Below are 60,948 nucleotides of genomic sequence, written 5' to 3'. Positions count from 1 at the left end.
CTTTCCAATAATAATAATAATTATAAGAATAATAACGGAATAACAGAATTACAATACCAATTACGTAAACTTCCCTTCCAATAAAGAAAACATAATTACCACGTCGGGATTCGAACCTGGGTCTCTGCCGTATGAGTTCTATACTTTATCACTCTATTACAAATTCCTCATACAAAGATAAGAAAATAAATTAGTAGTTACGGAAGATAAAAATAGAACTTTCTAATTCTACACGTGTTGATACAATTCAAAGAATGCGAAAATAATGTCTACCAGTTATTCTTCTTTGGAAATTACAAGTTAAGGTGAGCAAGAATACTAATGTAAATAGTGACCATCGTTAAAAACAATCAGGTAGACACAACTTGAACAACGTTTCGTGGTATTTTCCTCATTGACGATGTTCTATATAACTTGTTTTTGAGTTAAAGAAGGAAGTCTCGAGTTAGTCATTGTGACACTCACATAAGCAACGTCTCCTTACAGGATCATTAATATCTTGTGTGTAGTCTTACATGCAACGTTTTAACTAGCTAATAGTTTTGGTCGAAGGTGAAATGACGCAGTAGTTAAGTGGTTAGCGCATTGAACTTTTATTCAGCGAACCGGGTTCAAATCCCGGCCAGGTTCAAACTTTTTCAAATGTTTCAATATAAATTTCAATAAATACTCAGTGTGACAAGCAAGATTTTCTCTTCTCCAGATTGCCAATGGAGGCAAATCATTTTCAAATTTATTTCCAGCAGTTGTTCTAGATTTGATATTTTCAACTACTTTGAAACATTTTCTGATTCAAACGTGGTCAGTATTTTTATTTCTCGAAACGTACAGTATATAACGAGATAATATATTACATACACAATTATATTGAGAATAATATGTGGTGTTCACTGGACAAAACGATCCGAAGCATAGAGATTCATCTCAGAATGGAGAACTTCATCTATTCACAATTTTACTTGCATGAAGACCTGACTCCGTGCTACCAACTACTGTCGTGCTAAGGAAAGTTAAGTGTAAGTTGGGTTGCAACTGTCCAGGCGTTTTACAAACTGAAAATTATCTCGACCCCAAGTAATGGAATTAGAACACTCAGGAGAGAGATACTTTTGCTGGTGGCTGTACATCACTACTTTATTCTAATATTGGTCCATACGTAAATAGAAATCTCGTGTACTTATTCATAATTATGGAATTCTATAATTCACATTTCAGTGTTGATAATTAAACACAAATATTATCAAATCACAGTCACTAAGGATGTATCTGTACCAGAATCAAAATAGTAAGGTAATGAATTCTAGATATTTGTGGGAATTAATTGTGTAAACAGCAGCAAAGAACAATTCTAAATAAAATAAAATAACACAGACTTTCAATCGTTTGAACATTCCTTTTGTTCTCTTGATCTATTTCTTACTGACTAGGCCTACATAGACCTTCCAAAGCTGAAAGAACATCTGCACACGGAGCGATTTTCTTCAGATAATGACGTAACGGGAACTGAGATAAACTCCATCTTAAGTTTAGAAAGTGTCAAAATGAAAGTGAGAATTAAAAAAAAAAAATAGTTGTTATACTGTTAGAAATAATATGGTCCAAGAAAGGAATAAAACAGAAAAATAAATGGAACAAACAGTTGTGAATGACTCAACAATAAGAATAATTTCAATGCAATTGATTCGTTTTCAGCATTACATTACGTTATTTAAAAGATTACTTTTTCCTTCTTGCTGTCAATCAACAAAATCGCACCATAAAATTTAGTAATTTCTCAGAGGTCATAGGTCAATGAATAGCCCTTGTGATTCTGACGAACGATGTGGAAACAATTACTCTGCCAACTTTGCCAAACTTACGCTACCGAAAGATATATCAACCAAAAAGAACGAGCTTATCATTTTCTTACTATTATTCTACCAGCCATCATTACTTTCGTTGTTTATATCAGTGATGCCAGGTCAGAAAGTCAAAATATAGACCTCTGTGGATCTACAGTAAAATATCTTCAAACTTTTCGTACTTTTATTAAAATATCTGGATAAGTATACAAGTATGTAAGATTAAGCTATCTGGTAATCCTTCAATACAGTACGGCTATTTAATAAATAATGCCGAAATAAGGTAAGTGAAGTAGTTCCTTTCTGTGGCATTCAGGAGCATCAAAAACTCATTAACATACGCAAAAGAATCGAAGTTTTAATTTCTATAAGAGTTTGAGTTCATAAACTGTTCGTAATATACAATAATACACTAGAAAATAATAATATAAACTTTTTAAAAAAATCTGTACATATGCAGAAAAATTCGTAAATCTGGCAATGCTGGTTTACCTACTGAATAAACTACATTATTTAAATCTTTTGGATACACTATTGTTTGAGCACAGGCAAATCCGACAATCTAACTTGTGTCAAATTTTTCCGTTTTCTTGTTGGCTGCAATTACTTATATTGAATATACAGTATTGTATTACATAGACCATAAAACTATGTACATGGAGTACTTCTATAAATCACCATATAAAGTGACTTGTGCGATATATCTTCGGATACAGGCAACAGTATTACATTTAAAGAAATGCTGTATTATATGCAAATCCTTCACTGTGGTAAATAACCTTCCTAATAGGAAAGTGTATAATTTGCTACTGGATACACTGCTATGACGTATTTTATCTATTCCTGTTTTACAATCTTCTAAAACTGAAACAGAATTTAGTGAATCCTTCTCGCAGAAAGTGGCAGAAACAGTGGACATTACAAGAAGAAGAACATCAATCAACAAAATCGCTGAAAAATAATGTACCAAGCTTATTTTTTTTTTCTTTTGAAATTTTAACAGATCAGGGGTAAAGCATAAGGATCAATCCTTGTGTTATATGGCGTCAGACTTTAACAAAAATCCCACTAAAAATAAGAAAGTTGTTCACTGTTTTCACAAAGAACCCGAATATTCAATATCTGCTACACTTCCTCCAACAGTTGTGCGAATTTGTATTACATATCTTTCCGATAATGAACTATATTGAATGAGCTTTTTTCTTTCATTTTCTTTTATACACTCTTTTATGGTGAACTTCTCACAAACAAGCGAGAATCCCGTTGCATGTCCTCAATTTGTTGGCGTATTCTTTCTCTGATGTAGAAGATCATGCGAATAGATAGAACTATTCCACCAACCTGAAAAACACAAAACAAATACTTTAAAATATATTATTTCTTTTATTTTCAAGTAAATGGAGAAATGGAAAAGGGCTATAATCGTGAGTGACAAACTACTCCTTCGAGAGTGCTTATAGTGGTTTTAACCCTTTTAGGATTTTTGGTAATTTTTGTTACCATGGCGTAGTATCGTCTTTGACCACTTATTTAGGTTCTATAACAGGTATTTAAGCCGGCTTTTATTGGTCAAATCAAGGATGTACCAAAGAACACCCCAGATGCGTTTGTGAACCGGATGGTCAGCTTAGCGGCGCCAGGTGGGGGCGGAATGGCATGACTTTTTAAATTTTTCTTAAGGCAAATTTCAAAACTTTTCATACCTTTAGTTTTCAAGATATCAGATTGAAACTTTGCATACAGATTGTGTGCACCCTTAGATGGTTCTCAAATTTTTATGAGATCCCAAACTGAGGCCGGGCACGAGGGAGCGATTTTTCAGAAAAAATCCCGTTTTTTCCTCATTTTTTTTGCCGGTTCATGTGTATGAAACGGATATGTGAGTGGTAAAATTAGAAAGTGCTCGTTATACTGAAGAAAATGGCGTTTGAACCATGAATCTAGACCAAGTGTGTGTGTGTGTGTGTGTGTTGTATATATGCATATAGGGCCTAAACTCAACTTTCACATAGGACTTTCCACATTTTTTTCCGATCTTCGTTTTCAAGATACAAGATTGAAATTTTGCACACGTATTATGAACATAACAACGTATTTTTTCAATCTTTAGATCGCTATGTCAACCCATACCCGGACCAGAGAGAAAATGTGTTTTGGCGGGATTTTAAAAAATCCGGATTTTTCCGGTTCAAGTGTATGATGCGAACATCCGAGTGGTATCGTTGGAAAAGGCTTGTTATACTGAACAAAATGGCGTTTGAACCATGACTCTATGTCAAATAGTAATGACGCAATGGAGTAATTTGGATAAGGGCGTATCCTGTAAAATGAGATATACATATTTTCTGCAAGTTTGAGCACGTCCGCTTAGGTCTAGGTGGTGTTAAGGTAATATCTCTGCTCCGTAGTTAACGCCTGTCTCCAAAAATAGTGCGTGAATACGTTGGTTAGTTGGATAAGGGCGTTTGTTTTTCTGCTCTCTTGAAAAATTGAAGAGTTGCTAGTTACGCCCTTATCCAACTTTACCATTATATATATAGTGCAGTCAATAAAGTCGTTGACTGGTATTCTGAATATAGGCAACCAGTAGAACCCATGGTTGCTGTGCTCAATGTGAACGTCCACACACACACACATTGACACAGACAATTGCACAGATCTACATTGTTGAGAATAGTTCTGGTTCAAAATAGTTCAAGGATGATTTTCTCTTTTGACCTGTATTGTCTCGGATTTTAACATTTTGGAGGTAATGGTGATTGTCTTGTTAGTTGTGGATCGTAGAGGAGACGCCGTGTTTCATCCCCTGTTATTATCCGGTTCAGGAACGTTTCGTCAGCGTCAGCATTTCTGATCGTTGGTCTTGTGTCAGAATGCGTGAGACACGGTGCTGGGTGACACGCAACATGTTCAAGTTATCCGTTAGAATGTTGTGACACGTACCTTGGCTGATCCATACTGTTGATACGATATTATCTACCGACTGGGAACTGTTAGCGCGTATCACCATTGCAACCTCTTCGATCTTGCGTTCTGTTCGGACTGTTGTTGGTCAAAGTACTAGTTCATAATCCTCTAAACTCTTTCTTTCTTCCATTAACTGTTAGTGCCAGTGAAACACCGTACTGCGGCCAAGAACGTTGTCACTCTACACTTGCCTTATCACCTGCAACGTTTCTGCAGTGGATTTGCCTAGTTTTTGGCACAGCTTAATGTTTGCCCGTTGCTCAAACTGCGACATTCTCCAGGTCCGTCGCGGCGCAATCAACTTCTTTCACAACAGAAACAGTACGTCTGTTTACACTCTTTACGATTTCTTGCTGAGTCGAGAAATGAACTTCCACTGCTTACTCTACGATATCACATACCAGCTGTAGTAAACAACTAGCGCCACACTGCGTCCAGTCCACGAATTTATTGACTGTACTAGTATATGAAAGTCTGAAGGTGACCATATATATATATATGGTCACCTTCAGATTTTCATAAATTTTTTCGGACCTTAGTTTTCAGGATACAAGAGTGAAATTTTGCACACGTATTATGAACATAATGTATTTTTTGTTTTAAATTCAGATCCCTACATGAACCTAGACCCGGGGCAGAGGGACTCAAAAATCTCGAAAAAAAAAATTGTTTCGAAAAATCTCCCGTTTTTCCCGTTTCTGGTGTATAATACGGACAAGCGAGTGGTGCCGTTGGAAAGTATGCTCTATCTTAAAACAAACAAACAAACAAACAAACGAGATATGAACTATGATCCTACGATAAATAGTAAGGAAGCAGTAGCTGTTTGAGTGAACTAAAATTTACCTCCGAAAGTGGAAATTCTAAAAGAGTTAACTCTTTTAGCAGCAACAGGGAAATTTGGATTAGCAGTAGCGAGACAAATGAAATTATATCGGTGTTGGCAGGACATAAAATCATATGAAGCAAAATTTTATTCCATGTCGTTAACTCCTTTCGTTTCATTTTTAAATATATAATATATTACTATCTCTGAGCTGAATCAAAAGTTGAAATGAAATGAAACGAAAGTTGCTGTTAAATGTATCAAACCACGATTATACTCGGAAGCTAAGGGTGACTGCGGTAACGATAATGAAAGAATGATCGAAGTGTGAGGAAATGGCAGAATCCAGTGAAAAATAGGGATGGCCACAAAATTCCGGTTCCGACGGAACCGGTTCCGCGAGGAACCGATTCTGGGAGATCCGGTTTTCAGAACCGAAACCCGGTTCCAGAACCGGATCTTAGGGACTGGTTCTAGACCTGGATCCGAAAACCCGGTTCCAGAACCGGATCATAGGAACCGGTTCCAGATCTGGATCTGAAAACCCCCAAAGACCCGTAAAGGAGGCACAAAGTTCACCTTCAAAACACTGCAAAGAGGACCATGCACATGTGCCCTCCCCGCCCAGACCCGCTTGTACCCCCAAAAAAGAAATCTTGGTCCACCAGTGGGTGTTTAGCCAAATGAGTTTGCCTGTTTAGCCAATGAGTTTGGCAGTTACCCAGTTTATTAAGCAAATTAGGCAAGCGGCCGCCGCCTGGGCGCCTGCCTATCACTTCCACCATTTCATCTAGCACATTGTTGACAACCTGCCAGCAGCTCAGGTTTAGCTTAGGGATGGTCACAAAGTTTAGGTTCCAGCGGAACCGGTTCCGGGAGGAACCAGTTCTTGGAGATCCGGTTTCGGAACCGGTTTCAGACCTGGATCCGAAAACCCGGTTCCAGAACCGAATCTTTGGAACCGGTTCCAGACTTGGATCCGAAGAACCGGTTCCACACCTCTATCCGAAGAACCGGTTCAAGACCTGGATCCGAAAAACCAGTCCCAGACCTGGATCCGAAAACCGGTTCCGGAATAGGATCTTCTAGAACCGGATCCGTTCAGACCCGAAAAACGGTGATTGTCCACTACAAAGTCCACACCGCGCTAGCTAGGATCGAATCAGGGTTTCCACGCACCAATGGTAAGCACTCTAACACTGAGCTACCGCGGCTCTGAAGCATAAGTTCAAATCTTTAAGTTTTACGTCCCACGTTCTGCCGGTTAGACTAAAGGAAACGGTGATGATGAGCGATGAATGAAATAGTGGAATGAAGAAAGTGGGCGGAAACGGAAAACCCCGAGAAAACCCCCAGACATGGTGTTTGTCCACCACAAAATTTACTTGGCGTGACCTGGGATCAAACCAAGGACCATATGCACCAGAGGTGAACGCTTTACCACTGAGCCACCGTAGCCCCGGAAGAAGCATAAGTTGAGAAATAGATAGGTAACGCTAATAAAAACAGGTGGAACGAAAATCTTTATGAGCAAGGCTCATATAGTTCGAATATCACATTAAGCTGTAGGAACGAACGAACTTTTGTTTATGAGCGTACACTCAATGTTTTACTCTTTATATCTGGCATAATTAGTTTGAGTCATTGTCTGGATATTCCACCAGCATCAAAGCAGAGTAAAACCCTGATTATACGCGGAATTAGGTGGCAAGGACACCGTGGGTAGCAAAAATCGAATAACCTGAAAAAAGACTAAAAATCAGGCGCAAATATGAAAAGTAATTCAGCATAAAAAACTGTGTTTTATTGTACAACTTTTAAAATACCTTGTTTTATCCAAATTCTTAAAATAAAGAACAGTAAACCAAAGACAATACTGTACTGTAAACCTGTCAATAATTTTTTACCTTCGTACTGAAGGGCCTATTGTATTTGCCAGCTTGCTGACTTGGATTTTTTTAAAGGTTCGTAATTAACCCTTCAGAGGCCGCCAGCAGACTCTCACTCCACAGTGAACAATGAATGTAATTTGCTACTATGTAAATCACTCTTTCCAACTCCCTTTTCCATACCTTACAACAATCGCCTTCTGCTTTATCAGAGTAAAGTTGAGTTGATTTTGAGTTTAACGTCCCTTTCAGCAGCGAGACTATATGAGACGGGATCTACTGATTAACGTGGAATCCGAAACACATGAGTTCTTGCAGGGAATCGAACCCAGGTCTCCCACGCCTTATCAGAGTAGGGTTGCATTTCGAAACGTGCACTATTGTTGGAAATGTTGGTTTTTACAATGGAATTCATTTTTATGTTTTAGGACATACAGCACTTATTTGCAAGCGGAGAGTCAGTCCGCAGCAATTACTTACGAAAAATAATTGAACGTGGCTGCAGCGGAGTTAATTTATTTTCGCAACACTCGCGATAATCGAGGCTTTACTGTATACCGTATGAATCGAGAACGAATCATTGTTATTTCACCTTTCTACAGCTTCCAGATATTTATGAATCATTAAGCCACTTCACACATTTGTATCGATTTACGAATTATGAACTTAAGATGAGACAAAATTAAGCATGTTTTACGATTATAGTCGGGCTTCGACCGTGCAATACTGCTAAGAAATTTGTAAAGGTGCCTATGCTTGGCTCTCCATTAGCCCATTATTGAAGAGCTACACCTTGGGAGTAACTGTAGGTTTAATTAATTCAAAACTGAAACTACAGGGTTATCCTGAACGATTTATCAGGTTTTCAAAGCACTGTTTATTTACAAGTATACGACGTGCAAAGACGGGTGATGCATCAAAAGATAGATACGCTCACCAAGTTTAAAAAGCCCGCCTCGTGGCTTGCGTGCACGCCAGATCGCAGGCATGTGACGGCATTCTACAAGATGGCGGCAATGCAGGAGAATAGTGTTTGTGTGTTAGAATATGTGAAATGCTCGTCGGTTACGAGCGTTCAGCACGCATTCGTATACAATTACAGGAAAGCTGTACCTGGTCATCAGGGCATTTTCCGTTGGTTTCGCCAGTGTCGTAATACTGGTTGTCTGCGTGTAAAGGGAAAAGTACTGGAGGCCCGTGTATCTCGAAGGAAATCGTGTAGTTCGTGAGAGAGAACTCCACACGGACATGTGACAATTCAGTACCCCACAGTCTTACATTGTGACGAATCACCTTTCCAGACAAATAGTATGTCTCCTCGTCGCTTAATATCAATATCCCCGCAAAGTCATTATCTCCCTCCATAGTTTGTTGCGTTCGGGTACAAAACTCAAATCGGTGGGCATGATCATATGCAGTCAGGTGTTGTAACAGTTAAAAACGGTAGGGTTTGAAAGGAAAAAAAATTCCACACCGTTTTCTGCGCAATGCCCAGTTCATGGGTTGCACGAAGCGTATTTTCGAAATACACTGAAGTCTAGCCATAAGACATTGTGAACGGGGTTACGCTTGGTAACAATGTAGGAAAAATGAATGACGTGTATATCGCGATTCTGTTGGTGACATCACGAGTCATAACATACATACAGCACAAAGCAAACGCCAAATGATGTCGGTCCTCGTAGCCAAGTGACCTAGCGCAACATGGTAGTAAGGAAAATTGTTTTTGCGTGGGTTCAAACCCTGCCTAAGGAAAGTTTTTTAAAATTCTTAATAACACTTGTTTCGTTAAAATAATATTCAAAAAGTGATTTAACGATTATTTTTTAATATAATTTTCATTAAACTTCTTTCATTAAAATAAGTTTTCCCTTGTACTGTAGATCCATAGCAAAAGTAGTAATAGTAGTAGTAGTAGTAGTAGTAGTAGTAATAGTAGAAACGGGTTAGAATGAAATTCAGCATTCATTTTGTTTCCGTGCGATGTTGCCAAACGTAATGCCTCCTGGCTAGGGCTGAATGTATTTCGAAAATATGCTTGCACGAACAGTTGATACTTACTTGTGAGCTGCAAGCTGTCTCACTAAACGCCGAACACTTGTAACCTACGTACACTTCGCATTCTAACACAAGAACTATTATCCTGCATTGCCGCCATTTTGTAGAGTGCTGTCACACACCTGCCATCTAGCGCGAACGCAAGCCACGAGGCTGACTTTTAAAACTTGGTGAGTATATCTATCTTTCCATGTTATCACCCGTCTTTGCACGTCGTATACTTGTAAATAAACAGTGCTTTGAAAGCCCGATGAAACATTTAGGCTAATCTTGTATTCTGTAAGCTACGTCTTTTCGTTTTGTTTTCCTGTTTTGTAATACTCACAGCTACCAAAGAGAAAAGTACTGCAAAAGTTCCAAGAACAGATCCATTGACAGCAACAACATATTTGAGTTTCCTCAAACAGCCATCCTGGTAGTACTCTTTTAGTGCGAAAGAGTACAAGCAGTGGTCCCATTCATGAATGCAGCAGGTCATCGGCATCATTTTCTCGTTGCGGTCCTTCCAGTCCAAAGGACCGTTCACACCACAGCATTTTAGCTTTAGAAAAATAATTAATACATATTAAATCACAATTTTAATATGAATTTTGTCACTAGTAACAAATTATTTCTATAGCAATAGCTGCAACTATACTAGGAGTCCCCTGTAATTTCATTATTATCTTGCGATTAAGGAAAGCTGGCATCTGTTAGTTGGTGAGAACATGTGGTGCATTTGAGTTCCTGTTGCCAAAATTTCTGTAATAATGAAAACAGCAGCTTTGGTGACAAACTTAGAACGTTTAACAAGTCATAATTATATATTCGTACTAACAAGGTAGGATGTTTTCCAAATAATAATAATAATAATAATAATAATAATAATAATAATAATAATAATAATAATAATAATAATAATAATAATAATAATAATAATAATAATAATAAATTGTACTTGGAATATTTGACAGAATATTCAACATACAACTAACGGCAACAGTGGGGTCAATGATTTTTTTAAAAATTAGAAACACTATTATAAAAATAGTGCAATGATTTGTACACAACCCCCTCTTTTGTTTTGTTTTTAGTATCTGCTAGATGTTATATTTCGCACTATACTTTTATATCGATTGTTCAAAACATACTGCAAGTATTCTACAACTTCCGGCACTGTTAATAAGTTGTCCCTTATCAAACTTGGAGGGAAATCTTGTCTCTGATAAACCGTTTGGTGGAACCAATTTTAGCAGAATTTTTCGGACACGTTCTGTTTTTTCTTGTATATCACATTTCTATTAATTTGTATGTTATTTTCCTACATCTCATTCCTTTTAACTTGTACATTTCTTCTCTTATATCAAATTCATTTTAAAAAGGTATTTTCTTTTTCTATATCACATTCCTTTTAATTTGTATATTTCTTCTCTTACATCAAATTCATTTTAAAAGGTTTGTTCTTTTTCTATACCACATTCCTTTTAATTTATACATTCCTTCCCTTATATCAAATTCATTTTAAAAGGTATTTTCTTTTTCTATATCACATTCCTTTTAATTTGTATATTCCTTCCCTTATATCAAATTCATTTTAAAAGGCATGTTCTTTTTCTATATCACATTCTTTTTAATTTGTATATTTCTTCCCTTACATCAAATTCATTTTAAAAGGTATGTTCTTTTCCCATATCACATTCCTTTTAATTTGTATATTTCTTCTCTTATATCAAATTCATTTTAAAAGGTGTTTTCTTTTTGTATATCACATTCCTTTTAATTTATATATTCCTTCCCTTATATCAAATTCATTTTAAAAGGTATGTTCTTTTTCTATATCACATTCCTTTTAATTTGTATATTTCTTCTCTTATATAAAATTCACTTTAAAAGGTATGTTCTTTTTCTATATCACATTCCTTTTAATTTGTATATTTCTTCTCTTATATAAAATTCACTTTAAAAGGTATGTTCTTTTTCTATATCATATTCCTTTTAATTTGTATATTCCTTCCCTTATATCAAATTCATTTTGAAAGGTATGTTCTTTTCCCATATCACATTCCTTTTAATTTGTATATTTCTTCTCTTATATCAAATTCATTTTAAAGGGTGTTTTCTTTTTGTATATCACATTCCTTTTAATTTATATATTCCTTCCCTTATATCAAATTCATTTTAAAAGGTATGTTCTTTTTCTATATCACATTCCTTTTAATTTGTATATTTCTTCTCTTATATAAAATTCACTTTAAAATGTATGTTCTTTTTCTATATCACATTCCTTTTAATTTGTATAGTCCTTCCCTTATATCAAATTCATTTTAAAAGGCATGTTCTTTTTCTATATCACATTCTTTTTAATTTGTATATTTCTTCCCTTACATCAAATTCATTTTAAAAGGTATGTTCTTTTTCTATATCACATTCCTTTTAATTTGTATATTTCTTCTCTTATATAAAATTCACTTTAAAAGGTATGTTCTTTTTCTATATCATATTCCTTTTAATTTGTATATTCCTTCCCTTATATCAAATTCATTTTAAAAGGTATGTTCTTTTCCCATATCACATTCCTTTTAATTTGTATATTTCTTCTCTTATATCAAATTCATTTTAAAGGGTGTTTTCTTTTTGTATATCACATTCCTTTTAATTTATATATTCCTTCCCTTATATCAAATTCATTTTAAAAGGTATGTTCTTTTTCTATATCACATTCCTTTTAATTTGTATATTTCTTCTCTTATATAAAATTCACTTTAAAAGGTATGTTCTTTTTCTATATCACATTCCTTTTAATTTGTATATTCCTTCCCTTATATCAAATTCATTTTAAAAGGTATTTTCTTTTTCTATATCACATCCCTTTTAATTTGTATATTTTTCTTTTATGTCAAATTTCTTTTGATTTGTATCTTCCTTTTCCTATGTTGATTTTTTTAAAAAATTTGTTTGATTATATTACATCCTTTTAACCCCTACACATTCTTGAAACTGAGAGTTTATCGAAGAGTTCAATACTCACTTAAGTTATCCCCAGGGCCGGTTCTAGACATTTCTTAAGTGTAAGCAGACAATTTTTAGGCGTCCGCACTTACATCATAATAAAAGAGTAGAAAGTTGTAATGAGCAAAAATTCTTCACATAATTGTTAATTGCAAGTTTCTTCAATACCTGTAGTCTCCGTTTGAATGTTAACGAAATATGTCGAAATTATAATTGACTGTGGCTGAATACTGAACATAGTTCCAATTTTATTAATTAATAGCATTTCTTATTAAATAAGCACAAGACACAACAACTTATTTATATATATAAGATGTATCTTGAAAAGTACAATTTAAACATAAAAGTCGAAACAGAATAAAATTCATGAACTTCAAATCTAACATTAACACAGATTTGATTTTGACAAACAGGTATAGTCTCATAGTTCATTAAAAGTATATTTACCTAGGTACATAATGTTTACTAGTGATATGATTATGATAATAGCTTAACTTCTCGTTCTCTTCGTTACTGAAAAATCATGTTATAAAGACACTTTTCTGGATTTCGATTTAGCAAAATCTCTTATTAATGCATCCGTATCCATTTTTATTGAGTATGTCATTTTCAATGGTCGTCAAATCTAATACATTTAATCGTTCTTGACAAATAGTTGAGTTCAAAGAGTTCTTTATTAATTTTAGCTGAACTTGTTTAACACACAACAAATGACAAAAGTGTGTGCTTTAATCGATATTTAATTTGTCTTTGATCCAGTGGTGGAACTTTAAAATCAGGTTTCCAACAAAAATTCTTTTCAAACCCCTTAGGCCTATAAAACAATTCAATCCTTTCATGTCTCTTAACAACATACACGTTCAAAATCGGGCAATGAGTAACACAACGTAAACACAAGAAGTGGCACACCCAAGATTCAGGGGCGGATCCATAACCGACTTTTTTTTTTGGGGGGGGGAGGTTGTCATACTGCTACTTTTAAGGGCTGCAAACTTTGGGATGGGTTTTATTTATATATATAAAACAAGAAAGTTTCTTCTTCTGGGGAGGTGCAATCGCCCCGATCGCCCCCCTGGATCCGCCCCTGCCAAGATTCCTCTTTGGGTCCGAAGACTTTTCAGAGTAGTCTACAAAATGCAAATACTTTTGTGTATTTGCCCCCTGAAATTGTGCTAATTTTCTTTAAAATTAAAAGTTCTGGGGGATACAGACTCTTGGAACACCTCCGTCGGTGCATCCCTGAACACAAGTAATAATGAAAAATCTACTTTGCATTAGGACAATTACCAAATGTTTTAAAATATTGCTCCATCTAAATTTAATACGAGAGAATGCAATGATAATGTTTGCTACACTGTTATAATACAACGAGCATATGTATACGCTGCTATGATTGACAGTGAGAGTTCTGAAAAAGAAATGTGTTACTTATAATCATAATGACTTTCAATTACAGTTTCGATTTCGAGTACAGATACCCTCTCGAGTTATATACACATATACTGCGTGGAAACTAATTGTATTCAAAAACAAATGTCGAAATACATTAAATTTAACTCAGACCCGCAACCGAAGAGGCCGTATCCATTTCATTTTAATTTAACGATTAAATTACTACAATCAAGTAAGATAAACTTAGTTTTAAAAGTTTGTCAACTTGCAAATGTTTGGTTAACAGTAATTGATATTGACAACTCCCCCACCTCAACATTTGTATGATTATCACTTTCCACATTTTGTTCAGAAATCGGAAGAAACAAGATCCTTGTTTTAGTGCCTCATTTCTTCTTCTTTCTATTAAAGATGTTCCATTTTAAAACTTACCGATTATCGTTGATGTTTTAAGCTTAGAATTCTGTTTTAACATCATTAATTTTTATTATTACTCGTGATAATAGTGAATAGTAATTACACTTAAATAATAATAAATATTTCTACTACATGTTATAATAAGTTTCAGACTGAGTATTGTGCCATAATCGAAATGTGCATAAATAGCTATAAATCCTGCTACCAAGGAAACGATTGCATTTGCTTTAGTTAAAGGCTAAACAGATTTGTTTTGGGTGCAGTTTTACTATATGGATCCACAGATTGTAAAATGTACGGAAAAATTTGGGGAAGTCTTTAATTTACGAGTAATACTCCCGGAAGTACGTTTCTTTCGCGTGCACCATAGGTGTCAAGGTGGAACAAAATTAGCCCTGCGGAGCTTCTACAACAACAACAACAACTACTACTACTACTGCTACTACTAGTAGTACTCACCCTCCTGCACAAAAGTAAGTAAATCACTTTTGAGTATTATTTTCATCTTACGTTAATGAAAAAAGTGTTACGAAAATTCTTTAAAAATCTAATAATTTCACTGGGCTGGGTTTGAGCCCCCGCCAAAAGTGATTTCTGTTAGTAGCCTGTAGCGCTATCATGCTCGGCCACGAGGACCGACAGGTGAAAGCGTTTGATTTCTGCTATATCTTGCTACGTGACGAGAAACGATAACGCCAACCAATGAAAACCGTGTATTTAGTTCCTACCTCCGGGAGTATTACTCTCTCGAGCTAGTCCTTTTAATTTGTCCATTTTATGTCGAGAACAGAACACAAGAAACCCTTGTGGGCTTCTAACCCGTTCCTACGACTTATACTATGGATCCGTATAGTAAAGCTGCACGTTGTTTTGTACCATAAAGTTTCTTGCGTGTATTATAGTACGGAATCATCCGACGTTCTATTCCTTCCCTGTATATCAGCGTAACTGATCTTATTCTAACTTCTACATTCAATGTATGAACTCTGTACTCATTTGAAATGATTGAGTTGTTCGTGTTAGTAGCTTATCGTGCGACGAATAATTTTAATGCTACGTAACTGAATCTAATAAGTAAATTCATGGATATGAATATGTATAAATAATGTGGTCTTCGTGAATCAGATATCTATATATATAAAAGAGAACGTACAAAATCCTTTGTCCGCTCATCACGCTAATACGGCTGAACCAATTTCTTTCATTTTTGGGGGGTTATTAGGATTTGGACCCTAGATGGTTTTTATCATATCACTTTAATTTTTAATTACCAGTGTCTTGAGATAATTGACCATTCAAGTGTCCATAACGTACAAATCCTTTGTTATTAGTTCATCATAGGTAAAAAGAAACGTATTTATATGCAACCCGCATGACCGTGTCACTCGGCGGGTTAACATAAATGACAGGCGATATACAGCGGAAAATAGCTTGAATCTTCTGTTTAAAATTTTTTAATTGATTTGCTTATTTTTACAGACACTTTTACAATATGCCAGCACCGGGATGACCGCAGCGAAGCGGGGCGGGTTAACATAAATGACAGGCGATATAATGTTAAGATTTACTGCAATCTTCTATGGTTTTTATCATATCACTTGAAAGCGAAAAAGTAAAAATTATCTAAGTAACAAAGTTTATTGCGTTCCGGGGTGACCGCAGCGAAGCGGGGTGAACGCTGCTAGTAATTAATGATTAGAGAATATGTATTTGCTCAACATGAATTAACGACTGACATCTGTGGCTAGTTGTACAGAAGGGAGATGCCGCTATAATCACTGGTTATGATATTTCATACAGACGTGTTCAACTTATTAAGACTCAACATTCAGTTTCTGCATATTTTACTGTTCTTACAATATTACGTGAGAAAATACGTTCGAACTTAGTCCAAATTACTACTTTGTTACTCTGTCCTAATTTCTAGTGGGTGTGGCATATGCTTTTCAATATCAATAAAACAAATGCGTACATGACATTCAAATATAATTACTATACAGTGGGTATGTCCATGGTAACTCACGTTACGTAATGACGTATATTTTGAAAAATACTAACCACAAATAAACTTATAAGCTCCAATTTTTTTAAAAAAAGGAAAGCTGTCATATTTATACAAATAGTTACCAAATATCGTCATTTTATATGATACAGCAAACCTAGGAGAAAAGAAAATACTATAGTAACTCACGTTACAAAATTTCCCCCTACATTCAGAACTGTGATTTTCCAGTACATTTTCTTTTGTCCTGGCATAGCTATGTGCATGAAATTATTATGTAAGATAGGGACACACAAAATTTAATTATGGCAAAAATATTAAATTTTTATTAACATTTTATGACTACTTATTTTAGTGGAATATGCAGAGAGTCGGGTGACTCACGTTACGGTAACTCAGGTTACATTTGTCAACGATCTTTTATTATTAACTATAAGCAACATAAATTTTAATAACTTGAAATAAGCACAGTTTAATTAAGTTAAACATTGAACTTTACTTTCAGAAAAGGTTTCATCAGTTATATGAAATTTTACTTGCGATACCGACAGAAAAAAATAAGACCTATGTAACAATAACCCGAGTATAAGAGCTTCGCTCGCTCAGCTCAATAAATATAGCTTGTATAATATAATCAACATTAAAACTTAGTATATGAAAGGTAACCTACGGGGAAAATAAGAAAATAGTAATTCTCTGAAAAAATAATTAATGATGCCAGCCACATACAACTATATTTTTATCAAAAGAACAACTTGACTAAAATTATTACTATATTTCTTTCATGAATTTTTGTCCCTGTTTTCATGGACATACCCAGTGTGTATATCCAAATTGGAAACAAAAATGAAATGGAATACTTACAAGAAAATTATTTCTCACACAACGATTAATATTTCTTATGAAATCCCTTATTCTTTATTAAGTCTTTTATCCTTTGTGGCATCCTATGTACGAGTTTAGCACATTTTGCCTTCAATTCAGCATTGTGATACCACAAATTGTTGATCTCGATCAATTGAAGTTTGGTTCTAATGTACTTCTTCTCTAGCTTTCCTTTCATGAAGCTCCAAAAGTTTTCAATCGGGTTCATATCAGAACTAGTGCCTGACCACGGAAGAACACTAATTTCGTTGTCCTAGAATAATTTTGTCACAGCTTTGGCCCGGTGGCATGGGGCTCTACCATGCATAAAGATGAATTGTACGTCATCAAACTAGAGTGCAGTCTGGGAAAGCAGTTCTTCTTGAATAACTCGTAAGTATTAGTCGTGCTTCATTGTCCTCTCTACTATATACAGTCTTCCAGGCCCGAAGACAGATATCACATCTCAGACCATGACTGAAGTAGGATGCTTCACGGTTTATTGAAGAATTCCTCCCAGGTCTACGTCGCACATATTGTGAACATTCATCTGACATAGATACATGATTCATCAGTGAAACACACTCTTCTCCAATCATCAGCAGTTCAATATTCTAGGCCTCGTGCCCATTCGAGGCGCTTCTTTGCAATGATTGGAGTAGACTCTAATTTTTGTTTTCTTTCATGACCGTGTGCTTTCATTCCCTCGGCTCAAAGAATCTTTCGAACAATTTCAGGCCAAATGTCTGCGACATACTCAGCCATTTTGATGCTTAAGTCTCTTAGAAGTTGCACTTCTGTTTCCCACACCAATCTTTTTAGTTTTCTGATACCTCTGAGCGATAGCTTTGGTTTTCGTCCATACTTCTCAACCCTATTTTGGCCCTTGTTCATTCCAACAGAGATTCTACTCACAGACTTTTGTTCTATCCCAACTCTACTAGCAATGTGTCTCGTGTATATCTTCCTTCCACCAGAAGTATTTTGTTAACTTCCACGTTACGCGAAGAAAGGTCTTTTGTTTTTCCCCATTATGCTGGAATTATAGGACTACACAGAATAAAAGATTGGTACACGAAACACGTCACGATCATTTTAAACTGGCCCATTCGAACTGTTGAACGCTTTGAACGTCGTTAACTTCTTACGACAGCAACCACAACACTTCAGACTGTTACTTGTTGATAGGAACCACAATAGCTATCTACAACTGAAACACCACTTTCAGAATCCCCCCTTCCCATCGCTAATAGCATCTGCTGTTCAACGGTGATATCACCACTTCAACTGTACAGTAAACAAATGAAGAATCCAATATTGGTGGTTTAACCATTAAATTACATGTTCTAGAACTCTGAAATTAGGACTCCTACATCAATTTTGCATTTTTCGAGCATGAGTCTCATAACTTGAACACGTCTGTAGTACATTGAACACTGTGGCTGTAGAAGATGTTGTGAATACTCTTATCTGCATTCATAACTGTCATTCGAATAAAACATTACCTACAATACATGTTTGCCTTCAGTAGTTTGGGTACTCAAATCTCTTTACAGCTGTTTTTGCTTTTCTGTAAGATGATTGCCACGAGCAAGTTCCTGTAATCTTGTTCGGACTTACTCTTTTTCTATCAAACAAAGTGCTTCCTGCAAATCATCCTCGTTCTTGCTATCAATGTTAAGTCATCAGCAAATTGTGCTGAAAACCTGTTCTTTACTTTTACGCCTTTCTCGTTTTTATCAAACAATCCTTTCATAGCCTGTTCTATATAGACATTGAACAGGAGAGGTGAAAGTCCACATCCTTGCCTTACTCCTTTACTTATTGTTGTTTCCTTCTGATCTCTTACTATAACAGCTGTCTGGTTCGCATAAAGTTACCATATTATTCTTCTGTCTCTGTATTCCACCTTCAGATTCTTCAACGCTCTGAACATTATATGCCAATCTACGTTGTCAAAAGCTTTCTCTATATCTACAAATGCTATCACAATTGTTTTTTTGTTGTGCTGCTCCATGAACAACCGTAGACTCAGAATTGCTTCCCTTGTTCCCCTTTTCCTCCTAAATCCAAACTGCTACTACGATAGCCGTTCTTCGATTTTCTGTTCCATTCATTGTGCGATAATTTTCTACAGTATTTTTCATGCATCGGAAAACAAACTTAACATTCTGTGTTCTTCACATTTTCGTTCACCTATTCTTTTCGGATGCTTTTCTCGAAGCATCTTGGTATCTTTCCCATGATGTGCATTACATTAATAAGATTAAATAGTTTCTCCTTTGTTGCTATTCCGAGATTCTTAATCAATTCTGTTGGCATTTGGTCTATTCCTGAAGTTTTACGATGTTGCATTTACTCCAAAGCATTGTCAAATTCGCATTGTAGAATTGATGATCCTAATTCATTTTCATCGACTTCTTCTTCCTTCTCTATCCCTTCTTCGTTCACTCCGTCTCCTTTGTAGAACTGTTCAATGTATTCCTTCCATCTTCTTGTTTTCTGCTCCTCTTCTATTAGCGTTGTCCCATCCTTGTGTATGATAATGTTTGTGCGTTTCTTTTTCTCACTGAACTGTTTTCTAACCTTTCTTTATGCTGTATCTACATTGACTTTGATGATATTTTTCTCAATTTCCTTGCACAAGTTGTTTATCCAGTTTCCTCTGGCCTCCTTTCCTTCTTAGTTGATTTGATTTCTGCACCTTCTGCGTTCCTCTTCTTTGTTTGTTATCTTGAACTGTCTTTTTTGCTCCATCATTTGCAATATTTTTGATGTTATCCAGGGTTCATATTGGGTTCTCGATTCTCTTCCTATGTGTTCATCGGCTGCTTAAAATCCCTCCTTTCATGAATTCCCATTTAGAGTTGATGTCATCTGCTAAAGCTACCTTAGACGTCTTTTTGTCTGTAACAGTTGCAAATTCCTTTTTCGTGTTTTCATCTCTTCTTAGCTTGATTGTGTTCCATCTTTTCTGTTTGGTGCTATCACTCTTTTCATCTTTAGTCAGAGTTCGCTCTTCATCAACACTAAATTATGGTCTAAGTCAACGTTCGTTTCTGGGTAACTCTTACTATTCTTCACTTGATTTCTAAATGCTTGTCGGACCAGTATACAGTTTATTTGTATTTTTCTTTGTCTACTGGTCTTGTCAATGCAGGGGTGCCCACAAGGGGGGGCTATGACGCAAACTGCGTCATTGAAATATTGGGGGGGGGGGTAAAAATCTATATAAATATATTTGAGAGGGTATATAAATTAATCGAAAAATTTTTTTTCATGGAAGAACACCTACGGATAGGCAACTGAGGGGGGGTGCGTCATGGACATGAGGGGGGGTGGGCACCACTGTCAATGTGCATCTTCTTCTTAGTAATTGTTCGAAGAGACTATTTTTACAGTCAGATCACAGTTTTCGCAGAACTCAACTAGTCATGCACCTCTCACATTCCTTTCTCCTAGGCAGAAATTCGCAGTCATATTCTCTTCTTTGCTTTCGCCGACTACTGTGTTCCTGTCACCCATAATGATTAAATCGTCCTTTTCATGAACTTTCATCAATACTTCTATTTGCTCATAGGTTTCTTTTACTTCCTCATCTGTGTAGCTTGATGTTGGCATATATACTTGGATTATCATCATATTACTCGGTTCGATTGCCATCTTCACATTACTATCTTTTTGTTGTACCTCCAGTTGCCTACAACTTTCTGTGCTATCTTCTTATTCAAGACAAAATAGATTTCTGTTGTACAGTTTACCACTTCTTAATAAAAAAATTCTGAAGTCCCCACTCCACATGTCTCCTCGATCAAGCCACATAACTTTGCTAATCCATAGGATATCTATCTTCATGTATTTCATTTCTTTCTTCAGGTTTTCCAGTTTTCTACAATGTAGCAGCAATCGCATTTCCCAGGTTCCTATTCTGCAGGGGATTCGTTTGATAATGACCGAGGAGGCCCTGCTTGGTTTCCCTCTACTGCCGGGGACGACCCTCTGTGAAATAGTAGTGTCGTATTTCCTAATGCTACATTCTCTTATTTCTCTTTCCATGTTGTTTTCTACGGACTGAGTAAAGTGGTGGTGTCCCATGTCCTTCCACCTCTGCCTGTTTTTGTCCACATCTGAACTTGCCGATGTCAATCATCTTCAGCCTCAGTGTGGTAATGGTAGAGCTACTGCCCACTACCATAATATCTCTCTTCGTCTGACTCCTACCCCTAAAGACCTGTCCGGCATGGGAAGCCGGAAGTAACTCCTAAAATTTTCTATAATTCATATATAAAGGTAACCAAGAGAGTGCTGTTTTTTCTTCTGGAGGTCTGTGTTCAATTGGCCCTCACACCGTGAGTTGAATGCGAATGGAGATAAGGCGAAGGTCAGTTATTGGTGTGGGTATATCCAACATACTACTTGGTTGTGGCAGTTCAGTTACACCGTGAACTTGTGTAAGGACAGAGTGAAAATGGGACCTCTATAGAGCGTCATAAGGGCGTGTATGTTGTACGAGTTCAAACTGGGATCAAACCCCGCTGCAACGGGGCGGAAGTTATGCCAGGCCTTTGGTGAGGCTGTCGTGACTAGACGCAGCAGTGGTTTAACAAGTTTAAGAACGGTGACGAAACACTCGAAGACGCACGACGTATCGGCAGACTAACACATGTACAAAATAGAGCTCTTCGGGCCGCAATTGAGGTGAACAGTGGCCAGACGTGAGGAACTGGGACTACAATTTAGTGTGAGTGGAGAAACAATTTGGCAGCACCTCTATCAACTTGGGAAGCACTACAAGTTGGGCCGATGGATCTCACATGATTTGACTCCGGGGCAGAAGGCAATGCGAACAGATATCTGAGTTTCTTTGCTGTCTCGCCTGAGGAAGAAACCTGGACAGGATGTTGACATGTGATGAGAAGTGGGTCCTGTACGAAGCTCCACGACGCCGTCATCATTGGCTAGCATCCTATGAACCGCTTCCAAAGCAGCTAAAACCAACATTGCACCAGAAGAAGGTCCTCCTGTGTGTTTGGTGGACTGCTCGCGGCGTCGTGACCGGGAACTGCTACCAGCTGGTGAGACCATCAATAAAACTGTGAGCTGTCAGCAGTTGAGCCGTGTTCAAGAAAAACTCAAAACTCCGGAGGCAGCACTTCTGAATTGTAAAGGGGTCCTCCTGTTACAGGATAACGATAAGCCCCACATGGCTAGGATGACCCGGGACACAATTCTGCGCTTTGCATGGGAAACGCTATTACATACACTATACTCACCTAACATTGCACCGACCGATTATCACCTGTTCCATTCCTTGAACAATCACCTTAGAAGACGCCAGTTCAAATCCCTAGTAGAGATGCAAAATGCAGTTGATATCTTCTTCGCTTCACGGCCCACCACATTCGATTGCGATGAAATCCATGGCCTTCCAGAACGTTGGCAGATGGAGACCATTTTTCATCTTCTAGGTACCGGTACGTCTTAGATGACATATCGATGTTCGAAGGTGTTGGGTAAAAATGCGGCAGAACTTTCTTGGTTATCTTTATAGATCTATATTCAAACGAACGATCTATATTTTAAATAGCTCTCCAATATTTCCAAGCTCCGTAATAGTTTTTATCAGGTACCAATAATCCAATAGTTCCTGATTCTTATTAAAAATTTCTGTTTTATTGTTTCTTAACTCAACATACTTTCTTCCTCTAAAATCTATGCTAGAAGCACTTTCTTTCCAACGAATTCACGAATAAATACTTTTCAATAACGCACGATCAGGCTACTATAGGATATGTGTCCATTTCTGTTGTCATATGCTAGAACGATCATTTCTAATATTTCTAACGCGGGACACTGTCCCATCGTCGTAGCTTTGTGTGTGTTCTGTTTTAAGAATTTGTTTTCCGTTTCACTTACTCTCACGTTTTCCAAATGTCCCAAACTGACATGGCGTCACAAAGATTTGTCTATCTTTCTGGAACTATAACGTTTCTGCGTGCAAGAAATAGTTTTTCTACGGGTCCTTGGACAGCTGTAAACACATCTTGTATGGTTTGCAAATATTTTACAAAATGTGGATCATACTTACATGTGTTTTTTTTCTTTCCTCGCAGCTTGTCACTTGTAATGTTCTTGGCATCCTTCTCAAGAACTCTTCTTACTTACACCACACAATGGTGAACCAAAACAGTTATCAAGGTAGGTTTGCCACACTCTAATGTTATGAACCGTCACATCTTAAGGAACTTTTCCCTACATATAAAACATAATTAAGAAGTCTTTGTCCTTTCATGTTCCTGCTGATAACCAAGAGCTTTTTCAGTTGATTAAATTTTCTCCAATACGTCCGCTTTATTTATTGTTTATTTTTGATTTTGAATCATTCTAAGAATGATGGATGGTGAGAGAAAACTTACTGCTTCTTGAAGGAAGTTAATGAAACATTAACGTTCTTTGGGCATAATGCCTCATTGTATAGTCCATCTCCACGAGAAAGAAAATTCCTTCATCTATGCTTCAACGTGGCAATACTGAACTAATGCACAATGCAGAACTGAAAGACAAAGCAACCTAAGTTGTACGACGTCATTAGCATTGTGTAGACGTCAAAATATAACAAGACCACTCACTAGTCGTTTAATCGCTGGTTCTGTTACGTACTTGCAGGATTGATTATTTTTCTTTAACGATTCGGAAGTTAGCTGCACGGATGCATTTTCCAAAAAGGAAGAAAAGAAGACATGTCCAGGGAAAATTGGAAGTTTAGCAGATCTGTTCATATACACAAACATACCCAAATCAATTTGGCTATGCATACCCTCATATGTATTACATGCTACCGCTTAGAGTGCTCTAACAAGGAGAAGGCACACTTTGGTAAAAGAATTTCGGGGCCATTTTTTGCGAAGTGGTTGTGCACATTTAAAGAGTTAATATTAAAACTGGGAGAACGCAATGGCCAAAAGTAACAAAGAAAGACCGTCTTAAAGTTTTCTACTCGCCGCATATATCGTACGACACGCAAATTTATCAAGTGACTGCATAGCAGAGTTAGAAGAATCTGCTACTCACGTGCAAAGGATCGCGAGTTCGATTGCCGTTCGAGTCAAACTTTTTTGTTTTTTGCTTCAACCAATAAAGTACCGGTAGTCATTTCTAACTATAAGTAAAATATTAATTCACCATATATTTATAATAAATAAAACAATAGAAAATTTAAAATCACTTGTAAAATCGTTCAATGTTCCATGTTAACTAGGAACAAAATTTAATCTATTTCGTAAATATTATTGTTACCGCAGTCGTTGTGTAAAAAATGTTCTTGACGCTTCGTGTCTATATCTGTTGACAGTGTGCAAATTACATGGAGGAAGAAGGGGGAATCTCCTTAGGTTATAACAACATCCAGTATTAGCAAGGGGATTTCCCCCTCAACTCCTTTGTAATTCGCATACTGTCAACAGATGTAGACATGAAGCGTCAAGAACATTTATTACACAATGACTGTCGTAACCGTAATATAACTCGTGATATCAGTATATTTACGGAATAGAATAAATTTTGTTGCTAGCGTAGTTAATACGGAACATCAAAAGAGTTTACAAGTGATTTGAAAATTTCTATTGTTTTATTTATTATAAACATATGGTGAATTAATATTTTACTTATAGTTAGAAATGGCTACTTTATTGGTTGAAGCAAAAAAAAAAAAAAAGTTCGACCCGAACGGCAATCGAACCTGGGACATTTTGCGCATGAGTCGCAGATTTTTCTTACTTTGCGACGCCGTTAGTTGGTAAATTTGTGCGTCGTGCGATATATGCGGTGAGTAGAAAACTTTAAAACGGTTTTTCTCCGTTATTTTTGGTTATTGCGCTCTTCCAGTTTGTAATATTAACTCTTTAAATGTGCACTGCCACCTCGCAAAAAAAATGGGCCCGAAATTCGTTTACCAAACTCTGCCTTCTCTTTCTAAGCCATCAGGATACAAGTCAGAAGGTGTTTTTTTATGGGTTCGAACCCAATCACAGAATGTTTTATATTGTCTTTTCAAGATTGAGTATCGTCATTTTCATCATCGTCTCATTTAGCTTCAAACTTCAAGAATAAGTAATCTAAATAAATACCGTTTAAATCCGATAGAGAAGACTAGAACCTATATTAAACCTAGGTTTTTGTGTATTATTCGATTTATTTTTTTGTTTGAGGACAATCCTCAATCTTTATAAAGAAACATAGCTTCTACAATTTTTACCCTGCTCTGAAGTATATCCCAATATTCTCTGGAAAGTGTTCCATTGTCAAAATTTCTCACAGCGTGCCATAAAGCATTTTCAATTTCCTCATTGTACCCAGAAACTGTCATGTAAGCTATTACTCCACAGGTCATCTCTACCAAGAATACCAACAATAGCAGAACACCATGCTGGAAGAAGAAGAAGAAAAAAGGAAAACATAAAGATGATATTTTGTGTGTGTGGGTGTGTCTTATAAACTGTAAAATACTTTCATAAGTTGGGATGTCGTTACCTCGCCAAATGTTAGTGATAATTAACTTGTACTTCCCAAAGCAATGTGCTATTTTGTAGCCAACAAGTTAATAAGTAATAAATATGATTGTAGTAAAAGTTAGCATTTTTTAAGTAAAATGATATATATACCTATATATATTTAAAAAAAAACTTGCTTTCTGTAAACTAGCATAGTGGTTCTCAACCTTTTTTTTTTTTTACTGAAAACACACTTTACTGAACTTCTAGGACAGCGCGACACACTTCTTTGATATTATTATTATTATTATTATTATTATTATTATTATTATTATTATTATTATTATTATTATTATTATTATTACTATTATTATATCCATATAATAGTGAAACCAATTAGTTTTTATAATGACTCTATATAACACTGAGCATTATCGCTACCGCTGGAGGTGTTAACTGGTACAGTCTGTTTCGATTTTAATTAATTATTATTAAATCCTTCATGTTTTTTTTTTCTTAAATTCTAACATTTCATGATACACCCTAGGAAACTGCGTGACACACCAGTGTGTTGCGACACATCGGTTGAGAACCACTACACTAGTAAGATACAGTAAATCATGCTAAACAATCTCTATTTTCAATAAAATTCACTTTTTAAAAGAATTCTATTTACACAGGACTAAAATATTAATTATGGAGAGCACTTTCGTACACAATCACTTGATACAGTCTTCAAATTTGACGTTGTTTATTAATGTTACTAATAGCTCTGCTTTATTTTATTATCAGTAGAAAAATCCAAGGATGTTAAAAAATAGAGAATCTGCCCATACAATAAAATCGTGAAACCCTACGTCACAGTTCCGCCACACCTACTCTGCCCGCTCCGCGCCACTAAGATCGCAATATTTGGAGCAAACAAACGTGGCGGAAACGAGAGTAGCCAATCAGACGTATCAGCTCAGACGATGCTCAGTTGTTTTTCGGCTTCACTGACTTCATAGAATGAAGATAGGTATGGGCTAATGGGCAGACCCTCTATTTTATAACATCCTTGGAAAAATCATATAATATTACATAGGAATTGACCGTGTTTTTTTCTTTTTAGTCATGGAGTTCACTTGTGGCTATATGGTTATACGCGTCTTCGACGAATTCGATTCCCGTCTGAAGCTTAATGTGGCTCGAATTCCTCTTTAAGCTGTAGGTCCACGACTCATGAAACCTCAGTGTTGAAAGGGCCGCTAAAATCTAATAATGCAATCTTTTCAGATATACATATATTTTTAAAAAATATTTTCTCTTTTATTAATTACATCTTAATACCGATATATTTTATTTTGTTTGTTAATGTTTTTAAAAGACAGTATTTAAAAATATATTTTCTTGATTAACAGTTTAGCGTCCATTTCAGCAGCGAGGCTTAATGACACGTGGACCTACTGATTAACGTGGAATCCGAACCGTATGAACTTCCGCCTGGAATCGAACCCAGGTCTCCCGCGTCAAAGACACATACGCTATCCGCTTAACCACGAGAGAGAGCTCAAACTTACATTTTTGTTTGTCACTGGCGCAAAACCCGGGGGATGAGGGGGACTGTCCCCCGAAGAATCCAATTTGAAATGTTTTTTTTGGGGGGGGGGATGTGATAATTTGTGTCCCATTGCCACAAATGAATGTGAGACAAAATTAATATCTCTCGAGAATAAGCCTCAAATCTACCCTCCTCCCAATGTTGAAGACAACTCTGCTCCTCTGATAATCCACAGTGTTGTCTTTGAACTTTAGAAATATTTTGAACATCGCTTAACAAAAACAAAAAAAAAGTCTTATTCCCCTCCTCCCAATGTTGAAGAGAGATTTGCGCCACTGCTGATTGCTAATGACAGTTAAATACATTATAAAAGTTTTTGCTTTCTTTCGTACATGCTTGCCGAGTCTCGGTGTCTTTTTGAGACTATAGTAGTCTATAGATAAGGAAGAGATGCAAAAATCATTCTTAGTTTTAAATAAAAATTACGATTGAATATTTTATTGTTGCCCGACTTCAGTTACTGTGGTAAATTTCATCATTGTATGGTGACGGGAAATGAGAAGGGAGTCTAAGAAATGGCGCTGTAAATACTGAGTATTGGGGAGCTTTGCTCTCAATTTTTATTATTTATAATTCATTACTTTTGACAGTTTTACTATTTGTGACAACCTTAATACACTGTTTTTCAGTTTTAATATATTCATGTGCCGCTTATTCTTTATTATTACATTAACAGTATGATAAACAATTTTATTTCAAACAGGCAAATTCGGCCATTTTACTACGTATGCTTACTTCAAACAAATTTGATTTAAAACAAATTTAGTGAAATAGTCCAGCAAGCTCTACGGTTGCGATTCCTTTATAAATCTTCCGAAAAGGAGATAACTGAATCTGAACTGAAATGAGAGGGTTGCTGTGGACATTTTTGTGTGTGAAAGAGGAACATAAAATGAAGAAATAGGACTAAGAGTTTAAAAGCATTAGCCACTCTAAGTTTTTACTATAACAACACACTGCTCCATCTAGAAACACTCCATTTACATCCGAACAGAAAACACTGATGCCAACCTTACACGTTATAAAATCCCGTGTCCAGAAGCAGAAATTCCCATTTTGGTCTTGAATTTCCCACGCTCTACAAAATTTTCAAAATTTATAGAAGACGAAAAGTGAAGCTACACTATTTTACTCACTTTATTCAATATATAACTGAATTCAGATCTTCTGTCTTAATCAAACAGCTTATGAATAAGTAATAAGAGAGAGAATTGAAAATGTTAACGGCAAGTACATTTTGTTGTTATAAATTAGTATTTCATCACATATTTGTATCGTAATTTTCGATGAAACGTACCGGTAATGAAATTTGATTCGACAGGCTTCATTCTCCAGCAAGGGCGCCCATGTTATGGTTTCCAAGGGGGGGGCAAGTATAAGCGATATTTCAAATATAGTTTCAAATTTTGCTGTAACTAATGTAAAAATTCTATTGGGTTTTCGATATTCCCAAGTACAATGTCCTATAGGTGGGCAAGCGCCCCACATTGCCCCCTTGATGGGCGCCCTTGTTCTCCAGCAACTTCGTGTGGAACGTTTTGGAAGATGGTTGTTTGCCGTTTGGTATTAAAAACAGTGTGTTTAATAAGTTCCATTTTTTTTTTTTTTAAGATTCTCAAGTCATTGTATAAATCATTTCCATACTAGTATTCATTTTACAGTGACAAAATTTGACAATTAACACTGGCTTCATGTTTATTGAATACTCATCAGTTTACTTCCCGCTCATAGAGAAGTTAATTAGCGTCTATGAAGTAAATGTATGAAAAATCCTATATATGGTGCCAATTTCTACAAAAATTCCCGTTATCGCTTTTGGAAAAATTAATGTAAAAAAATACCATAAAAGGGAATTTTTCCCACGAGTTGGCATCACTGACAGAAAACAAATGACAACCATGTGCGCATTTTCGCGAATCCCAAGAGGTTAAGATATCCTCTGATCTGATTGTAGGGATGGTATCGAGACGAGACGAGACGAGACTTTGTACAGTCTCGGTCTCGTCTCGGTCAATAAATAACGGTCTCGGTCTCGGTCTCGTCTCGAGTAAAAAATCACCGTCTCGGTCTCGGCCTCGTCTCGGTCAACAGATGCTTGTCTCGATCTCGGTCTCGGTCTCGAGTACCAAGTCTCGGTCTCGTCTCGAAAGTCTCGAAATAAATAGTGTGAAATTAAAATAGTGAAAGTATTATTCTCGTATAGTCTGTCGTTTCCGCTATTTTTTCCTTTCACTTTGACTTAGAATTATGATATAATGTACCTCTTCATAGCTAATTTGCTAGTGCTAATACTTTCCATGTGTGTATTCCAGGTTCAATGATCAATGGGTATATCACCCTAAACCCTAATAGTAACCCATATTTCACTTTCACCAATAAACTTTGTCTCATATAGTCTCAGTACTGCCTGTACAATTAAACTATTAAATTAACTCCAGTACTATACAGTAGTTTATTTCCTTTCTTTGAATCAGAATTGTTCAATACTTCCTAACGCAACACATAGCAGCACGAATGTAGGTCTATTAAATCGTACCGAAATTAAAATTTTACAATTTCTCATTTATTATTTAATTCATTCTGCATTGACTGTCATTTTAAAAACACAATATAACGTTCATTATCTTAACAAATAGGGTAAATTATTACTAGAATATACGTATTTTGTTTCAAATTGATGAAATGCTTTATTACCGTTTCACATCTCCGTGTTTAATTGACACTTTATAACACGAACTTCCTGAACCTTGTGGTGGGAGCTACTACACTCATCTTTGCTATGTGAGGTCTCGAGTTGGATTACAAAACAAGTTAGATTCAAAGTCCGATGTTTCGCATAGTTCGCGTCTCATTTTAAGTGCATTCTGTTTCTTATACAAATTCATAAGGTCGTAATGCATTACGTAAACACATATCCAGTGCCGTAGCATACATTAATCTTATTCCTGAGCTCTCAACGGTGCATGCAATCTTTATTCGAGAAAACTAATCGTGCGTTCATTACGTTGAAATTTTATATTGATTGAAAATTACTTGCGAAACTTGAACATACATATTATATAAGTATATAGGTAATTCGAGTTATCTGTATCTATTTTTTCTCACTCGCCAAAACAAGTGATTCTTAGCTTTCTAGTTTTCTTTTGTATTAATTTTCGTAGTTTTGCTGCAACATCGATGGATTGAATAGTCAAATATATTTTTTTCGCTCTACGACTTTCATTAAATTTTGGATCCTTTTTTTACCCTACCTTACCTAGTAAAAGATATATATAGTAAGATGAATATATATAAACTTCAGAGGTAGACTATGCTGAGTCACTTTTTGCTCGAAATTGAGTTAACAATACTTTTTTAATAGACTATGTTCTTTCTAGTGGTGTAATAATGTAAGTCTGAAAGCATCTTACTACTTTGTAACTACTTAGTAAGTTTCAAAAACAGTACTATAAGTCTTAGTTGAGAAACCGGTTTTTCGCTTCTCTAAAATTACGAAATTATGACTTGGTTTAGTTTACCTCCGAGGTCCAGATATAATAAAATCATCACCATCATCATAATCAACCATTATCAATCCATTGCTGGATGAAGGTCTTTTCAAATCTTCTCCAACAACTATCTAACTTGGGCAATTCTTTTCCAGGTTACTTCTCAGTGGTGCTTGATTTCGTCACACCTTCTTGTATGCGGAGGTTTCCTAGACTGTTTTTGTCTCGTGGTATCCACTCTAGAATTATTTCCGTCCGTCGATTATAATTTCTTCTTGCAACACGTGCAGCACATCTTCCAGCTATTAATAAATTATTTCAATGGCACCATCAGTATTCATTTCTACAAATAGTTCGAATTCGCTACTTTCGGAGCACAGACACGCTACTTTTTAATCTTCGAATCTGGCAACACTGATTGAATGATTTAAATCAACACAATGTGAGGACCGACATTTGGTCTAGCGGCTAGAACGCTTGATTTCGGTTCGCGTGGTCCCGAGTTCGATTTCCGGTAGGGGTAAAGTTGAACGACCGAAGTCGTTCGGATTCCACTAAAATCATTAGCTCCACGTCTCCTTTAGCTACCCTAGCATAACTGTAAGACGTTAAACTAAAACAAAACAAAACAAGAATGAACACTGTGTATTACTAACTGTAAGTCCTTGAAAAATTGCATATAGCTATATAGTATGGATCGAGTTTGAGGTGGTCAAACTAAAACAAGTGAATTAGGGTGTAATTAGAACTTTTAATTAAGCACGGTCTTAATATAAAGTGTACACCAGGCCTAAGGCTTAGTGGGAACAACTAGTGTTACTGAAAATTTATCAGTTACATTTAAATTCAGTCACAAGTTGCATTTATGTATTGCTGGAACGAAGACCTAAACATTAACATTATAAGTAGCTATGACTATGAAAAACGTCGTCTCTTGAAAGCATTCTTGCACCATAAAACAAATTACGAGTAATTCTAAAATATTTTGCAGTTTATCTACGTTATTTGCACATATTTAGAATAATATTTAGCAATATATTTAAGTGGGCAACACTGCTTAAAATAATGTAACTGCGATTTGTAATTAAAACCACCAAAAACTATTGTTGTAATGTTATAGAAGCAAAGGAAAGCAATAATCATTATAAAAATTTAATACAAATACGTCATTTTAAGCAGTATACAATCACTACCAATATGTTTGGATCTCTGAAATGATTTGAAATAACAATTGTTGTAAATGGCGTTATAAGCATTTAAGTCTTTTGGAAGCATCTACATAATGAGACGTGATGTGTCAGCGCGTTTTCGAAGTAAAGTCTTTAGAAACATTTAAATTTTCCGTTTCTTGTAACTTTGTTAATTCATTCATTCGAAATATATTATTCCATGATCATAGTATTTGACGCTAAGATGCAGTTGATGCGCATTGCACCGGCTATGCCATTTGAGTTATTAGAGATCTCCAAAATGTTGATGTTAGGGATACTATGTTGTCGTTTGTTACACTAAATAATGTATGGGCTATTGCAGGGCCGCCCACAGGGGGGATGTATGGCGCAAGCTGCGCCATCGAGAAAAATTTTGGGGGGGATTTTACTCTACTTTAGAACTAGCAATTTTACTGTCGGAATAGCATTAAAACACGATTTTGAGAAGCTAATTTTCAAAAATTTTCCGGGGTGAACCCCCGTACCCCCTGCTTCGATACTCGATGAATGAAGTACCGCGCAAGTAGCCGTATGAAAGGAAAGGTTGGTTCGTTTTAAGAGAGAAGGGCCGCCCACAGGAGGGATGAATGGCGCAAGGTGTTTCATCGAGAAAAAAATTGAGGGGAATAAAAAAAATTGGGGAAGAATTTTACTCTAATATCGAATAAGTAATTTTGCTGTCGTCAGAATAACATTGGAACACGATGCGATTTGTTTTTTTTTTAATTCTCGTGAATGAATCCCCCTACCCCCTGCTTAGAAACTCTATGAATGAAGTACCGCGCAAGTTGCTATATGAAAGGATGGCGCCAAGTTCTGGTGAACAACAGTTACAAACACTCAAGGAATCACTTTCAAATTTAGATTTGAAACTTGCCTATGTTGTCTGTTGAAAATTATAATGTAGTTTGACATAATTGTGAGCTAGTGGCAACCATACAGACAACAGCCAAGTTTCAAATCTAAATTTGAAGTGAGCCAGTGAGTGTTTGTAACTGTTGTCCACCAGAACTTGGCGCCTATTTTTGTGATTTCAATTCTTGTTGAGTCCATTCAAACTTGGCTCTTTTACAGGAATGTTTTTTGTTGGATATCACTTCTTTTTGTAGGCTAATTTCGAGGATAACATTTTCTTTTGGTATCAAACTCAATAACTTGTAACTTGCGTCTTACTTTTCATGTGCAAGGGAATTATATCAATATTTTGTAAAAAAAAAAAAAAAATAATACTACTATTTGTTAAAAAAGAATACCTGTGCCATACACAGTGTGTAGAAGTTTTTATACCCTTCAATATCCTTATAGAACATATTTAGTATTGTACACTACCAAGACTACTAATAAAAGTAATGCCATTTTTATAATTACTACTGGCCCTACTACTACTACAAGCATTCTATAATAGTACTACAGGAAATAAAAACAACAACAAAAATAACAATTACTAGTACTATAAAAACTACTGCTACACTGGGCAATTGTTTTTAGAGGACTTGAGTTTTGAGGAGGGAAGAGATTTTTAGTTTTGGGGGGGAGTGCGCCATCAGCTTTGGGGGGGATGGGCACCCCTGGGCTATTGTGGTTTTGTTAAATAACTAAATTAGAAATATGTGATACTTTATGTAGCGCAATTTGAGAAAATACAACTTTATTTTGCTTTAGCAACATTGCTTGTTCATCTACTGGTATTGCAGAATATTTAGAAGAATTTCCCAACTTGGTACAAAATTTCAGCATTTTTTAAATATATATATCGCAGATCCTAGGGGAGGGCTATAGGGACTATAGCCCCCTTAACGCTCAGGTATACACTGGATAAAATGGGCTTCAATCCTACTTTCTTTACATTGGATAAAGCGGCAAACCATGGTTTAGCCCCTTCCTTGACCATATACTGGGTCCGCGGCTGTGTAAAATGAGCCATCCTATATATATAGGATGGCCCATTTTAATCTTTCCACGGAGATATCTCGAAAATGGTTGAACATAAATGAACCGAACAAAAACTCAAATAGGAAATGCCATGGGGCACATCGAATGGTGTTATCGCGGCGCCTCCCGGGGCCGCCCTTCATGGGGTCCCAGGGCCAAACTTTAAAATTTTAAATGAAAACACGGGGCGAGTGATACCTCGTTCCATAGATCTATAAAAAGTAAAAAGCGTTGTGGGAAAAGATTTTTCATATCGGTCACCGTATTCAAGATGGCCGCCAAGACATGGTGCCTGTATCAGATAAAACGTCCAGTACCACTAGACCCCTAATATGAAAATAGTTGGAGATAAATGAACAGAATAAAACTCGTGTAGGAAAGCACAGAGGGTATTTATCATTTCACGGCTGGAGTATAATGCAACGGAGAAAAAGATTATTAAAGTGTAATTGACATGATGCAAAAGAGGAAATGATAGAAAATTCTTTTTCCGATCTCTGTCCGTAAGTAGGTGAAGCGGGAATGAATGGTAAAATCTCAAATGAGAACCTCACTTTATTTGCAATAGATATGGTTTGTCTGAAACACTTGTGTGTACAAATGACTGGTACTATAATGAATAAAAATAAACTAAAATAAGGTGAATAAAAATAAGGTGAAATTCAAGTTTAACAACATTTTGCCCGCCCCTGATAATTTAACGCAATGCGTGCAAGATATTTGGGACATATCTGCATCAGTATGTACCGTTTCGTTACTAAGGATCACAACTGAAATTACCGTTGAAAGTTATTCGGAATGTAACTGTGGACATCTCATTGAAACTCATATTCTATCACATGCAAGAAGACATAGAAGAAAAAGAAGCGAACCAATATCATACAGACGACTGTTGAACAAAACCAACGTTTGTAAACATTATTCTAAAATTGCATTGTTCGACAAATTTGTTTCGCATTTCAGCTGATTCATTTTTGCATCAAACCATTGCCTGCAATCAAAATGGAAGATACCATTTAACAAGAATTTTACATACTTTATCCCATTAACTAACTAACTCTATGGTCTATGGAACCCGGAGATTCAATGCCGCGTTCACAAAAGCTCTCCATTGACTTCTATTCTTAGCTCTTCATTGATTTTATCCCATTACAGAGACATTTATCCCTTATAAAAACACATTTCAAATAACTTTGTTTCGTAGATACAATTTGCAAAAACTAAGGCTCTCATTTGCAATTTCACCGATCCTTCCCGCTTCACTCACTTACGGAGTGAGGTTGGAGTGATAATTTTCTAGGAGTTTGATTTCTTCCTTTCCATTATGGCACTTTTACTCTGTGATTTCCTATTCGAATATTTGTTCTGGTGTTTTCATATTAGTGATACTGGACGTTTTATCTGATGCAGGTACCATGTGTGGTGATAATTTTGAATACAGTGCGCGATATGAAAGATCTTTTGCCACAACGCTTTTTAGTTTTTAAAGATCTATCGAACGAGGTACCACTCACCCCCTTGCTTCCATTTAAAATTAAAGTTGGGCTCCGGTAACCCATACAGGGCGGACCTGGGTGGCAGCGCAACCATATATATATATATATATATATATATATATATATATATATATATATATATATATATATATATATATATATATATAGAGAGAGAGAGAGAGAGAGAGAGAGAGAGAGAGAGAGAGAGAAAATTCTATTTGCACCAGCAGTGGATTTTGTTTTGGGAGAGGCTTGAGGAACGAGTAAGAAACATTTGCGTTGTACGTGCAATGCAAAAAATGATCACAAATTTATTTCGGGAGGGGTTTGAGCCCGATAACTACCCCCTAAATACGCCACTGTACATCAGTCAACCGTTCTTATATTATTTAACACAGCAACGAAAGAAATTTTGAGTGAAGGCAATTTTAGCATTTATTAATATTAATATTCGAGACGAGTCCGAGACTTTCGAGACTGACCTAAGTCTCGTCTCGGTCTCGTCTCGATTGATAGAGGTCTGTCTCGGTCTCGTCTCGGTATTTCAAAGTCCGTCTCGGTCTCGTCTCGGTATATAAAAGTCCGTCTCGGTCTCAGTCTCGTCTCGATAATTCGAGACGAGACCGAGACTAGTTTCGGTCTCGGTACCATCCCTATCTGATTGGCCGATACAGATACAACATCACGAGTCATGAACTGCATATAACACAAAGTAAATGATAGCTGCTATCTGCCCTCCTGGCCGAATGAGCCAGCGTAACATGCTAGTAAGGAAAATCGTTTTCGGCGTGGGTTCAAACCTGCCTCTTGCCTAAGGAAAGTTTTTTTTATTATTTTTAAATTTTTTATAACACTTCTTTTGTTAAAATAATATTCAGAAAGTCATTTAACGATTTTTAAAAAGAATTTTCATTAAACTTATTTCATTAAAATAAGTTTGCCCTTGTACTATACAGATCCATAGCAAAAGTAGTAGTAGTAGTAATAGGTGACGTCATCGATACGTGGCCAATAAGAATGCTACTTCAGCCATGTTTTGGATGAACCTCTTGGGATCGGCGAAAATGCACCATGTGCTATTCAGCGCTCCATGACTACAAAATACGAATACAATAGATGAAAATCGTGTAACGTTCAGTGCTGCCAACTTACTAGAACAGACATAGCAGTCATTTAAAAAGTCGCGTTATTTTTCACATATATTAATACATTTTATTGCATTCTCTAATCATAAGATATTAAAATAATAATAATAGTAATAATATAAATAAAAACAAAACTTTTGTAAGCTTTTCTTCTCTTCTTGTCGATATTTCCAATTGGAAGCTTTTCTAAAAAAATATTTTCTTGAGTAACAATTATAATAATAAGAATAACTTTACCGTTTTGACCAAGTAGGTGTCCTTGTGGAATGTCCCACAACAACCAAAACAATAAACGACGAAACTACAGGAGCCAGCGAAGGTGAGAACTATTGGTGGGATGTGAAAGATGTCCTTCAGAAACAGCTGATGTTCCACCTGTACGTTTTCTACTGATACCCCAGTTATAATAAGAATAATACCAGTCGACTGAAAAAAGAAAAGAAAGAGAAAAGGAAATTAGAAAACTATGGAGAAATAAATTGGAACTGTTGAGAATTAAAATATCAACTTTAAGATTTGTGAAACTATATCTGAAACGAAAAGGTAAAATAATAACTAAAATTTACAATGTTATTAACGTTTAACGAAAAAAAAAGTCCAATCTTAAAAAACATACCAGTAGCGTAGCTAGGATGATTTTGATGGGAGGGAGGAGTGCAGGAGTGCTGAGAGAGACGCTAAAAGATATCTATCTATCTATCTATCTATCTATCTATCTATCTATCTATCTATCTATCTATCTATCTAGGGTGTTTCAAAACATCACAGACAACGTTTGGGGGGTGCTTCCTGACAAGATAAGAAAAAAAGTATAGACTAACCTGGGTGCACAAATGCTTCGTTTCGGAGTTATAGGCTGTCAAAAACAAATAAATGAACTTTAAAGGTCTATAGCTTCAAAAGTATGGAACCTACTATAGTCCGGTCAAGAGCCAGAGATGGTCATTTTTCCTCACCCTCCCTCACCCTCACCCTCAATTGACGCCCCTCACCCTCACCCTCCATCACACTCACTCTCCATTGACGCCCTCCCCTCATCCTCCCTCACACTCACCCTCCATTGACGTCCTTACACCCTCCGCTCACCCTCCCTCACACTCACTCTCAATTACTTTATCGCCCTCACCCTCCAACGCCCTCACTCTCAACTACTAAAATGAGGGTGAGGGCGGCCCTCATGAGGGCAAAATGAGGGAGGATGACCAACTCTGGTCAAGACTTCATTTAATAGTATGTGCCCTATTCAAATATCCAAATTTCAGAATCTTGCGGTATACCCACAAAAAGTTTTGTAGAGGTAGTTGGTCAGTATTTCAAATTACATATATGCCTGTAGCCAAATTCCCTCTATAAAAACTGTTGCGTGAGTACCTTGGAATTGTGAAACATGTATTTTTGGATAGTGCACATCAGTGGTCGAAGTGAGACGGTATGCGGTGGTATGCCATAGCGTCTCTGCTTTTTCAGTGAAGAAAGCATACCGTCTCTAGTTTTTTAGTGATCAAGACATACGTAACGGGAGAGTAGATGCTAAATACCTTTCATAAATCCATTTTTATACACAATAATTGACGAATAGCTTCGCACGTCAAAAGATTTTATTTCTTATGTAGTAATAATTTCTGAGTTGACAAAACCGACATTTTTGTTATCTTTTTTCTACCTTTTGTTCTCAAAATGAGGTGTCTTCAAAGAAATTAATCTAGTTTGTATTTTGATTTGCCATATTGAATTGTTTCTTTCCTATGTATGTGTTATGAATGGGGGGTTGAGTATGACGTATGTGAAATGAAACAGTGGAATGAGAATGTTGGGGTCTACGTCACACTCGTGTATGCAAAGTGGGGATTAAACTAAATGGACCCTGCATACAATTAAAAGTTGAAGGGCAAAAGAATTAAATGAATGTCGGTAGAGCAAATGTTATAAAAATAATAAATAATTTTAAAAAGTTACGTTACTTTAGGATGAGACTCTGAGTTTCAGAGCCCTCAGTGGTTGGAAAGCATGACCTGAGAAAGAAATTACTCACGATAAACATAAAAACATGCCCAGCAGATTCATGGAGTCATCCAAATTATAGCACACGGCCTGTAAAGAAACATGTTATATTAGCACTTTGACACATACCTTTGGCTGTCCTGAGGTGGTTGGCAAAGGAGACTCTCCAGGTTAGATTGGTAATCCTTTTTAATGATGATCATAGATCCAAATAGGAGATTTAACAGTTTACACACCAACACTCGCGTACGCGTAAAAGAAAGAAAGAAAAATATTTTTTAAATCTTCAATACTTTAGAATTTTAGCTCTGATATCAGGCCTAGTTCAGTGTTCGTGATCACACTTCTTTATTGTTGATGTCATCCTCTTCATTGACGTGTCTTGAGTGATGTCTTGATTCTTCGTCCACTTCCAGTCAGCAGACATGTCTCGTACCATGAAGATCACAGAAGAAGTCTCTGGATGATGGCTGAATTCTTTTCTCCTCAAGGCCTTTGAAAATGTATTTTGACCAAAGGGCGGTCAGTCGCATCCGGTCGTCTTTCTTGCCAGGAACATCAGGGACCTGTCGTCGCCAGCCTGGGTGTTGACCGTTAGTCTTGGTGTGGCCTCTCTGAGATGTCTCAGGTCAGAGCTGAAACCATCGAATATTGGCAGAAAGTTTCACACGTTGAAATACCAACATAATATAGAAATCACGAGGCACTAAAGAAAATTAATATTATATACAATTATGTACAGGTGGCGGATGCCCATTTTAGTGCGAAGCTACAGGGCTATGTTCTTCGCACTGTGTGTTAAAATAAACGAACGTGAAACACGCTTGTATGTACTTAACTATGTAGAAACGAATAATGAGCGTGCATTCTAGTTCGCCACGTTAATAATTCACTATATATATTATCAATCTGCACTGCCACAGATGAAAGTATTGTCACTCGCGTATGACTATTGCATTAATAATCGGTTAAGGCACTGTTAAAAGAACATTGCTCGTTCTTTTCGCGAGTCTGACCGTAGCTCGAAGTGAGCTTTTCTGAAGCACAGTAAGAACTGATCGCAGCTCAAAGTGAGCTTTTCGGAAGCTAAGTAAGAACTGATCACGAGTCTTTGACCCGCGTTGTTTTAAGCAACAGGAAGTTCATTGTCTCTTCAAAGACTCGCTGCAGACTTGTCCACATTTCAAATGTACGAATGGAGAGGGCTGAGGGTTGTTGCCCTTTGTGAACACTTTGGCGGCGTAACCTAGATATGGTCAAAACCTACACCTTGGCTCAGCTTCTTGCTTATAACTTTTCACACATTCCATGAAATTTTAAGGTGATAAGTTCACTATACGGAGCACTAAATAAGCTTTTGGATGATATGCAACACTACACGTTATTTATCAGTTTTCCATTCCAATTCGTTGAACAAACATAAACTTACTTAAATTCTTCTTCCATGCACTTTCATGTCACCACCCATCCTTTGCTGCCTCCTGGTGGCTGATTCGCAAACTCCCACCTGTATGACTGAAAGGGGATGGGGGTGTAAACACTATAAGTTTCCAATGTTTTTAGTTTTTCTCAGTGTTTAACTGTTAGACATGCATGTGACAATTGAAATACATATATTAATGAACTTGTATGCAGCCTCTCAAGGACTGTCATACCTTGTAACCTTATAAAAGGATATATAATACCTGTAGAGCTTCCCTCTCTCTCCTCAGGTTGGCGTCTGCAATGGGTTTTTAAAAAAACACTTTGGTACGTGTTCTATAATCATGCAGCCTAACAGAACCGCGACCACTCTTCAGGTATACATTGATACAAGCCTTTACTATCTTTATTCCAACATATAATCGAACTACTATTAAAATATTCAACGTAAGCATCCAGAAAGTTTTATACATATTACTATAAGGCATTAGAGCAGAAGCTACTCATACAAACGACAGAGGTGACATCTACAGTGATAACCAAGCAGATTTCGTCGACTGCTGTGGTGACTGCGAAAATTTTGAATTTCCTAGGCTCGCTATGCCAGTCTAGAGTTCGTTAAGTGAAGCGACGCTAAGGATATTTAGGATGCGAAAAAGGGGCGGAGCTAGAAAAAGTAACACTCTATTCTTCTCGTCAACTCGTATGGACATGCGAATATTTCTTGTACTTGGAAGACAATGTCTTCTCCCGACTTCATATCTGCGATGCGCACTGTGTCCTACCCTTATACAAGGGACTAGAGACGCTACCTTATCTCTTTCTTCTATTCTTCAATTCATAATCGTAACTATTCCTGAAACTGAGATGGTAAGAGAGTTCTGGTTTGCGCTGCTAAAAGCATGCATCTTTGCTCAAACGAAGGTTGAGCTTCGAAGTTCGCTTTCTTCTCTCTCTCTCTCTCTTTTTTTTTAACTGTTCCGTCGACTCTGCGAAACTCCAAGTTTCAACGTACTTTCTGCTCCTTTGGTTTCCCATGTACGAATATCTTCAAGTTATATTTATGTATGCAGTCTTATTCAAATAAACTGACGTTAATTTGATGTCATATTATGAAAATAATACAAAACACAAACAATATTTACATACAATCTTAACCTAATTATCGTAGCTTCCCTCTAATCCTTTATAATATATATAATTAAACTAAAATAAACCTAATTAATTCACGAATTAAATATGTAAATGATGCAAAAATTCTATATGCAAATAAGCTGATATATAAATAATAGTGTGCCTATCACAGTGTGCGTATGTATATTAGGTAATTCATATAAATGAGTTTTGATCATAAACAGATTTGGATGTTGTCCTCTGTGGGGGCAATTCTTCCGGGGGTTTGGAATACCACTCAGTCGACTGGGGAATCCGGGAGCTTTCCAACAGGAAAATTATTAATATCCTCATTCGGTTTTTTAACCTTTTTGGCGTATAATTCTCTATAATAGAACATAAGGGGATATTTTTTTCAGAAAGTTCTTGGCGAGGGATCAAAGTCTGCCCCCCCCCCCTCCTAAACTAAAGAGAAGTTCTCCAGTGGTTTTCAGTCATTATGTAAATAAAAATACAATAGGAAACATACTCTCACTATATTTCAACATTTAGATGTAGAGAGCAGAGACGGTATGTCGAGTTAAAATCGTAATAAAACATACCGCGTCTGCTTTTTTTCCACTTCGAACACTGGCGCACATATTATTTCCTAAGTGAAGTCTTGACCCGACTACGGTAGGTCCCAAGGTTTTGGAGCAATGGACCTTTAAATTTCATTTTTTTATGTTTTCGGCAGCCAATAACTTGGAAGGAAAGCATTTGAGCACCCAGGTTGGTCTATACTTTTTGTCTTATCTTGGTGTCGGGAATCACCTTCCAAACGTTGTCGGTGTTGTTTTAAAACACCATATATATATATAATCAACTATTTGACGAAGTGTCGTATCTCAAAATCTCACTTTTTCAGACATAAAGAAAGAAATATAATTCCACAGAGGAGAAAAAAAGTTAAATATGAAATAATCGATCATATACTCCACATAATTATTATCTGAAATATTCAACGATTCAACTGTTTTAATATCTATGTGATTATTATTTCTTTCTTCATGTCTGAACAAGTGAGGTTTTTGAGATACGCCCCTTCGTCAAATAGTCTTTTATGCTAACGTGTCCATGGCTAGCTCTCATGTCAACCACTAACTTCATTCACTTATATTGAGGGTCTAGGTAAATGACAACGTTGCGGTTTCATTTAACATTCGGCGCATAAAGAATGTACAGCCCAAACGGCTCGTTCGATTTAAAAAAAAAAATCCTCCACTTCAGATTCAAAAGATCATATTTAGAGACGGTTTCCCCCTTTTACTTTTTGTTGTAACTCTGATAATAAGAATCCTGATAAAGGCTTTTAGAGAGTTTTCAGGTAGAGCAACTGAGTTTCGTTGTACAGGGTGTGGCAGAAAAAATCTTGCTCTTTTTAATTTGAAAATTCACTGGACTGATTATTTCACAAATAACTAACTCTATGGCCTATGGAACCCGGAGGTTCAATGTTGCGTTCACAAAAGCTCTCCACTGACTTCTATCCTTAGCTAATTGGATCCAGTTTCTACTTTGTATTCCTATCTCTGCGAGATCCATCTTAATATTATCCTCCCATCTGCTCCTAGGTCTTCCTAATGGTCGTTTTCCTATGGGTCTACCAGTCAAGACTTTGAAACCGTTTCTACTTTCTCGCATTCTAGCTACAAGACCCGCCCACCTAAACGTCCTAGACTTGACAACCCTAACAATGTTGGGTAAACCATATAAATTATGTAGTTCCTCGTTATGAAATTTCCGCCATTCTCCATTTCCGTTCCTCTTGGGTCCGAATATTCGTCTCAGGGTCTTGTTCTCAAGTACTTTCAGTCTATGTTCTTCCCTCAGAGTAAGTGACCATGTTTCGCAACCATACAGAACAACAGGCATGATTATAGTTTTATATATTTTCAGCTGCAGATTCCTCGACAGAATTTGCGACGGCAAGAGATTTTGAGCCGAATAGTAACACGAATTCCCTGCTTTGAGTCGACATTTAATTTCTTCGTGAATATGATTTTCCTCTGTTAATATTGATCCTAGATATTTGAAACTATCCACTTTATCAAAAGCATTATTTAATATTTTAACGCGTCCATAATTTGCCGTATTACGGACCCGACGCACTTCCATGTATTTAGTTTTCTCTGCATTTACTCCTAAACCCATGTCCCTGCAAGCGTTTAATAAGATTTCTGCATTTCTTTCTATTGTTCTCCTATCATCCCCTATTAAATTTACATCATCAGCATATGCCATAATCTGGTGAACCCCATTCAACTCTAGGCCCTTGACGCTATCTTTGATTTTCCTTATAGCGTATTCCAGAACGAAGTTAAATAATAATGGCGACAACGCATCTCCTTGTTTCAGACCATTTTCGACGTGAAAGCTCGTGGACAAAAGTTTTCCTACCCGGACTTTACTTTGGGATTCATTTAAACATATTTTAATTAAACTAATTAGCTTTCTCGGTATTCCAAGTTCTGTAAGAACGTTGTATAATGTTTCTCTTCTAACCCAGTCGTACGCCTTTCTAAAACCAATAAATAATTCAAATCATGATTTCAGAAATATGAACCATAATTCAAAGTGTTTTGTTTACTTACATATAGGCATGAAACACATCACTCCTTTTTTTATATATATAAAATGCATTTATTAAAATTATTCTCCCATTAAGAATATTCAATATGTCATTGCAACGAAGACTGCGAATTCTTTTTATCCGCGGTACTCAATTGTTACATTGCAACAAGTTTATAACGGTCTCTTATTAAATATTATACTCACGGAGCGATCAGAAATTCCAGGGCATTAGCATGTCTTACTACAGATCGCAGTGTACTTTGCAAAAGAGAGTGACGCACACATAGAATATTCTCTAGAATTCGAACGGTGCGCCCTTTTCTGAAGGTTTGTTTCCAGCGTCGTAACTTAGATTTTTTTCTCTGGGGTGGCAAGCATTAATACATATATTTGGGCCCCCTAGAAAAAGTTGTTTTTCTAATTTTTTGGGCCCTCTCTTTCTATCTTTCTCTTACTCTTTATGGCTCCCCCGGAGACTGTGGGTCCTCTCGCATGGCAAGGTCTGCGGGGCCGTTAGTTACGCCCCTGGGCCCGTTCCATACATGACAAATTAATTAACGGGACAAAGAACGAAGAATGAAGACACAGAGGTAACTAAAGAAAACAAAGAATACGTATTAGAGATACTTCAAAATGACTTAAAAAGTTCATTTAATTAGGCCCAACTGTAAATTAAGAATTTTGCGAACAATGAAGCCTGTATCCTTACTCAAAGTACGTACGGGCTGTACTGTACGTTTTTATTTTGGATTTTGCATGAAATCCAATGCGTAATTAAATGTATCTAAAATAAGATTAACTGGAGTTTCTCAGTACCAGTTAAAACATTACAGAGTAAGTAAACAAATAAAACAATACGCAAATTTGCAGTTCATATACTAAAGTACAAATATAAATTTTTCACTATTGATATTGCAATGAAATAAATAAAAGGTGGAAGAAGGTCCCACCGAGATTTGAACTCGGATCGCTGGATTCAAAGTCCAGAGTGCTAACCATTACACCATGGGACCACAACTCTAGTTCATTCTTCAGAATTTGCTGATACGTGTGTTTACACGTAAGCATGACGTCAGTCTTCCAATCTTTCTGACAGCTCAACAGATGCTGTTCTTACTGCATGCTTTTATCAAAGTATCTCAAGGATGAGTGAAAACGACGTACTTCATTTGTTTTTCCTTCCCAATACTCACAATAGAGGGCATGATAATCTCTATTGTATGCTATCAATTCTACTGCGTTTCATTTCCAAAATGAAATTAAATTGTTTTCAAATTTATTAGTATTATATTTAAGTTTTGTTCCTTAACTTCGATTGCTTAAGATAATCAAAGTGACCAGAATTTTCACTTAGGAAAACGGGACGCATACGAATCGGCTACGGGGGAAGGGGGGGATATCTGACTTCCATATTGCATTTTGGGACTCAGCAGTGCTCTCAATTTACAAAATACACAAGTAAGAGTGATAATACACCATTTCTAACTTTAGGTGTATCACTCAACAAATAATGGTTTCCAATTGCAAGTTCTACCCAACAATTCTTTTAACTAGCTAAACACTCAGAATTCCCACTTGAACAACGGACACTCAATTCCCATTTGAAAATTCGGAAGTTCTAGAGACGGCTGAACCTTGGAAACGAGTGTTGGTACGGAAGAGAGTAGAATTTGCATTGACGATTTATATTTTGAATAATAATTACGGGACTCCTAGGTCATTTTTACTGAAAAACAGGACATATAGGCGTCCCGTTCGAGAATCAGAAAAAAACGGGACAACGGTTTTAAAAAAGGGACTGTCCCGGCTAAAACGGGACGTCTGGTCACCTTGAAGATAATTAAATTATATTATATAGTTAGTGTGGTGTCAACACAAATTTCCAATGTAGTTTGCGTACTAAGAACTGTGATATAGACGTAGGCTTGAGAATGTCACAATTAAACGATCGATATCACTAATAATTTTTGGAGATGTTTTCAAAACTAATAATGTATAAGATGGAACTCACATCTTTAACATAGGATTCGAGGTATGCGTTCTTTTGTGCACCGGAATGAAACCCAGAACCTCGTATGGGCGTAATATTTAGGAGTGGCTGTCTCATTTCAGGCTTTGCTTGGGACAGGGGTTCAGAATCTCCACCGATAAATTCCTAAGTGGCTTTCGTTTCTCATTAATATACATATTAGTATAATATTGATATTACTAATGCTCATGGGCGCAATTGCTTCCCCTGTTCCTCCTAAATCACATCTCTGTTTGAGAATAGCAGTTCAAGTGGTGGACATCAATTAATCCATTACGAAATTGTGGAGTAATGCTACGGAGCCGACATTTTGATTGCTTCCGTGTCTCCAGGTTTCTACGAGACTGTATGAATCTCCGAGTCTTTTTAGAGGGGAGCTAAGTTTCCTGACCACTCCTAGCTACATGCCTGTTTTGGATCAAGAAACAACGACAGATTTCAATACTTTCCCTTCTCTTCTAGGATCGAAACTAATATGCAGTGTTCATAATCTTCATAGGTATTGTTATTGTTGGCAGGTCATTTGCCGCAAATGGGAATCTTCTATGCTCTCGGTCTTCAGCTAACCTCTTAGACTTCACGTACGGTTTTTCTATTTTTATACCGTTCATCAACTGTAGTCCCCTTCGACCCTCCTTCTTTTTCCTGTCATAATTCTCTCTAGCATGTCCCTCATGATACACTTCTTTCTTAGCCACTGTCCTAACAAGATACATCATTTGGGTAGGACAGGGAACAATTGCCCTGAGTTTGAAAATTCATACATTTTTAATCGGTTCTGTAGTAATGTAGTAGTAAAAAACGTGAAACTCTTATGCCTATGGATCATCTTGCCTCCCGTGGCAAAATCTGGCCCCCCTGCTCCCAAGCAATTTCTTTTCTTCTTTTCAATTCCATCTAAAATTGTCCTTTTCTCGTCCACTATTTCAATATTTTCTCATTCGTTTACCATTCATCCCAGCTAATTCTCTCCGTTCTTCTCCATACCCACATTTTAAAAACTCTAATCTTTAGTTTAACCATTTTTCTTAATTTCCATGTTTCTGTTGCATGCTGTATAAAACTCCACATTTTATGAGTCTTCTTCTCACTTCTTTATTCAAGAACTTACAAATTAGACTTTTCTTCCTCCCAAATGTTTCTTTCGTCATGTCTATCCTTACTTTTATTTCACGTTCACACTTCGTATCATCAGTAATAATATTACCTAGACATCAAAAGCCAGTCATCTGTTCTCTTTTCTCTGCTCTCTCTTCTATAATATATCGGAATGGATACTATATCTAACACTGACCGCTTCGTTTTAATCACCATTGCTTTTGTCTTTCTACCATTTACGTATTCTCATCCGATATTTTTCACAGCCCTTCCCTTAAATTCTCCAACACCTTTTCACTTTCTTTTCAGATTTCGCAACAAACGCCCTGCAAACCGTATTGTAGATATATAAAATATCTAGATGGCAGGTTTGTTGAAAGTTTTAAAACGGTCATGAACTTCTGTGATTCATTGTTCCAATAAAGTACTTTTACAACTAAATTTTTGTAGTTATATTGAGCACAGTTTATTATAGTTCTCTATTAATTTGTAAATATATATGGAATTAGAACACAATTATATTGAAGGAATGTTCCCATTCATAGTATTACGTTCCATGCCTATATTTTATCTTCAGGAAATCGTTTACTGAAAGTGAGATTTGTTAGCAGGAATGACGACTGGAGAAAACAAAACACATAATTGTAACTTCACATGTTTTAAGATTTTAAAAAAAACATTGGAAGGAAATTACAAATATTTGACGTAAAATAGGTTTGTTGCGGCTACGTTCGACAAATTCGCGACGTCCGCACGCGTTTGCTCAGCCTAACTTCGCACACCATAATTTCAGCGTTTGCTTTCGTTCGTGGCACGGCAAGAATGCGTTTATGGCATTACTTTTTATTCTGAAAAATTTAAACACTTTACTCCTCCCTTACAATGAGCTTTTGAATCAAAGTAAAATGGCAAAAACCCATGTTGACGTAAATGCTGTCTGCTGTGTTCAGAAATTCATTTCAAATTAAGTCGTTTTTATATATTGATAGAAAACAAACAGAAATTGATTCTCTTGTCGTTAAGAGTATGATTGCCAAACATTGGTCGTGTGTTCACTTCTTTTTTGAATAAGGAATTTATATACCAAGTTTCGTATCACTAATATGCTATGTCTCTAATCTTAAGAGATTTGGTCATTATTACAACAATTGTAGCTCCCATCCTTTTTCTTCCCATCTTGTTTCGTCTCTTCTAGGAGATATATAACGGATGGCCCATGAAAAACCGGCCCGCGTGCATGTTTGCAATGAAACTCCTTATTGTCGTCGGCACCAGTAATTGTTGCTATTGATTACCTGTTTGCGCCAATTAGGTAGGAAGGTGCTCATTGTTGTTCTATACTCACGACAGTATACAGCTATGAAAATTAGATGGAGACGAGTATGTGATGGCTGTTTGCAACTTGTATTCCCTTCAGCAGAGAATGTCAATAGATGAGGCATTTGTGTTCACCGGTTCCTTTAAGAAGACACTGGATTTTTTGCAGACATGTTTCCTTGCGTAGGTGTTCCTGAAAGAGCTGTATTCAAGGTTTGGTGAACAAGAAACGAACAGCAGAATCAGTTGCAAACATGGGCGTCTCTGGCGGGGGGGACGGGGGGACGCGTCCCCCCAAAAATTTTGAAGTAACATAATCTAACATTCCGCTAAGATACTAGCAGTTAGATCATTTCCTTTGATGTCCCCCCCAAATTTTACATGCCAGAGACGCCAATGGTTGCAAACGCCAAAAGGAATTGAATCCCATCCGTTCGTACACCTGCTGTGGTAAATGATATTGAAGTACGGATGTCAAGAAGCCCTCTGAAGTCAACACGTAAGTTGTCACAAGAAGTGAGAATTTCGCGCAGTACGTGTCAAGTATTTTTTTACAGTCAACAAATCAAGCCGTACAAAATGACATGAGTCCAGGAACTCGAAGAGGGAGACAGGGCCAAACGTGTCGATTACTGTGCGTGGTCTGGTCAAATTATTGCGAGTGGTTTGATTTTTTCATGAATGATGAAGTATGATTTTCTTTGACAGAGCATGTAACTCGCAGAACATTGGCCCGTGGAAAGTCCTTAAATGGTTCATCAACAGCCTCTCCATGACAAAAAGATCGAAGTCTTTGTACTGGTAGGACTGTGAGTCCTATATTTTTTGAGTGAACAGTAAACACTGAGGCGTGTATTGGAATTTTTAAAGAATTTTGTGAACAGTTGACATCCTTGGAACGCAACTAGGTCTTCTTTCAACAGGCTGGGACAACCGCACCCACTTCCCCTTCATCGCTCTCACTTAGGGTGACCAACCGTCCCGTAAAAACAGGATTGTCCCGTTTTTTCACTACCATTCCCGGTGTCCCGAAAAATTCTCCTGGGACGCCAAAATGTCCCGTATTTACGTACATTCGGTACAAAAAACCTTTCGAATCGCTAAAACTTCCTAATTTATATTATTTTTTCTAAGCTATGTGATTATATTGGAGTATGTCGAATTACTGAGCAACGTCATTACGACGTTTGCGATATTGGATGTGGTGGCTGCACTGTTTTCCCTCCTAGGCCTCCCCACTCCGCAAACGACAGTGCAAGGAGCTGAAAGTCTTATGTAACCTGTTTTTACTCTGTTTGAGCGCATTGAGGCGCTGTCATCAGTGTTTCCGTGATTTGACTAAGATGTAACATAGGCGTACTACGAAAGGGTAACAAAGGTATAGAACTATAAAAGTAAAAAGAAAATCAATTGTAAGTGAAATAATGTTTAAAAGTAACAAAATGCAAATAAAAGGAGTTGGAATCCGATGCTGAGAGTAATGTAAATCCTGTCGGTGACAGATTTGAGCGCTCATATATTTTTAGTAATGTTTTTCAAATATTTCATTTTTTAGTTGCTGATAGTTACTTGTTATTTAACTAATTCCAGAACCTTTTAAATAGGTTTTAAAACTAAAAAGTGTAAATTTACTCTTTTTTGTAGGGGATACAGAGAGAGAGAGAGAGAGAGATAGGGAACGGAAAGGCAAAAATATATATTTAGGGGAGCAATTCATCCAGAAATAAAAGGTGTCCCGTTTTTCCTAGTTGACGATTTGGTCACCCTACTCTCACTAATTCACGAGAAATTCACAGAGGAAAGGACAACCAGTAAAGGATTATGGCCGCCGCAATAACCAGACCTGTCTACTTGTGATTTTTGTCTTTGGAGCAATTTGAAGCGTGAAGTGCACTCAAATAGATCTAGAAAATTAGAAAAGTTGAAGGACAATATCTGTTGTGAAATTAAAAAAAAAAAAAAAAAAAAACTAAAGTAGCAGAGTTGCATAGAGTGTACAACATGTCAAGGCCTGCACAAAAGTGCATTGATGCACAAGGAGAACGTTTTTAGCGTAGTGAATCGAGGTGTTGATACAACAGAAGGGCTTTCTGACCTTTGGCATTGGATTTGACCTTGATATGTTCATCTCCAGAAATGTGAACGTCTGCCATAGATTTATCTTATCAAATTAAATAGGAATGTTTGAAATATTTTCGAAACATTAAAAGGTTAAGTTTAGCCCATAAAAGCTCTAGCCCTCAATCTTACGAAAAACGTCCAAAGTTTTAGTCATTTAAAAAAAAATAGCCTGCCGCTAAAAATACATGAGTATTGTCTTTTTACTTGTTTATTCATTCATATGTTTATTAGTTATTCTCATTTTTCTTTCCCTCTCCCAAACTTTCGTTAACACTTTTTTTTTTTTAAATGAATCTTGTTACACACAGCCAATTCAATATTTTATTTTATTTATTTATTTATTTTACATATAGCTGCTAATTTGGCTTTTAGCAGTAGCATCTGCAAGGGGATTCCGGGGTTTAAATCTCAGCTTCTTGAAAAATATATTATTAAAATTAAAAATATATATCATATTAAAATGTATATGCAAAAAAATCACACTTGTACTGAGTGTATGAATCCATCTTGATGAAGTTCTGCGAGTACACTGTTATCCAAGAGACAAAATGAGACGTGACATAATGTTTTTTGTCTCGTCTCGAAAAACTTATCAAGCCTCACCTCGAATTTTTTTGTCGCTTTGTAAATTTGCGTCTTTTTTCCCTCTTAATTTCATTTAGAACTTTCCAGAATCCTTCTGCGTCAAGAAACATCCACGAAGGATGCAATCATGCAATCAGTGATGGATAGGAATTTCCCCCGAAACATTTTTCTTATTATCTTCAATCTGGGTTGGGCGATATTTTCACAACACTATTTTCACCCCCGTTTATTGATTTTTTCCCCGGGGTAAATCTTCTGAAACCATTATTGGGTGCAATATAGCAACATTCAAACCATAGGGTAGAAGGGGGAAATCGGGCGGAAAACTTCTTTAAAAATTAGATTTTGCATTTCAGTATATTTTTTATGGAATTTAACTTCACCAAAATTTTGGGTGGGTAAATGTTGATCAGGAAAAAAAAGCTTAGGTGAATTTTGAGAGCGTGTAATAATGACCCCCCCCTAAAAAAAACCTGATGAGAAAAAAATGACCCCCCCCCCTATATTGTTTGAGAAATGATATATTTGAAACCGAGTTTCAGGTTTATGTCTGTTTTGGTTTGAGTCACAATAAATCGCTCATCTATTAATGTTTTGAGCCAGATTTTTTACTGCTGCTTAAAAACATAATAAGGATGGTGCAATGAAGAGCAGCCATCTTGAATCCTCACTGTGAGGCAGTTAAAATTTTGTTAAAATTTGTACCTCGCAATTACACCCACGGGGTAATTGGGCGCATAATGTGGGGGTAAATGGGTGGAATACCTTAAGTGAACATTTTCTGCTTACAATTCATTTGAATGCTGTGCTATCTTAGTCTTTTGTGGTGTACACTTTTGTTTCACAGTGCATTCTGCTTATTAAGCTATTTTTAGGATTTAGGAATTAGATTTCTGGGCTTTCGGCATCTAAGGCCATTTAGCCCGTCACGTTTGAGGGATGACGTCTCTCGGCGAGCACACTATCCGGGGAAAGGGAAGGAAGAAAGGATTAGGGAGGGATGGAAGCGGCCTGAAACTTGTAAGTTAGGTAGCACACCGGCATTTTCCTAGTGTGAATTAGAAAAAACCAGGAAAACCTCATTCAGGATAGCTGGCCTGTAAAGCTTTTTACACTTTTTTCGACCGAGTGCCCCCACAGGGAATCGAATCCAGGACTGGTCGCATCGAAAGCGAGAGTTAATCTGTTTTGTTCAACTTAGGCCTCCAGTGGCCGTTGAGTATGCCACTAGTGCCGATGCTGTAAATATCACATGTCTATCAATCCAGAGTTCCAACACATGTTCTATTATAATAGTTTTTAGTCTTATTACCTTCTCCTATATTACCTATATTTGTTTTTCTGTTTTTTTAAAACGTTTTCGGCCAATGTTTTGATTAATTATAGTTTTTTTTCGTATGTGATATGTTTTGGATTAAGTTCACAAGACAATATGTTATGCTATAAACAATAACTGGAAGGTTTGAAAAGGCATTCAAATATCTTTGAGATTTAGAAATAAGTTACTCCTTATTTTGTGTAAACAGTGGTATAATTTTTTTTCTAGGCGACATACAACTATTATTAGTTTTTAAGTGGAATACAAGTTATATACACGAAATGAAAGCTTGAGTTTTCTTCACTTACACCCAATCACTCCCACGGGTTTATGTGCACCGGCAATTGATTTAATCATTTTGCACTCAGTTACCCCCAAGGGGGTAATTTGGTGCAAATCAGATCACAAAAATGAAAATGTTGCAGCTTCAAAAGTAAAGATGCCGTAAGCTTACCACTACCCCAGTAGGTGCAGAAAAACCTGCGACATACAATCAGTTCTTCAAAAACTAGAGAAACACCTATAACTTGTGAGGAAAAAAATGTTGACAAAAACATACCTCCCATTTCCCCCCTTCTACCCTATTTACTATTAGAGATATGCTGTAATGACTTGCACATCTTTTAAACATTGATAAATACTTTTCATTATGTTTGTACAATCGCTTTATCAATAATTATAGTTATTAAACTATGAATCATGTAACACGTTTGAGACCTAAGACAGGTGAACTATTTTTTTCTTACGAGATTCGTGAACTATTTCTTGTCTCGTCTGGAAAGCAAGAGGAGAAATATACCTTCAAATTCGGGAAAGAAAACGAGATAGATGGCAATTCTGGTTTAGTGTTGAATTCGAAAATGTATTTCTGGCCTTATGGTCAACACATTCTTACGCCACTGGTTGTTAGTATCAGAAACAGTATATAAATATATACTTACAAGGTATCCGACGTTATACCAGTAGAATATTTTCTTCAATGATGTGTTATTGAAGATTTTTACTGCGCGTGTTATTTTCACCATGATTTTTTTTTTTTTTTAAAGCGCAATTCAAGTACCTTAAAGCTAGTTGGTTTAAACCGTTCCGGAGAGAAGAGCTGAAAGCTATGACTAAATGTCTTCTTCGTAGTAGTTGCTGCGTTTCATTATTTTGTTTTATTTTATTTTTTTTAAGTATTGATCGATATATTTTTCTCATCATTGTAAAAGCTCTCTTATTGTCTGTCCATCATATTAAGCACTTAAGATGGTCGACTAAACTTTGTTAGCAAATAGTCTTTCGGATTGCACAATTTCACCTCATAACGTATGCAATTCTGGTAACAGTTGTGAAGAAATTATATATACTTGTGCTATTACAACATTAATTGGAGTTAGTCTTAACTTAAAAGTTCTTATTTTCTCTTCGTGTTCGTGCTGCAACTATTTTGTTCGGTTTTCAAGCCTAGAAAGGATAATAATAGACTAACAGCATTAGTACGATAGTAGTTTATTACTTATGCAGAATGAATTTGATCATTAAGACTTTGTATCCATCAGTAACTGAGAACTGTAATTTAGGATACTGAAATTTAGGGGGGGATTTGGGAATTAGATTTCTCAACTTTCGGCATCTATGGTCCAGACCCGCAACCAGCCACAGAGGTTTGGGGGGCCATGAATATGTTAGGAGGGCCAAGTCGAAAAAAATATCTTACAAGTATCTAAATTGTGCTTTTTGAATTAATAATAGAAATTTGTATTGAGGCCTGGAGGGGGGCACAACAAGTTTAGGGAGGGCCAGGCTCCCCTAGCCCCCTCTAGTTGGGGGCCTGCTATGGTCATGTTAGCCAATCACGTATGATGGAAGGACCTTGGAGGGCAAGGGCGTCGATTTCTCTGTAACTTTGGGGGGAAGGCATTCAGATGTGTGTTTGGTTGCAGACCATGGTGTAAAAAGGCATTTATGAGAATTTTGGGACAAATTGAATTCAAATGATGCCAAATATTGTACATTCGTAAAAAAAATACATATGTCAATAAAAATACATATTCATAAAAATACATGGGGGCCGACATGAGCATTGGGAGCTCGATCCCCCAGGATCGGCGCCCTTGTCCCTCGGCGACAACACTATGAGAGGAAAGGGAAGAAATGAAGCTGCCTGGGACCTATGTTATGTATCATCCTGACAATTTGTCTGATTTGAATAAGAAAAACCGAACAAAACCTCACTCAGGATGGCTGGTCTGGAAATAATTTTAACATTTTTTTATCGAGTGTCCGCACCAGGAATCGAACCCAGGACCAGTGTTTCTTCCAGAAAAAAATGTTCCGGGGGGCACAGTTAGTATTAAGAGGCGCACATATTAATTTCACACGGTATTATTCCATTTATTATATTGTACGCGTATTATTTTGGTTTCCTTTGGGCGGATATCGTCAGGGCTACGGAGCCAGTGTCCCCCTAAAACGTGTCTGGAAAGAAACACTACTGAAATTTGTCTTACAGAAGTTGATTTCATGCCTAGGAGACGAGAAATAAATTTTTTTTTTGTCTCTCTCGTAAATTTTCCAATAATCTTGACTCTCGAAGAATTGTTTCTCGCCTCGTCTGAATTTTCAACAAACCTTTTTTTTATTTTCTCTCGTTTTCTAAGTTTACGTAGAAAATTTAAGGTGGATCACCACCCGGAAGTCAGTACATATTTTAGCTCTTTCCCTTAACTACTGTGCAATGAAACGTTACATATTATAAATATTGCACTATAAGATAGAGTTATGTTTCAGCTACAGCACAAGACACTGATTCATTTGGTTGTGTCTCCTGATATCGAAAAACGTAACAAATAAAACAAAATATTTGATTTCTTTTTACAATCAGCACACAAGTTGGTACTTGCTGTCATACAAGAAGTGCTCTATTTTACGAAATGTTTATTTGTATGTGTAAAGTATTTTAAAGTAGCGATCTTATTACGAAATAGAAATATTGTGTGACCGTTTTTCGTGTTAAGTTTAATATTTTATTTAAATATAAATTTACATTTAAGGAAATAGATTTTGAGACGAAACTTGCGCAGAACGCCATAATGCGTTGTTGCCAAATTTGTACGTTTACTGTAGTTGTCACAATAAGAAAATTCCTGGATTCTAGCGTTTCAGTTCGAGAAGCGGAATTGCGGTAAGGGCCAAAAACTAAATTCTCTAGTAAGTATCCAAGCAGAATTCCATGATTACTTCCTTTTATTATCTGGCATAAGTAAACACTCGACACTATCTGGCAACGCTACACTATTTAAGCAGCGTTTAACATAGCACTGGGAACACCTAGTGATCCACCTTAAGCCCTTATTTTTTTGTGTATATTTATATATTGTGAGAATCGTTCCTCGTCAGGAAAGGTGAAGGTGTGATATAACAACATTTGTACCACATTTACAATTGAAGTATATTGTGTAATGAGTTGCGCATCTGTAAACGTTGATAAATGCTCTTCATTGAGTTCGTACAATCATCTATGTTTTCGATAACTTTGACCCCTGTTTGGTAGTCATGAGGTCATACGTTTAATTCCCAGTGACAAAGCATCGAACGCTACACAGTGGCAAAGTTTCCAGTTTAGACCTTTGTGGACAGATTTACAACGATATTGTCTATGTTTGTAAATATTTTCTGAGTATTTTTTATAGTTACGGGCAAAAGTGCTAGTTTGAAGGCACAAACACTTAAGAAGAAGAAGAAGAAAAATAGAAAGAAATAATTTAAATATTTGTATCCTATCTAGAGATTTTCTTAATTTGGTTGCTATGACGATTTGTTTATTCGTTTAATGTCATGGTTATGGTAACTGAGAAAAAAATATAGATGTAACGAAGAACCATCTTGTGTACTCTGAATGTATAATATTTTAATGTGGCGAACGAGATATAATTTGAAACATAATAATATATATTTAAAGTGCACAACTGTGTTTAGTTATTCTAGATAATCTTGTGAACTGTATAAACATTTACAATCAGAGAATATGTAACGTAGCTGACGAAAGAAATTAACGTTACAGATTTTAAAACACTTTTCTTTTCTCAGCAGATCGAGGATTTTTTTTTTTCAAAATTAAAGAAAAGTACGTTTAAGTTGCTTTTATTTCAAAGGCATTTCTGGAAACTACGAAATTTCCTTTAATTTGTTATATTTAAAATAATTATTCTAACATTTCAAAATATTTTTCGTTAACGTTTTCTAGGAAAGAAAAAAAATACGACATTGTATTAGAACTTGTTGTATAAGTATTATTAAGTATTCTGCCTTTCGGCAGGTAATGGGACTAATAACTTCTTCTTCTTCTTTTTTTTATTTTACATTTAGGAATGGGAATATTTCTTCCATGTTTCTCGATTTTCAGCTTGATCTTTTAATTCCAAATATTTTCTTCTATTTTTCAAATCATCGATCACTTGCGTTCTTCTTCTTCCTATTCCTCGCTTTCCTTCCATCTTTCCTTCTATGGCGGTATGAAGATGGCATTTTTTTCGCAAGATGTCTCCAATCCAATGTTTTTACTTTCTCTCTCCGCTTTCCTCCAACACCATATTTCGAAGCTCTCTAAGTATTTCTTCTCTAACTTCCTTAATGTTCAAGCCTCTGTATCGTACAGTCCAATGCTCCATACATAGCAAGGATCTTATAAAATAGAGGATCTGCCCTTACAACAAAATCTTGAAGCCATGTGTCACAGTTTCTTCATCCCTACTCTGCCCACTCTGCCCAATAGGATCGCAATGTTTTGAGCCAACAATCATGGTGGAAACGAGAGTAACTAATCAGACGTGGCGATGCTCGGTTGTTTTTTGGCTTCATTGATTTAATAGGATGAGGATACATATGGGCAGATCCTCTATTTATAGCATCCTTGATACATAGCACCTGAGCAATTTGTTTCTTAGTCCAATAATAAGCCTGCTAATTAAGAATGATCTTCTCTTGTTGAATGCTTCTTTGGCTACGGCATTCTTGACCTCGTCTCTTTGGTACAGTAAGAGCCTTTCGATATTTAGGGCCTATCATTTGCATACCTGATCTTGTTAATGATCTGCCCTCCAATTATGAAATTCTCAATTCGCAATAATGCTTCCTTCATTAAATATTCACTATAAATGTTGAATGCTGTACAAGCATTGACAATAAATAACACAAAAATAATTGATTCTAAATATCTTTAAAATTGAATATCTTTCACTGTTTATTACAAAATTATCACAATCAGAATACTTGTGAAGAAGTTATAAACTCTGATCAGCATTAGGGATGCGCACGAGTCGAGTCGAGTCGAGATTTAAGCCTGTCTCGACTCGACTCGAGAAAATGTTGTCTCGACTCGTGTCTCGACTCGAAAATATGTTGCTGTCTCGACTCGTGTCTCGACTCGACAGTCTCTGTCTCGACTCGACTCGAATTCGAGTCGAGACGTCTCGAAATTCGAGTCGAGACAAAATATACGAGTTAAAATATACACCCAGACCACCCAGACCATTATGACTACCTACCTAATTGTTAGTATGTCCACCTTTTGGCACGAATAACAACGGCAACGCGTCTTGGCATGGTCGCAATGTTCCTCGGTGGGTCGCTGGAGAGAGTTGGCACAACGTATGCACACACAGGTCATCTAATTCCCGTAAATTCCGGGGAGGGGGTGGTGCGCCCTCACGTCACGTTCAATCACATCCCAGATGTGATCGATTGGGTTCAGATCCAGAGAGTTTGGGGCCCAGCACATCACTTGGAACTCGCTCCTGTGTTCCTCGAACCACTCCATCACACTCCTGGTCTTGTGACATGGGCATTATCTTGTCGAAAAATGCCACTACCGATGAGAAACATGGCCGTCATGAAGGGATGTACGTAGTCTGCAAGCAGCGTGCGACGCCTCGGCCGTCATGGTGCCTTGCTCGAGCTCCAATAGACACATGGATGTTCACCTGAATGTTCCCCAGATAATAACACGTCGATTATCAGGCTCCACACTGAATCGAGACTCGTCAGAGAACAAAACATTGCGTCCCAACCCACGATGTTCCTCTGCCTACGCTCTTCGATCAACACGGTGTCGTGCAGTTAATGGAACACACACCATAGGCCTACTTGCGTAAAGACCACCTTCTCGAAGGCGATTGCGGACCGTTTGAGTGGATATTGTGCATCCTGTTGTTGTTCAGAAGGCTTGCGGGAGCAGAGTTGTATTCTGACGCCGGTTTCGACAGGCTGTTAACAAGAGATAACGATCGTCTCTGGCTTTGGTTGCTAGTGGACGGCTCTGTCCTTGTCTTCTTCGAACACTTCAAGTTGTTTGAAATCGACTCCACAATCGGGAAATCACACTTTGTACCACTCCTATGGCATGTGACACCTCCCGCTGTAACTGACCAGCTTCCAACCTGCCGACAGCTCGCCATGCCAACGATTCTGCCAAATCACGTTGTTGCGCAATTTCACTACGTAGATTTGTGACGCACTAAACACAATGAGAACAAAGGTATCCTGGAGCTAGAATGTGTTGGCAGCGCCACACTACAAAATGATATCTGTTAGCGCCACGTCACTGATCACGTGCACAGATATTTCAAACGGTTCGTTTGCACGTTGTACCTTCATGATTTTAATCTGAACTGGACAAGATACAGTGTTCTCACATTATTCGTAAGAAGTTTTACATGTGTTTTCATCTGATTCCCTAATTTTTTTGATCTATATACATATATATATATATTAGATAAATATACCCATTCTTCGCATGGAAGTATTACCCTCATTTCCGCGACCGTGAAAACTATGGATCTGAGACTAAATCGATCATTTTGGATTACTTTTACATGTCTCGGTATATCCCACCCCCCACCCCCGCTGACTCCCGGCCCGCGTACAATGGTAGCTGAATTTGCAAGTGATCACTAATGAAAGTGTCACCATTCATCTCAGCGACCGCGAAAACTATGGATTTGACACTAATATCGGTCATTTTGGATTACTTTTACTTGTCCCGGTATCCCCCTCCCCGCTGACTCCCGGCCCACATGCGATTGTAGCTGAATTTGCAAATCATCGCTAATGGAAGTGTCACCATTGATCTCAGAGACCGCGAAAATTATGGATTTGACACTAATATCGGTCATTGTGGATTACTTTTATATGTCTCGATATCTCAACTCCCCCTTCCCGTTGACCCCCGACCCGGTGCCGCATAGCATGAATTTGGAAGTTAATGCGATCGGAGTTTCACCATTGATTTCAGCTACCGCGAAAACTATGAATTCAACACTAATATCTGTTATTTTCTACTACTTTTACATGTCCCGGTAAACAACCCCTGAGACCCCCCTGGTTCGAATTTTGACAAAATCGTTTAACTCTGGTCTGCAGCCTGGACCAAGGTATTCGTGACTAAAATTAGGTAACTCTCGGTCAATTTGTCTGGTTCCCAAGCCGGTTCCGGTAAACGCCTCCCCCTGAGACTCCCCTGGTTCGAAATTTGAAAACAACTTTTCGTCTTGATCTCGGGCCTAGGCCAAGGCACCCCTCCAAAATTTGGTAACTCTCGGTCCACTCGTCTGGTCCCCAGGCCGCATACAGACAGACAAACACACAAACAAACTGTTTATTTTATTTATATTAGACTAGATAGATTCTTGCAAATTATACCAGATTTTCATATTATCTTTCCGAACTAATTTTAAAGACCCGCTCCTACTTATCTTTACACGTGTATATGTATACAGTATATCTATATTTATATCTATATATGTATATAACAAACGCAGGAATTACCCCATAAATAACGCTCCTGGAGGACCCCTTTCTCAAAGAAATTGCTGGGGAAACACTTGTACATACTTCAGTTTTCGTACCGGACGATTACCGAGACCTGATAAACAAAAAAAAAAAAAAAAAAAAAAAAGAAAGAAAAAAAAATCCTTTTGCGATCGAATTAAAAAAAAATAGTTCTCCTCAGGTTAGTATTCACTGATAATATTTTTATAAAATTTAAATTTGATGGGTAAATCAGTGGACTTTGAATACATCCACATCGTATCCACTGAGTTGCGAAATTGTGTACCTCCAGACATGGACGGCCGAAGAAAATTTTCTAGGGGGGCATCTTCAATGTTTGCTATATTAGTCTGGCATTTAATGTGCATGGTTTGTTATATTACGTATACATTTTCGTGAGACAGGGAGGTTCATTTTTATCAAACACGGAGATTATGAAGGAGCAAATCTACTGTACAAAATATAATAAAAACATCTCTTTCGGTTTTCTATCATCCCGCAGTCCAACTCCGAGACGGAAACATAAGAGATAGGCTTTTTGTTTTTAAACAAGATAACGTGTCTAGCGAATGCTTTACATTGTGAAGATTATATTAGTGAAAATTAAACGAATATAATTTTACAACTTAATATACATATTACTAAATGTTTAGCTCCCCGTTGCTATATTGTTAGCGATGCGCCTTTCTCGAACGAGGTTTGATTCATGGTAGGAGCTCATGTGTTTCAAATCTGTTCACGTCTTGTAGAGCTTTGCTCCTAAAAACGACGCAAAACTATAATCTAATTTAATATTACTAAATATTAAAAAATAATGGCTTAACAATGTGACGTCAATTTGGCAGTCATCAAATCCATTTTATACTTTCACTTAATCCAGTGGTTATTAATATCACAATTAGGAGACACACGCACAT

General features: G+C 36.7%; 1 protein-coding gene and 1 non-coding gene across 3 annotated transcripts; both read right to left on the bottom strand.

Annotated features, from left to right (window-relative positions):
• Nucleotides 1-2,857: 2,857 nt before the first annotated feature.
• LOC145675995 (tetraspanin-9-like) lies at nt 2,858-40,104 on the bottom strand. 2 transcript variants are annotated; one of them, XM_081746833.1, is made up of 5 exons: nt 40,036-40,104; nt 36,843-37,031; nt 25,499-25,669; nt 9,907-10,122; nt 2,858-3,182 (listed from the first exon to the last, which is right to left on the bottom strand). In XM_081746833.1, the coding sequence occupies exons 3-5, from the start codon at nt 25,631-25,633 to the stop codon at nt 3,069-3,071; spliced, it is 465 nt and encodes a 154-aa protein (XP_081602959.1). In that variant the 5' UTR covers nt 25,634-25,669; nt 36,843-37,031; nt 40,036-40,104; the 3' UTR covers nt 2,858-3,068. The 2 variants fall into 2 exon arrangements, with proteins under 2 accessions (XP_081602959.1, XP_081602958.1); XM_081746832.1 differs by lacking the exon at nt 40,036-40,104 and adding an exon at nt 38,736-40,029.
• A 4,591-nt stretch (nt 40,105-44,695) lies between these two features.
• On the bottom strand, nt 44,696-44,767 carry TRNAQ-UUG (transfer RNA glutamine (anticodon UUG)). Its single transcript has one exon. It is a non-coding gene; the product is annotated as a tRNA-Gln (tRNA).
• Between the last annotated feature and the right edge of the window lie 16,181 nt (nt 44,768-60,948).

Source organism: Thermobia domestica, chromosome 18 (assembly GCF_964235325.1).
Source record: "Thermobia domestica chromosome 18, izTheDome1.hap1.1, whole genome shotgun sequence".
In the NCBI taxonomy this organism is placed as follows: domain Eukaryota; kingdom Metazoa; phylum Arthropoda; class Insecta; order Zygentoma; family Lepismatidae; genus Thermobia; species Thermobia domestica.
Note: the sequence above shows the minus strand (reverse complement) of the source record. Positions and strands in the feature narration are given on the sequence as shown.

Excerpts from the sequence above, each read along its gene's own strand:
- LOC145675995 (XM_081746833.1), bottom strand. The coding sequence starts at position 25,633 with ATGACCTGTGGAGTAATAGCTTACATGACAGTTTCTGGGTACAATGAG. Across the intron at positions 10,123-25,498 it reads GGGATATACTTCAGAGCAGG|CTAAAATGCTGTGGTGTGAA; the intron begins GTAAAAATTGTA and ends ATTTTTCTAAAG. Across the intron at positions 3,183-9,906 it reads TACTTTTCTCTTTGGTAGCT|GTTGGTGGAATAGTTCTATC; the intron begins GTGAGTATTACA and ends TGTGTTTTTCAG.